General features: G+C 40.8%; 3 protein-coding genes and 1 pseudogene across 3 annotated transcripts in view; 1 reads left to right on the top strand and 3 right to left on the bottom strand.

Moving 5' to 3' along the window:
- Nucleotides 1-462: 462 nt before the first annotated feature.
- Nucleotides 463-6932, bottom strand: LOC106540001 (vomeronasal type-2 receptor 26-like). Its single transcript, XM_087705639.1, has 5 exons — nt 6709-6932; nt 5696-5987; nt 4546-4674; nt 2944-3088; nt 463-1367 (listed from the first exon to the last, which is right to left on the bottom strand). The coding sequence occupies exons 1-5, from the start codon at nt 6930-6932 to the stop codon at nt 463-465; spliced, it is 1695 nt and encodes a 564-aa protein (XP_087561765.1).
- Nucleotides 6933-15602: 8670 nt separating this feature from the next.
- LOC148049941 (metabotropic glutamate receptor 3-like) lies at nt 15603-37252 on the bottom strand. Its single transcript, XM_087705650.1, has 6 exons — nt 37137-37252; nt 33488-33724; nt 32448-32739; nt 31822-31975; nt 22823-23692; nt 15603-15814 (listed from the first exon to the last, which is right to left on the bottom strand). The coding sequence occupies exons 1-6, from the start codon at nt 37250-37252 to the stop codon at nt 15603-15605; spliced, it is 1881 nt and encodes a 626-aa protein (XP_087561776.1).
- A 6908-nt stretch (nt 37253-44160) lies between these two features.
- On the top strand, nt 44161-52612 carry LOC148049942 (vomeronasal type-2 receptor 26-like; annotated as a pseudogene).
- A 13372-nt stretch (nt 52613-65984) lies between these two features.
- LOC148049943 (vomeronasal type-2 receptor 26-like) overlaps nt 65985-72089 on the bottom strand; it is a 7273-nt gene continuing 1168 nt past the window's right edge. The window contains exons 3-5 of the mRNA XM_087705670.1: nt 71412-71631; nt 71043-71210; nt 65985-66889 (exon numbers count right to left, since the gene is read on the bottom strand). Coding sequence (XP_087561796.1) covers nt 65985-66889; nt 71043-71210; nt 71412-71631 — 1293 coding nt within the window. The remainder of the gene's footprint in view (nt 66890-71042; nt 71211-71411; nt 71632-72089) is intronic.

The raw sequence follows: 72089 nt of genomic DNA on the forward strand, positions 1-72089 counted from the left end.
GTGCTGCATTCAGGTGAACCTTTCCTCTGCAGTGGAGGATGGGCCTTAGCAGAAAGTGAGAGTGTTTGGGCAGGAAAGCCAAACCCAGAGACCAACCATTGAGAAATCCATGGCTGTTTTTTATTTTATTTCATATGAGAGTCAGAACTAGAGTTCTGCCAACCACAGCAGAATGTAAACAGTGGGGAGGAATTCTTGGACCTTCATGATCTTCTTCTGGCTTCTGGTGAATTTTTTTTTCTTGTTTAGTGCAAAGTCTTAAAATTGCAAATGTTTTAGCATAGATTTTACTTACAGATAATGTTCCGCTATTCCATGAACAGAGAGTAGAACAATGTGGTTCATTTAAACTGCAGAATGAATTACAACAACTAGTCTCTCACTCTTTTAATGTTGTTAAGAGTCAGATCAAATAAAATGCTGTCCAAAAATCAAAATAAAAGTTCTCAATTACTGCATAAATCAGAAATTCTTGTGCTTCATTATATTTTCTCTACAATTGAGATGGGGCCTCAGTAGGATAATGAAGCATTTGGGGAAAAAGATACAAGCCAAAAGACCAGCTCCAGAGGCCAAGATGGAGAAGATCTCCACAGCCACCATGGATTTCCCTTTAGTGCTCAAATAGGTTGGGATGAAAGTGATCCAAACACTGCAAAAGACCAGCATGCTAAAAGTAATGAACTTGGCTTCATTAAAGCTGTCAGGCAATTTCCTAGCTAGAAATGCCATGGTGAAACTGACAAAGGCCAAGAAACCCAGGTAGGCAAGGATAGCATAAAACATAAAAGCTGAGCCTTCATTACATTCCAAGATAATCTCTCCCACCAAGGAGTGGAAGTCCATGTTGGGAAATGGGGGAGAAATTGCCAGCCAGGTGACACAAATAACTGCCTGGATCAGGGGACACGCTAAGACAATGGAGTTGGTCAGTGGTTTACCTAAGAGTTTCATTGTCTTGTTCCCTGGCTTAGTGGCCATGAAGGCCAGAACCACCATGACAGTTTTTGCCAAGATAGAGGAAACTGCAAGGGCAAAGAAAATGGCAAAGGAAGTTTGTCGGAAGAGACAGGTGATGGTTCCTGGTTGACCAATGAAGAGGAAGGAGCAGAGGAAACAGAGCAGGAGGGAGACTAGGAGGATGTAAGTGAGATCTCGGTTGTTGGCCTTGACAATTGGGGTGTCACGATGTTTATGGAAAATCACCAGGACTGCAGAAGTGATCACAGAGATTAAAAGAGTGAGAGAAACTAAAGCGTAGCCCATGTTATCTTGATAGGCAAGGAAGTGGACCTTCTTCACAATGCAGTGATTCTTCTCCTGGTTTGGATATTGGTCTTCTGGGCAAGGATCACACTGGGCTGCATCTGAAATCAAAAGTAATTGTTTAATTAATTCAGAAGGATTTATCAAGACCATAATTCCTCACTTAGGAGAGACAGAATTGTATCCTTTCTTCGGTGGTCAACACACCAGATGGACTGACACACTGTGTACTTTATAGTGCATCAAAAATGGAAAATAATCCTTCATTCAGGTCAACCCTGGGGATACATTAGGCAATCAAATCAAAATGGTCAGTTGGCTGGATGATAAAAAGGTCATCTCCAGCCTTCGGTTATGGCTTTTACTGACAGATTGCCTATTGTTTCTTTTTTCTCAATTTATTCTGGGACCTCCCCAAAAACTGATTGTTCTCCCAGCCCAAAATCCTGCTATTATGTTTGTAGATCCATTATTAAGAGCTGCATTGGTGCAGTGGATAGAGTGCATCACTGCAGGCTACTTCTGCTGATCACTGGCTGTCAGCAGTTTGGCAGATCAAATCTCACCAGGCTCAAGGATGACTCAGCCTTCCATCCTTCTGAGGTGGGCAAAATAAGGACCCAGATTGTTGGGGGCAAGATGCTGACTTTGTAAACCACTTAGAGATGGCTGTAAAGCATTTTGAAGTGGTATGTAAGTCTATGTGCTATTGCTACCTGTCTGGCTTGATTTCTCTGCTTTGTAATTCAAATCATTCAGAATTATTTTGCATGTAAGAGTAAGTGGACATAACTAGCAGGATAGTCTCATTCTTCAGAAGATCAGGGGAGGACAGTTTAGACCCATAAAAGTGAAAAATTCTGCTGAGAACTGTGAAAATTTGAAGCATGTCAATCCTATCAAAAATGACAAAATAGTAATATTTTGATCTACTGAAGTCCATCATCCTGGAAGATCTACATTTGAGGAGTGCCCTACCTGTCTCATTAGAAATGGTCCCTTCTGGACAAGCATCACACAGGTAGCAGCAGACCTGCTGGCCCTCTGGAACTCTTCTCCTCTCTCCTGACTGGCACCTCTTCATGCCACACCTGGCAAAGGGCACCTTCTAAAACAGGAAAAGGAAAAGTGTAAGAGGGGTTAAGCAATCAGCATGCCTCATTTATTCATGTCTTCAAAAGAAATGGACTACCTAATAGTTGGAACAGCTCCTGGCTGATTCAGGCCAGTGGCACTCACAACCCACCAAGGGAGGTCAAAAATTGGAATTTTAACCTCAGCGTGGAAAAAAGGTTTGTGATATTGAGCTATATTTATCAAAAATAAAGACTCATATGGATCCAAATGGGAATATTTCCCAGAAATCACAGTTGTCTGCTTTTATTGCCTCCTGTATTTAAAGCACAGATTCTTCCCAGTCCTAAAACATGCAGACTGATGCCAATCAAACCTCAAATCTCTTGCACAAAAACTAGATGTTTCACAAAAGGGCTGTCATGTTGTCTAATTCAATATACATGTTTTACAACGAGAAGGATCTTTTGCATCTCCAGGAGAGAAACAAAGTCATTTCCTGAATTTATAACTTTTCCTTCCAGCTCACCCTTGTGGCCCAGATGATTGAATTGGAGTTAATGGTGAAATCCTGGCCTGAGGAAACCCTGGGATCGATTCTACCAACTTTCCTGGGGACCAAAGAAAGATTGGGGAAGAAAACCCAGTTGAGAAGATCATAATGAGAAGACCCCAGTCCATCTTCTGAGAAGGAGACTTCCTCTCCAACATTGTTGTTGAACTGGATGTTCCTCAAATAGGGAAGAATCTGAAAGAAAAGACACCTTTTGAAATTGACTGAAAGCCACAACAGAGTTATCATGGCTTCTATCATTCTGTGATGGCCATCGTCCTAGGAGATGGGTATATGTCTGGAATGGTAGATGACTTTTTTGGTGCTGTTGTTAGCAATCAGAAATAACAATATTTGACTCCTTCCACAATGCCACAAAGTTTCTGTTTACCATTGGGCATTCCAAATTGTCTGTTCCAGCTTCCACATTCCAAAAATTCTTTGTATGTCTTGCTCTTGTGATACATGGCTACAAGCATTTTTAAATGTTTTCTTTGACCTGAGGGCTTGTAAAATTTTTGGAAAATTTTGAAAAGTGTGATTATAAAAGCCCAGTCTAGCACAATATCAATGAAAAAGAAAAACAACAGCTCCCAAAAGAAACCAGCATGGCAGCATAAAGAACTCTCTGATAAATTGAAAGATAAAAGGGATAAGTATAAAAAGTGGAAAGAAAGGCACATGTATTTCAGACCAGGAAGCCAGGAGGAACACCATGAGTATTATGTGTGTTGAGGTCTCCAGAGGCTGTTTGCACACAGCACGCTGAGCAGTATAACAAATGACAAACTGAAGAAAAAAATGTTGGGTTAGAGTGTAAGTTGTAGAAACATAAACTATGGTTAAAATAATTGAATGTCTTTTTAGAGATTGTATTTAGGCTAGTCAGGATCTCAGATCTTTCTTTCCTTTCCTTTCCTTTCCTTGTTCTGAAATGTTTTGACATGGTAGCATAAAGACATTTAATCAGTAATTGAGGAAATACGAATGGGAAGATTCCTCTCTAAAGATCCATGCATTGGATAAAAGGTGACCAGGATTACCTTCCATGATTGAATATTTGAAATCTTCTTTCCAAACCTCTTCATGGTTGGTCTCATTGCAGATCCGTGCATGGCATGTAATGCGTGCACCACAGCATAAATGGCATTGTAGATATTGTAACTCTCACCAGACATGCTTGTTTCAAATATGTAAGTTGGAAGATTCTGTATATTCTCCTTTCCTGTACATGATTTATTCCCCTTTGAGGGGATCTCATTTGGTCTGTGGATCTTGCAGTCAAAGACCCTCTCCCACCATAGAGGGAGGAAAAGGTCACCCTGTGGATTCAAAGGGTCTAAAGACCGAAGGAAATGGCTGAATTCTGGGACATTCCTAGTATGGTCCCTGAAATGCAAAGCCCCATGGAAGGGCTTTATAAGCTGCAATGTTGACTTAGTTCCCACCATGCTAAGATTCCAACGGGAAGTTAAAATCCAAACTCTTTGAAATGCTGTCTTTGTCCTTTTTACGTAAAGATATACAGCCAGAAGTATTGTGGAAACACCACTGGTGTCACCAAACAAAATAATAACTTCAGCTTTAAACCAAGTTTTTAAAATAAGATGTAATTTTGACAGTAATTGTTTCTTAATATTGTCAGTTGTCACCATTGCTGTGAAGACCACGCAGATCTCCTTCTCCTTCAGCATTGGCATCAGAGATGAGATGGAACGTTCTCCACTGTCATCTTTAGAGGCAATCAGCCCAACCCAGTTCCACTGGAAATGCAGGAGTAGCTGGACCAAACCCACATATTGAGGAAATTCTTTGGGATTAATCCGAAAGAAGGAAGGATAAACTTTTCTGTCCTCTCTAGAGAATTGAAAGCCAACACCAAGCTGGAGAAAGTGAGATTCTTGTGTCAAAGACGAAATAAACTTTTATGGTGACTTTAAGGATCACTGTTTAGTGGTTCATTGCCCCACCAGTCAGACTGACTCAATTTGAATGGCAAGATTAGCTTCTTGTCTTCTTGGGAAGAACCATCAGTTACATATTTTGCCTGGTTGTGACAGGGCAGAAGAGAAGGGAAGAAACCATCAACCTGATACAGACAGTAAACTGCACTTGGAGGATAGCAATAGCAGTTAGACTTATATACCGCTTCATAGGGCTTTCAGCCCTCTCTAAGCGGTTTACAGAGTCAGCATATTGCCCCCAACAACAATCTGGGTCCTCATTTTACCCACCTCGGAAGGATGGAAGGCTGAGTCAACCCTGAGCGGGTGAGATTTGAACAGCCGAACTGCAGAACTGCAGTCAGCTGAAGTAGCTTGCAGTGCTGCACTCTAACCACTGCGCCACCTCGGCTACGCTTTCATGAATAATCTACTATGAAGAGTTTGCTTGTATAGCATTTCAGCATTATGGCATTGTGTATCTCCTTGGGGTTAAATAAAACACAAATGGACACATAAGATATAGCATTGATTGCATTGGAATTCATTGTTGGAATATATTTCTATGTAACAACTGCAGGGGTATTCAGCCAGCAGATGGCAGTGTTTACAAATTTGGATCGATGGTATATACTCTTTGCTCTTTTCTTCTAAGTAGAGTTTACTAGTTGAACTAGTTGAACTGTAAAGCACATGGTGACTGTGCTCTTTGTTTGCTTTGAAGTGCTATATATAAACAGAATTTCTAACAGATTGCCTAAATGACATAATCCTGGCATGCATGCCAAAAAGCCTTTGGTTTCTGTGTATGTTTCTATTGTATTTCTATTCCATACTGCTTTCAGTGGACACCTCTTACCTGAGGGACTTTGAATATGCTGAAGATGGAGGCCATCTGCCTTGAGGATTTAGGATTGAGACCTCCAATGATAGACAGCAGAGTGTCCTGCCGGTCACATTCATAACCTGGAACTAGTTGGTAACGCCCACAGAGCAGAGACAAACTGAATGCGGAAATCCTCTGTTCCATTTGCTTACTGTCATAAATGTGGAAGCCCAGGGTGATGTTGGGGAGGAGAACCAGATCCTTGTTTATCTCTGTGACTCCAAACATCAAGGCCAAAAATTGCTGGAAGTTCTTGGGTATGATTCTATAGTGAGATAAAGATTAACATATTCCTGAATGCTGGTAGAGTTTGCCTCACCTTGGTTTTTTAAAAAAAATTTGGAGCAGAAACCATTTTTATTGGGTTTGGTTTATCTAAAATAGGTTGTTTAATTAAACTTGGATGGCTTTGTGAGAAAAGAAAAGAGCCAACAAGTCCATATCATGGACCATTTTATATCCCTCTATTCTTTCATCCTTTCTTCACTTTGCTCCAAGGGCTCTAAGCCCCCCCCCCCCAATTGCTGCTTTAGCACAGTAATACAATTTGGGTCTCTCTTGGAGCAGCTTTTTTGGGTCTGGCAATCATTGCTGAGCACAAGTCCTCAGTGGGGAATAAGTAGCATTGTGTTACTGAAGGCCATTATTCATGAGCACTGCTGAACCCCAAACAGAAAGCTTTTTACAACTCCTGTACACTGGAAAAGGGTGGAGCTTTTCCTTGAGGTTTTCACTCTGTGAATGGAATGATATGTCCCCCTCTCAGTTGGGCCAGAACACTTTCAAATATATTGTCTCTCCTGACTCTGTTTGGTTTATAACCTTCTTAATGAAGAGTTCGGGATTTATCGAGATTTCTGTTTGGGAACTTGGCTCTTTAGTTTTAAAAAAAAGCACAATATTTGCACTACTTTAGAACCTTAAAACATGTATTTTGTGAGCAAGCAAATAATTATCTACATCTTTATCATGCATGCAAAACATACACAATGTCATTGTCAACCAATAATGGGTGCTTTGCAAAGTCTAGATCTTTGGAGTCAATGCTGGTTCGCAGGAGCAAATTCCCACCAATAATGAGATCACCACGCCTGTAACAGTCATTGTTCGTTTCAAAATTTTTTGCTACCACACATACAGTTTGCTTCCTCTTAGCAGAACTTGGAGGCAAAAGGCAGAAGAGCAGCAGCAAGAGAAGGAGCCCAGCCATTCTTGTCACCTTCAGTCTTAGAAGGTTTATACAGAAGGTGAATTGCAAGCAGCCTTGAAATCTCAGTGCAGCTTCAGCAGAACAGAGAGCGGCTGTGCCACATGGATGGGTCCCAGGGCAAATCCATATCAAGCAGACTGCCTCTTTAGAGCTGTGTTTGGGGTGTGAGCAGACAAGGACCAGCCGAGTCTCACCAAACCCTGGACTAAGTTATTTACGAGACAATTTGCTACGTCCTCCCCCTCCTTCTCAGTCAGGAGACTTCTGAGCATATATTTTTTTAAAAAGTGTTTATCTTGGAAGAGTTTTGTGGGTGGAAATCCACAGAGGATACATTATGGATTACCGTTCTTTTGACGATTGGGAGGATTACCCACAAATTATTATTTGCAGGGGGAAAAAGATCTTTGTGTCCCTTGTTTCTCATCCACTGAACAGAGGCATTTGAGAGTCAAAGTGAAGTTGTGATGCAACTGAGCCCCTGTGCACACAAATGTAATTTGGCCTGTGACACAGTTTGCTGAGAAAGTCTGAGTGCTAAGAGGGCCTGGCGGCACTAACAGTCAGTTGTACCTTAGTATGTTTGAGCCATCGTCCCAATGCTTGGATTGAATAGCTAATTTATTTATGCCCCCATGGCAGAGCATACATTAGAAGCTAACTTCTCCCAGATACCTTAAAAATAGCCAGGAGAATCCCACAAGATGCTAGGCGGCTTTAAACGCTACAGGAGGGCTGCCTAACAACTAGGTAGAGCCAGAAAAGTTTGCTTGCTGTGTTCGTGTTGTGAAGTACATCTTCACAATTGCCAGCTCCCATGGGAAGGATGACATGAGCCATGATCCACCTTTGGACCGGCTGGACTAATAGGAAGGGATACATGGTTTTATGTGGTTCTCCTCCTTCTTTGAAGCTGGTTTCAGCCAATTTTTTGGAGGGGGGAGACTTAGCCCAAACCCCTGGTTTTCTTTCTTTCTTTTTACAGTTCTGTTGAGGTTTATTATAACATAAAATAGAAAAAATATATACAATTTTAAACAGAGGGTGGGGGAATAAAAAGGGTGGAGAAGAAGTGTTGACTTCTCCCTCTTTCCAACGCAGTAAAAGACGAATACATTTATGGCCTCACCTTTTTACGTTACCTTCACTTATTAGAAGTCACTTCTATAATTGCTGCTTAAAGACTCTGGAAGAATATTTTGAACTTGGTTATTATAGAATGAGATGCATGCATTGTCATTAAAGCTTGCAAAAAACAATAGAAAATGTGTATTGAATCTATATACAGAGATCTGGTCCATGGGGCCACCCTGGACTGGTGCCTCTGCCAGAGAAAATGGAGCTCAGGAGGGCCACACCATTTTCATTGACTTAGGGTTGCAGGAGGCCATCACAGCTGAAAACGGAGCCTGTGAGCCCGTTTTTACTGATAGCCACCCCTGACATGAGTGATGTTAAGCTGGCCATGCCCACCCTGGCCATGCCAACCCCAGCCTTTCAAAAGTCAAACACAACCCTGATGTGACCCTCAATGAAATTGAGTTTGCCCCCCCCCCCCGAATATAGATGATAAAAGTCTAGAAAAATTAACAAGGGCAAACAAGAATATATATTTTTGTCCTACTTTCTATTTCTGGTTTTTATGCATAAAATAGAAAAACATGAAATTAATGTGAAGATTTAATAATCGAAAACCCTGATTTTCAAGGTGCCTTGGTGAGATCTCCTCAAATCAAGGGCAGGTATCTGTCAGGTGTGCCTTGGTGCAAAACCCAAAAAAAGGAAACCCCCAACTGCATGTTTGTTAGAGAAGAGGTACTTTTACTGAGTTTGAAATGATAGCAGCGAAAGAAAAGCAAGATCTGGGGCTAAAGGTGCAAAACTTACATATAGAAAGTATTTCCCAAATCCCTCCTCCCAAGGAACCAGGCTGAACATCCAATCCCCAACCCATACAGTGTCATGTGGGGTGCATCTTCAGTTGGCTTCACACATCTGGTGTGCCAGGATGCTTCACCTTGATAAACAAGTCCATTCATTATAAACAAGTCCATTCAGCTGCGCAGTAGATGATGAGAGAAATCCTCCCAATTCGTTCACACAGGCTAGACATCTCCTCCAGCACACTTCCCAATCGAAATGCCAATGGTCCCCCCTCCCAATTACTATGGCAGCTGATAGTAAGCAAGCATCAGAGAGGTTGAGATTCGGCCCTCCTGCAGTAGAAGTATTAGCTGTGGAGAAAAAGAACACAACATAAAATAGACAAGGTAGAAACAACCTGAAAATATAGGGACATTTACAACTATAATGTTAAAGCTTATCAGGATATTTGGAGTGAAACAACTATAAAAGCCTTGGGGCTCTGACATCTTACTCATTTACTCATTCAGACTGAGAGGAGGGGAAATGTTTGCAAGCAACCAAATACTGTACTTTACTCCTATGTTTTCTGGAATCAAGGATCTCTTTGACCTTGAATTGCTGCTCTCCTTTGATGAGGAGGGGAACAGGAGGGGGAGGTTAGTCCAGTCAAAGTGAGGAGGTATGTCCAGGTTTCAGTAAGCTAACATAAAACACAGGGTGGATCCTTCTAAGAGTTTTATGTAGCTCTAACTGTACCGAGACCGGGTTTATAATTCTTACAATAGGGAAAAGACTGAGAAGTATATACAAAAAACCAGCATGGCTGCATAAAGAACTCTCTGACAAATTGAAAGACAAAAAAGATAAGTATAAAAAGTGAAAAGAGGGGGACATAACTAAGGCAGAATATCAGCAAATAGCCCAAGCCTGTAAAGATGAAGTGAGGAAAGCTAAGGCTCACAATGAAGAAAGGCTTGCCACAAAAATAACAGAAAAATAACAAAAAAAGCTTCTTCCAACATGTGAAAAATAAGAAAAAGGTTAAGGAAACAATTGGTTCATTGCTGGGAGAAAGTGGCAAGAAGGTGACAAGCAACAGGGAGAAAGCAGAACTATTTAACTCATTTTTGCATCTGTCTTTACACAAAGGGATAAAACAGTTCAACCTACCAAAAACAGTACGACAAAAATCAGATTAGGAACACAAGTTGAAATAGGGAAGAAAATGGTAAGTAAGCACCTCCCTAACCTAGACGAATTCAAATCACCAGGACCGGATGGATTACACCCCAGGGTTCTGAAGGAACTGGCAGATGAGATCTCAGAACCATTGAACTATATCTTTCAGAGGTCCTGGAGCACCGGGAACTCCCAGAGGTCTGGAAAAGAGCTGATGTGGTTCCCATCTTCAAAAATAAAAATAAAAAAAATAGATCCAGGAAACTATAGACCTATCAGCCTGACTATAATAATCAAGCAACAAATTAGTGAACACCTAGAAGCAAACAAAGTAATAGCCAAAAGCCAACATGGGTTTGTCAAAAGCAGATCATGCCACTTCCGGGGGGCGTGGCCTGTTGCCGAGGAGGGCTCCACCGAGCTCCTCAGAGATCTGGTCTGTATATCTAAATAAGATCATAGATAGCACCCCTTTTTGGCTAAGAAAGGGGCAGGGAGGATAGCCCCGTAGGTTAGGATCTAATCGTAAACCACAGCCTTTTTTCTTTTTTGGCTGTGGAAAGAGATTAGTTCCGGCCGAAGCGGAGCTCTTATCTCCAGCCATTTCTTCTCAGCTGCCTTTTTTTTTTTGGCAGCCCCAGACAGGCTAGCCCCCCCCCAGGACAAGATAAAGTTTTTTCAAGCTAGAATTGATACGGGCGGGTCCCACCCCTGTGAGATTTATGTTTTCAGTACTATCGTAAATACCAGCACCATTCGTCTTAGAGACTTCTTTGTCTAATTAGACCTCAAAATGGCGATTTCTCTCCGTGGATGATTGATATACTTAGCCGGTGTTATCTTCCTGCAGACTACTCCTTAAGAAAATAAATTTTTCTTCTTTGGAAATAGAGGGGAGCGAAGCTCTGCTTACTTGCTTATTTATTATGCCACCCAAATCAAAGAAGCGTCTTGCTACAAAAGAATTTAAAGAATTTTCATTGGAAACACAGCCTTTGTCTCCTATGTCTTCTGCTGGGGAACTTTTAACACAGGAATATCTCCTTAAAATGCTTAACGCTTTTAAGAAAGAAATCAGGGAATTTGTATTGGAATTATTTGATGATTTACAATCTAAAGTTAATCAAATGAAGGCGAATACTTTTGCAGCTGTGTCTGCCCTGTCAGATTACTCTGCTGAAATAGAAAACAAATTGGAAAGTCTGGAGAAGGCTAATTTTAATTTGACTACCAATATTCAAATTTTACAAGAAAAAATTAGAAATAACGAAGAACAGCTTATGATACTAAATTTTAATAGGAAGGCATTTGCAATTAGAGTCAGAGGATTCCGTGAAAAGAAGCAAGAGAATTTAAAACAGACCTTTGCTGAAGCCTTCAGCCATGCGCTGGGAAGCCCGGGACTTAACTTTGATTGGCAGATTCGGAAAATCTATCGCCAGAACTCATTGATAGCGGAACAGCGACAGCTCCCGAGGGACATAATTATACATTTCTCTACAAAAGAATCTAGAAACGCGATTGTGCAAAATTTTCATAATAACAGGCTCCGAATTGATGACCAGGACCTGATTGTCTTCAAAGATATTCCTTTCCAGATGTTGAGAGCAAGAAGGGACTACGCCTTTTTAACTAAAGAGCTTAGGAGTCAACAGATTCGATACAGATGGGAGGCCCCTGCCGGCATCACGGTTACATTTGAGAATCAAAGATTTCGTCTTAACTCTGTCTCGGAGGCTCAAGATTTCTATTGTAGGATTCTGAAGGCGGGACTTCCTGACGCGCTTGGAGGAGAGGAGAGACAAGCGGAAGGAGAAAGCAAACGGCTGGCCATGCGGCTGCAAGATGGAGGGGGCAGCCCCTCCTCCCTCGGAGAAACAGAAGAACGCAGATCGAGAATTTAGACACTTCAAAAGACTTCCTAAAGTTGAGGACTGAATGGGGGTTTGAGACCTCTCTCCGGTAGAAAAAGTGGACTAATTTTTATCAGAAGGGAAAGCTGGACGAAACTACTTTGAGCTAGATTCTAAAGTAACGTTAGCATAAATTTGATAGTGGTTAAAAGAATGCGGAATGATTTATGTTGTTTAAACTTTGTTAGATGGGACTATTTTAAAATAGAAGGTTAACTGACTCTTGCTGAAAATATTATTTGAAAATGATCCATGCTATTTAACTTTTATTTGAAGGGAAAGTTGGTTGTTATAGTTCTGAGTTACTTTTTAAATAAACGCTAGTATAAATTTGATAGTGGTAAATATTAGACAAGCAAGAGATGAGGGTAAAATGCATGTGGAATGAATTACGTTATTTGTGGTAAATACCAGACAAGCAAGGGAAGAGGGCAAAATTTACGTTGTTTAAAGCTTATTAGAACAGGAAGCTGCTTGGGATTATCTTAAGATAACTGTAAAAAGAATGCGGAATGATTTATGTTGTTTAAACTTTGTTAGAAGGGATTACCTTAAAATAGAAGGTTAACTGACTCTTGTTGAAAGTATTACTGGAATATGTGGAATGATTCATGCTACAAATCGCTCTGAGCTATATTTTAAACAAATGTTAGTATAAATTTGATAGTGGTAAATATCAGACAAGTGGGGGATGAGGGTAAAATGCATGTGGAATGAACTAAGTTATTTAAATTCTACTAGAAGGGGAAGTCGGTTGGAATTATCTTAAGATAGAAATTGATTCCTGTGTAAAGTAATATCTGATCTATGCTGCTTAACTTTACTAAGAAGGGGAAATCTGGTTAGATTATTTTGAATTACGGTTTGAAAAAGGGGTAAAGAAAGATCATTTACGTTGTTTAAATTTTACTAGAAGGGAAAGTTTGATTACTTGTCTGTAAAGTTATATTTGAATATATGGCAGGAACTATGCTGCTTAAATCCTATTGGAAGGGATCATGAGGTTTAGGAAGGGAACGGGAGAGTCTACAGAAGATCGGGGTAAATAGCAAAGAAGTAAGAGACGAGAATAAAATATAGATAGAATGATTTATACTATTTAAGCATAGATAAAGATGGGGGGCTGAGATCAACACAAAGAGTGGTTTCTTTTTTTTTTTTTCTTTTTTATATATTACTTTTATTTTTTAATCCATATGTATACAAGATATTTTAGATAGAAGGTAGTGCCAGGTGTGGGCCCTGGGAAGCCGGGAAGATTAGGGATGGGGATTGTGGGGGGTGGGGTGGGGGGGGGTTAACATAATCTTAATAAGAACTAGAATGTATTTATATACGGTGGTTCCTTTTTTTTAAATTATTATTATTATCTTTTTTTTTTCCTTGGTTCATTTTACATTTATTAGATCAAACAACACTCGAATAAAGGCATACACCAAGGAGGGAGGTAGAGGGAAGGAAGAGGGAGGAGTAAGGAAGGAGTAAGGGGAATGTAAGGAGTAAGGGGAATGTAAGGAGGGTGTCTGGGGAGTAAGGGGAGAAGGAAGGTTTGAGGGGAAAGGGAAGTAGGAGGGGAGTGTTAGAGGGAGAAAGGAAAGTTGGAGGGGGTAGATGGGGTGTATGGAGGATGCAAGGGTTAGGTGGGGTTGTGAATGATGAGTTGTGTTTCCTTTTTATCTGATTGTTTTATTCCTTTTTTCTTTTTTTTTTCTTCTTTTCTTATAGTAAATACCCTGTGTATAAATGATTACAAATGGAATGTGAAAATTGAAAAAATTGAATAAAAAAAAAAACAAAACAGATCATGCCAGACTGATCTTATTGCATTCTTTGACAAAGTGACAAAATTAGTGGACCAGAGGAATGCCGTCGATATAGTTTACTTGGACTTCAGTAAGGCATTTGATAAGGTAGACAATAACCTACTACTAGATAAAGTAGAAGAATGTGGGTTAGACAGCATCACCACCAGATGGATTCGTAACTGGATGACCAACCACACTCAATGTGTAGTCCTCAATGGAACTGCATCTACATGGAAGGAATTATGCAGTGGAGTACCCCAAAGCTCTGTTTTAAGCCCAGTACTCTTCAACATCTTCATCAATGATTTGGATGAGGGAATAAATGGGGAACTCATCAAATTTGCAGATGACACCAAGCTGGCAGAAATAGCCAACACTCCAGAAGACAGGCTTAAGATACAGAACGATCTGGACAAACTTGAACATTGGGCACTATCTACTAAAAAAAGAATCAATGGTGAAAAGAGTAAGGTTCAGAGTTCAGAGGAGAAGACAAGTCCAGACTAGTTTCATTTCAGAGCTCAGAGCTTAATACAGCTAAGCCAGGCTCAGACTTCTTACTTAAGTTTCTGTTTCCAAATAACCCTCATTGGTTGACTCAGTTGCTATGCCTATTCACTGGCTGACCTTCTTGCCATGCCCTATTCCAGTCAGTCCCCAATGGCTGACCTGTTGCTATGTCCTATTCCAGTTCATGAATATTCTGACAATCTATTAATATGTATTTCACAGGATCATACCTATTAGTAAAGTGTGTTCTCTATTAAGTATATAGAGAGTAAAAATGTAGCTCATTTAAACTGTAGAATTATAAGAACTCTAACAATCATTTGAATGGAAAAGGTGGTAGAGAACGCAGTAAAGCCTCAGGGATCAATACAAACAAACATGCTTCAAAACAACCCAACATAATGAAACCAACCCAATATATTTTAAAAAATACCTTTGATGATAATAGAGGAAACTGTAGTTCTGGAAACTTATATCCAGACCTTTAACAACAAAGCATATTCCCAAGTTGTTCATGGGGCTTCACTGGGGTGAACTGACAATAACAAAAAATAAAAATGTGGGTATTAATAAATGGTTTATGATCATTTACATCACTTCATTTCCAATTATTTAAAGAACTAGCCACTTTCTCATGTCACATTTTTAAAGAAATCAAATGAAATACAAAAATGCCCAAAAGTCAAATTAAAACTTTCAAATCTCTGCATAAATCAGAGATTTTTGTGTCCCATTATACAATTAAGATGGGGTCTCGGTAGGATAATATAACATTTGGGGAGAAAGATACAAGCCAAGAGACCAGCCACAGAGGCCAAAATGGAGAAGACCTCCACGGCCACCATGGATTTCCCTTTAGTGCTCAAATAGGTTGGGATGAAAGTGATCTAAACACTGCAGAATACCAGCATGGTAAAAGTAATGAAGTGGGCTTCGTTAATGCTGTCAGGCAATTTCCTAGCCAGAAAGGCCACCGTGAAACTGACAATGGCCAAGAAACCCAAGTAGGTGAGGACAGTATAAAACATTGAAGCTGAGCCTTCATTACATTCCCAGATAGTCTCTCCTGCCAAGGAGTGGAAGTCCACGTTGAGAAACGGAGGGGAGACTGCCAGCCAGATGGTGCAAATAAGTGCTTGGACCAGGGGACAGGCTAAGACAATGGAGTTGGTCAGTGGTTTTCCTAAGAATTTCCTTGCCCTGTTTCCTGGCTTGGTGGCCATGAAGGCCAGAACCACCATGACAGTTTTTGCCAAGACAGAGGAAACTGCAAGGGCAAAGAAAATGGCAAAGGAAGTTTGTTGGAAGAGACAGGTGATGGTTCCTGGATGACCAATGAAGAGGAAGGAGCAGAGGAAACAGAGCAGGAGGGAGACCAGGAGGATGTAAGTGAGATCTCAGTTGTTGGCCTTGACAATTGGGGTGTCACGATGTTTATGGAAAATCACCAGGACTGCAGAAGTGATCACAGAGATTAAAAGAGTGAGAGAAACTAAAGCGTAGCCCATGTTATCTTGATAAGCAAGGAAGTGGACCTTCTTCACAATGCAGTGATTCTTCTCCTGGTTTGGATATTGGTCTTCTGGGCAAGGATCGCACTGGGCTGCATCTGAAATCAAAAGTAATTGTTTAATTAATTCAGAAGGGTTTATCAAGACCATAATTCCTCACTTAGGAGGGACAGAATTGTATCCTTTCTTCGGTGGTCAACACAGCAGATGGACTGACACACTGTGTACTTTATAGTGCATCAAAAATGAAAAATAATCCTTCATTCAGGTCAACCCTGAAATCCTTATTTCCAGGTTGAATCTCTCCTTGTTCAATTCCCATCAATTATTCCTTGACTGGCCTTGACTGGTTTGTAAGAAGAAACTGCAGAGTCACGTGTGGTTACTGCTTGAGCAGGGGATGGATTACAAGACCCCCAAGGTCCCTTCCAGCTATATACTGAATTTGATTCCCTTCTGGGGGTTGAATGCATTTTACTTCAGATGCATTCAGCAGAAAGGAGTCACACTGGAAAGAATAAATAAATAAATAAGCAAACAAGTAAATAAATACATAAACCTGCTATCAGCAACAATAATGCAACAACTTACATCCCACTTCTTCCAGGTGTTCATATTGAGGCCCAGTGTCAGGGTTCCAACAGATGCCCTAATTAACTCATGAGCCTCCAGCCAAGTTACAAAAGAAATCCAGTTATTTATTAGGAACAACATGTCACCACATTCCCAAGTAGAAGTCAGATCTGCCCCATGTAATTTACGGTTCAACTATGACCCTGTTTCGACCCTCCTCCAAGGGTGTGTCATAAATCACATTCTCCAACGGACCACTTCCGCGGGCTGTAGAAAACATGCCTCTCTGGCTGTCTCTGGTAACCTGGGATACAAGCCTTGAGAAAGGTATATGTGGAATGTGATTTTGGTCGTGGCTGCCAAGCTGCTCTCTCAGTTCTCCCCCCTCCCCTGCCTATGACAACTTGAGAGTAGGCCAGGAATGCTATACGAGTCGACACCCAGGGCCTTACATAGAAAGAAAGCTTACTGTTAAATATATGTTCATTATTTCAAGAAGGTCATTTTCCAATTTTATTCCTTTTTATTAGATATTGTACTATTTTCGTGTTTTGAAAGCTTGGTTCCCTATTAGCATTTCTGTCTTATATATTTGTTTCCATAGCCTTCCAACACTGTAGAATTTTCTGCTTCTACTCCTCTTTTTAATGGTAGATTTTAAATTCCCAACTTCCTACCCAATTCTGCTGTGTGGCCTCACCCATGTGGTGGGAATTTGTAGTCAGGAAGATAATATCACTACGTACACCTTATTTTAACAATCCCTTGTGACATGTCATATCCCAGAGCTTCTAGTTAACATTATCTTTTATGATAATTATGTCTCCTTAGAGGACAAAGAAATGCACTGACATTTATACATTTCAGAAAGGAGAAAATGGTGTAAGAAAGGAAGGGGAAATGATACTTGCAAACATATTCAAAAGTAATATTATAATGGATCTTGGGTTATTCCCTGCCCTTCTCTTGTTTACAGAGAACAGTGGACTTAATTAGAACAAACATTGGCATCTAGGGATTCAGAGGCTGCTGTAGGAACGTTCCGAGAAAAACTACAATGGGCCTCTGGGAGATGCAAGAACACATTTTTTTTTATTTCTCAATTTGTATATTATCTACTCCTATTAAACTAAAAACTAATTTTCCAGACCATCTTTTTGTTTCATTTAACCTCTCAGAGGTCAAATTCCCCATAGCTATGGCACTTTTTAAATAATGCAAGTCAACGACTACATTAGTTTTGCAAGTTTGCTTTTCTTGGCTCTCATTAGCTAGCCATACCCTTGCTGGGATTCGAGCTTGGACTGCTAACATATTAGGCAGTTGTATTAACCTCTAAGCCACAAGTTCTCCTCCCTTTATCAGCTGAACCAGGGGAGAGATTAAATTGTTTTGGTTCAGTTGATAAAGGGAGGAAAACTTGTGGCTTAGAGGTTAATACAACTGCCTAATATGTTAGCAGCCCAAGTTCAAATCCCAGCAAGGGTATGGCTAGCTGATGAGAGCTAAACAGCTTGAAATAGATCTATACTGGTCTTCCTTCATTTCTTTATCAGCAAAAATGTAACACAAAATAGTTTGTTGTGAAAGCGACTGCCTGGAAGGCATAAAAATTATGATGCACCAATTATGGAAATAGTAAGCCCATAAATTTCTCTGATATTTTGCAGTTCCCAACATTGAGCGTTTTAAAGAATAGATTGGACAATGACTTGTCTGAAATTGTACAGTGTGTCCGGGCTCCAAGTAATGCATCCATAGAAAGTGGTAGTCCGAGGCAGGCAAATTCCTCAAAGAACAGTTTTTGGCTACATCATATTGGCATGACTGGTGAAAGCTGACTCTAAAAGTGCCCAGGGCTTTCACCTATTTAAAAGTACAGGTTTCCTCTTTTCCGCAAGTCACAGGTCCAGGTCCAATCCAGGTGCTGGCCAGTTGCTTGGTTACTTGGCTCCTCTTCTGGCCAGCCACCTGTGAGAACGTCCATAGTTCCCACAGAAAAGCTACAAAACCCCATCTAACTATTTTCCCCCTCCCTCCATTGTGTGGCAACTCTGAAGCCTCCAAGATGGCTTCTGCCGTGCTCAATAGAGCAGAGGCGGTGCAGTGGTTAGAGTGCAGTTATGCAGGCTACTTCAGCTGACTGCTAGCTGCAGTTTGGCAGTTCAAATCTCACTGGCTCAATGTTGACTCAGCCTTCCATCCTTCCGAGATGGGTAAAATGAGGGCTCAGATTGTTGGGGGCAAGAGGTGGACTCTGAAAACCACTTAGAGAGGGTTGTGAAAGCATTATGAAGTGGGATATAAGTCTAAGTACTATTGCTATTCACATCAGGGTTGACACAGGTTCCTGCCTGAGCAAGAGCCTGGACCTTGAAGGTTCCTTCCCATTTGTTTTTCTATTTTTCTGTTACTCCAACATGGTGATCATAGCTACTATTAAATGGGGAGCCCTCAGTGAGGTACTGACTTCAGTCCACTTGCTTCTACTTGTGATAAATGCAGTTTTGGACAACTGGAAGTGCATGAAATATACTTAAATTCCCCATGGCTCAACAGCTTCCTGAGGCATGTGCTGGAAAGTATGAAAAGGCACAATTTCCACACAATTAATACCATCTCTACTACAGGAGAGTTTGAACATAGCCAAGCTTGATTTGGTGGATTATCGGCTGGAGGAGGAGGGGCACCTCTAGGGGAATAAATAGACATTGCAATGTGGAGTCAGTTTGAAGGAGAAAGATCTTCATTCAGACCCTTAGTTCTATAGCTGCTTTTTCCCAAAGGAAGGCAGACAGTTTGGCCAGTTTCTTCTAATATGGATGATCGGCAAGAAAGTATCTACTTGAGTGTCAAAGGTGCTTTTTCAAGGGGCAACTGGACTTTTCTTTGAAGACATTTCACTTCTCATCCAAGAAGCTTCTTCAGCTATGGTTCTAGGATATATGGCTGTCTTCTAGTTGCCAATGATTTTTTAAAATTGGGGCAGACTCCTAGAATTGGGAATATTCAATATCAATGAGTGAAGATGGAGGTGGGGTGGTGATGTCTCTTTTCCAAGACCTGAAAGGCTAACACAGAGAAGGCCAAGACTTGTTCTCTGTTGTTCTAGAAAGTAGGAGATGGAGTTACTGACTTAAGTTCTAGGAGGCAGCTCTGACTGCAGTTGCAAAACCCTTCCTAGATGTCTCTGCAGCCCAACAATGGAACCACTTCCCCAGACAGGTGGTGATCTAAAACTTCCAGAGATGCATTTGCTCCTTTAGCAAGAGCTGACAGTCCAGTGAGACCCCCATAGTGCACCGAAGTCCCAAGAATGGTAGTGCAATGTCATGCAGGACCAAAGATGGAAGGTCCCCAGCACTGAGAAGACAAATCATCCACAGCTACTTGGCTTTGTTGGGGTTGAAACTGAGACCATTCCTCTCCTGTCAATGGTCTTCGGGCACTGGGAGAAATCCTTGAGAGCATTGCTTGGTCAAACAATGGTAGAATAATTAAACATCATCAGAATATGGATGATGCTTGACCTCGAGCTGGGAAGGCCTCACTGTGACACCCTGAGAAACAGGTGTTGGCCTAATTTCTCCTTCCCAACCAATGGGAACCAGCTTCAGGGAAAGATCAACCAGTACTGTGCAGTCATTCCTGTTAGGAATATAATTCTAACGGTTGGGTTGGCAATATATAAGTCATATAGCAATGCTGTACCTGTTTCTTTAAATCATACTGTAAAAAGTGATTGGTTGCTGTTTCCCTCAATCGGCCATAAGAGGGAGCCAGAATGATTGTTAGCTCTCTGTTCTTTAGATGCTGGGCTGATCTGATCTGAGTGCCGTGAGCTACTGTAAGTTTTGCAACTGCTAGCAAAGTTTGAGTACTGAACTGTTTGTATGATACTGGACTATGTTATTTGGATTATCCCTTAACTGAAAGATGTTGATGATTGACTGACTTATCCGTGTATGACGTGGACTGTTTGATGGGCTCTGATACATCTATTTCCACGAAAGTAAAAGCCTATTTAAACTGCAGTGTCTCTGTATGCTGGTTTGTGTGTTCTCCAACACAACTCTCACAACGCTTCACTGAACATACTCGCTCTCCCAACGGGGAGCTAACCTAACAATTCCTATTTGCTCAGCTTGTTCAGAGGTAGCAGTATCCTTTCTTCATCAATTGACAATTCTGAAGACATACTTCCCAAGACAGCAGACACTTTTTTGATCTCAGATAGTTGTTATACAACCTTCCTGTAGAGCAGGTGTGTCAATGTGTGGCTCGTATGCGTCATGTGCTGGCCACACCCTCCCTCAGTTTAGCAAAGGGGAAAAAAGTGACAATATGTCACGTGAGGATAACATGACTCCATGGATTTGACACCCCTGCTATAGAGTTTAAATTAGCCTAACACAGTGATGGTGAACCTTTTTGTCACCAAAAAGGGAATATGTGCGCACACACGCTCATCAGGGTCACAACCCAGAAGTGGAGTGGCCCAGAGGGCATGCGCGCAACAGGAAATGAACTTCCAATTTCTGGCACACACCAGCGACTTACATTGCCATATAAATTTTGCTAAACCTTATTGAAAGCCAGAGAATTTGATTTTGCTATTTTGTTGGACAATTTGCACACATCTCCTATGTTTCTGTTTCTCACACGAGAGGCCACCTGATGGAAATGGAGATGTTATCTCCAAGATACCACTTGTGCCCTACCCAGGATTAAATGACATGTCACAGGACTCTGATTGATAACTCCCTCCTGACTTTGATGATTGTCATTCCTTGTCATACCTTGAATGACATTGCTGAGAACTTGTCCTCATTAAAGAAATGTGATTGTGATGTTGGGCATGGATAGAAGGATTCCTGTGGAGACCTGCTGTGCATACACATCTCATAGAACAGTGTAATTTTCCATGGAGGTCCAGGAGGTGAAATGTCACAAGAGATGATTAACATACTGCATACAAGGATGATATTCTTTGCTCATTCCTTTCAAGGAACTTCTGCCCAACCATGATGAGGCAGCACTGCAGATGTGGATGTAAGGGGGAAATAAACTCTGCTATTTCAAAAACAATTGAATAGTGATAGGGAAGTTCTATAAAGCCCCAAACATCAAAGGAAACAGCCACATATGAATAGAAACACTGATATTGAGTACAATCATTTAATGCACTACCTTAATAATAAACTAAATAAAGTAAGGAACAAAATAAAATAAAAATCCTCTTTGAAATAATAAATTCCAATTTTACATGTTTCTTAAAATGTTTTATTAAAAATAAAATATATTTATATTTTTGTGCCTATAATAGTCTTCCTGCTGTCAACATATATAAGATTTTTTTTCTCCATGCCCTTTTCCATTCAACCAAAAGGAAAAGTTTGTGGTTTCATTTTTATTTTCATTTGAAGAATATTTTGTATTATAATATGAATCTTACTCCAAAATTTCTTTGCTTTATCACATGTCCACCATAAAGGGGTAAAAAGTTCCATCTTTCTTTTACATTTCCAACATTCATTTGAAATACCTTTATACATTCTGGATAACTTATCAGGTGTTAAATGCCAGTGATAGATCATCTTATAAATTTTTTCTTTTATAATTTAGTGTCAATTTTAAATTTTTCATCCACATAGTTTCCCATTGTTCAAGCATCACATTATGTCAAAAAATCTTTGCCCACGGAATCATGCAATGTTTATTTATCATATCATAAATAACCAATTCATTTTTAGCAAAATCAAACCCACAATTCTTTTTATTTGACTTTCAGTTGTTGATATGTAAACCAATGGTAAGAATTTGTTTACATAAAACCAACATAATTCAAGTTCTCCCCTCTACTTTAATGTAGGTTCACCAGAGTTGAAGGATAATATTTTCCCACATTTCCAGCAGTCTGGCTTTGCCATCATTTCTTTTCTTTAAAAAGTTCTTAGGGGAAAAAACCAAAGAGGCAACTTCATATAGAACTTATTCCAAACTCTTATATTAGCACATCTAGCAAACTGATTATTAAAATCAACATTAACTTTAACCTTAATTCGTGGCCTCCTAATTCAAGTAGCTTCTTATTCTGGAGCTTCACCCACTCTTTTAACCAGGCAAAACAACATGCCTCAAAATATAATTTAAAGTCTGGTAAACCAAACCCCCTTTTTCCTTAGCATCTTGCAGTAGTTTGTATCTAATTTTGGATTTTTTTCTCTTGACATATTAACTTAAAAATATATGAAATAAATAAACATGTCTTTGATAACAAGTTTTCCTTCCATACAGAGCACTGGACCTCACTAAGGACACTTTGAAAACATGATAAACAAAAAAATGACTACAGGAATATTGTGACCAGTTGCAGAACTTCATAAGGAATTTTTTTTATAGACAAATTCCTCCTTCACTAAATCATTTCTTAGACATCTTACCACATTCTAAACATGCCCCAAAGACAAATATAAATGAGAAAATGCCTCACATTTGTTAGAAATTTTTGTTTCTTACTATGTTTTCTCTACAATTCAGATCAGGTCTCAGTAGAATAATGTAGCATTTGGGGAAAAAGATGCAAGCCAAGAGACCAGCCCCAGAGGCCAAAATGGAGAAGATCTCCACAGCCACCATGGACTTCCCTTTGGCACTCAAATAGGTGGGGAGGAAGGAGATCCAAACACTGCAAAAGACCAGCATGCTAAAAGTAATGAACTTGGCTTCATTAAAACTATCAGGCAATTTCCTAGCTAGAAATGCCACTGAGAAACTGACAAGGGCCAAAAGTCCTAGATAAGAGAGGACACCATAAAACATTACAGCTGAGCCCTGCTTACATTCCAAGATGATCTCTCCAAATAAGGAGTGGAAGTCCAAGTTGGGAAATGGAGGAGAAGTTCCCAGCCAGGTGGCACAAATAAGGGCTTGGACCAGAGGACAGCCTATGACAATGGTGTTGGTCAGTGGTTTTCCCAAGAGTTTCCTTGTCTTATTCCCTGGCTTGGTGGCCATGAAAGCCAGAATCACCATGACAGTCTTTGCCAACACAGAGGAAACTGCAAGGGCAAAGAGAATCGCAAAGGCAGATTGTTGGAAGAGACAGGTGATCTTCCCTGGTTGTCCAATGAAGAGGAAGGAACAGAGGAAGCAGAGCAGAAGGGAGACCAGGAGAATGTAGGTGAGATCTCGATTGTTGGCCTTGACAATTGGTGTGTCATGGTGTTTATAGAAAATCACCAGGACTGCTGAAGTGATCACTGAGAGAAAAAGAGCAAGAAAAACTAAGGTGTATCCCAGGGTGTCTTGATAGGCAAGGAAGTGGAGCTTCTTGGCAATGCATTGGTCCTTGTCCTTGTTGGAAAATTGGTCTTCTGGGCAGGGTTCACAGTGAGCTGCATCTGAAATCAAAAGTCTTTGTCTAAGGATTTATTGAGCAACTACCAAGCACATTATCCTTCCTGCATAAATGATATGAAGGTTAAATGTCTGCTATTGAACTACCTACAAAGAGAGTAATTAAATAATCTCTATAATATAACAACAGTAGTACTAACACTTATAATATTATTAATGATTTATATCACCATATATTTACATTCTCTACTGTACCACTGTTGTTATATTATAGGACAAGGTAAAAGCAATAGGAAAACAATGCAGAATGGAGAACTATAAAGGCTAAACATGAAAGCCGATACAGAAGGCTGTATAATTACTTTATATTGTTATATATGTTTTGTGTTTTGTTGTTTCTTGTGTTTTTCTTTTTGTTTTTAAAGATTAAAATGTTTAATAAAAACTATTTTAAAAAAGAGAGAAATAATCTCATGTGCTATTTATTTTCTCCCATTTTATCATGGAACCCACAGAAGACAGACAGATCTGTTATCTCGGAATGAATCTGGTTTGTGTGTGTACATCATCCATTAACCTTAACCTCTCTGCTTTGTACATCAAATCTGTTCATTTCTCCCTCTTGTTCCATCAAAGAGAGATAAATAGGTGGATCTCCTCTTTCTCTGGCAGGTCTATTTCCTCAGAGGTTAGTAGAGATGCCAGAAGAAGCACTCTCTAAATGAACAAATAAAAGCTGGGACCACATGCCCCACTTCCTCAGGAAAAGAATGGAAGTTGGTTTCCCAATTGGAGGTGAAAGTAGAAACAGAAAATGGATGTTGGGGATTGATAAATTGTGCCCTCAAACTATGCTTGCCAAGGATCAAGAAAGGTGACCTCTGTGGCCAGGGCAGTTTGGATCTTTAATCTGAAAGGTTCTATTGAAAAGAATAACTGCATGTCAATCTTATCAAAAATGAAACAACAACAAAAATATATTGATTTAATGAATGTCTTCCTTGATACCTGAAGATTTAGATTTGAAGTATGGTCTACCTGTCTTATTAGAAATGGTCCCTTCTGGACAAGTGTCACAGTTGTAGCAGCAAACCTGCTTGCCCTCTGGAACTCTTCTCCTCTCTCCTGCATGGCATCTCTTCCTTCCACACCTGGCAATGGGGATTGTCTGAAAGACAAGTATTTGAAATGACTTAAGGAATGAACCTGCTACATTCATTCTTTCCCCCATTCCTACTTCTATGTTCCGATTATCTTCTAAAGAGATACATTGCCACTGTCTATCAGAAATATGGAACAGCTCTTGAGGGATTCAGGCCACTGGTATTCCTGAGACATCAATAGATGCTGGAGATTGGAACTGGGGTTTCACCCTGCAGAGGAAGGCTTGTGACTGAACCACAGCATTTCTAAAAGAAACAACCAGGAGGATAAAACTGAGCAGAAATAGTCCATGGAAATCACTGTTGCTTGCTGTAAATTGCATCCTGTGTTTGAAGCAGAAGTCGTTCCCAATCCTAACCCTTTGTGCAATGACAGAAACCAGTCCTCAAAGGTGTTACATGGAAAGCAGATTTTTCACCAAATGACTGCCATGATTTCTGACTCAACTGATTATTTTTCTAATTAGAAAGATGTTTTGCATCTCAGGAAGAGAATGAATCTTTCCCTGAAGTTACATTTCCTTGCAGCTCACCTTTGTGGCCCAGGTGATTCCATCAGAGTTAATGGTGAAATCCTGTCCTGGAGGAGCCTCAGAATTTACTTGCCCAACCTTCATGGGGACAAAAGATCGATTGGGGAGGAAAACCCAGTTGAGAAGATCAAAACGAGCAGATCCCAGTCCATCTTCTGAGAAGGAGACTTCATCTCCAGCACTGTTGTTGAACTGCACATTCCTCAAATAGGGAAGAATCTGGAAGAAAGGAGACCTTCAGAGATTGGAGTATTTGGGCTAGAGCTACAAATGAGACATCATGGCTTCTATCATCACATAATGTCCCTCTTGAGAAAATGAATTAATATTTTGAGAAGCTACTTCCATCTCTTGGTGAAGATCTGAGGAATGACGTATAACACTAAATATTTAACTCTGAAACTGAACATTTCCCCTTTATCACCGGTCATGGTTTCCAACTTGTATTTCACCAAAACTCAATAATTTTATTTCCACAATCTAAATTTAATTTTAGGATTTTCCTCTTGTGATACTTGGCTACATGTACTTTCCAATAGTTGCTTTGGCCAAAGTTCTTGTTAAGTGATAAATGAATGTTTGAAATGAATAAATGATTTCCATCAGAACCATGGAAAATTCAGGAGGGGACTTTCATTTGAAGTCTTAGTGAAAACAGCTGGAAAATAGCAGATCTCCACGGGGCTCCATGAAACACAGCCAGAAACTGCTTGCTGGGAAATTCTACAGGGTAAATCCTCCCTGGAGGGGAGGTGAAGAAAGGAGAGGCGCTTCATTGATCATGAGGAAACTGCAATTTCCTTGCTGATCTGAAGAACACCCTGCTGAATGGCAGCAGGGGCAATGGTCATTTTTGGTCAGTCACAAGATGGGATGTCTGAAACACTAAGATCTTGCGCTGGAGTGGTATGTGGACAGAGCAGTGAAACTGGGTGAGAAAATTTCCAACAGCTGATTTAGAGAGGCAATAGCACTTAGACTTATATACCACTTTACAGTACTTTAAGCAGTTTTACAGAGTCAGCCTCTTGCCCCCAATAATTTGAGTCCTCATTTTACCCACCTTGGAAGGATGGAAGGCTGACTCAACCTTGAGCCTGGTGAGATTTGAACTGCCATATTGCAGGCAGCTGGCAATCAGTAGAAGTCGCCTGCAGTACTGCACTCTAACCACTGCACCACCATGGCTCATATAGGTTTTAACCTAAGTTAAAGATTCCTCTCCCAAAATGATCTCCAAATCTTAAAAAAGTGGCGATTGGATTTATGGCGAAAGATTAAAGACTAAAAACTAAAGAGGAAGATTAAAGATTCAGAAGTAAAAGAAAAAACCTAAAGGATTATTTAAAACATAGAAAACCTGGAAACAACATTGTGAAAAGTGACTATTGGTTTTCTTTTTTTTAAATTTAATATATTTATTTTTTTAATGCAAATAATACAAACACAAATATATACACTATATTACTAAATGTATTCGCTCACCCATCCACATAATCAAAAGCAGTTGTGAGCGAATACATTTGGCAATATAGTGGTCATCTAAATGAAAAAAGGAAAAAGATTAAAAAAAACCTAATATTACAATGTACCCCCACCTCCTGGAGAGCCTGTTTTTCCCCTTTGTATTTCTTCACCTATAACAACTAAAAGATACAATATATTCCAATTGTGCCCTTATCCCCTCCAAAACAACACAAATTCTTGAGTAGGTTATTCCCTTTGCCTTCCACCAACACTGATTTTATAAAATCCCCCCCCATATTTCATTATAATTGTTTGCTTCGATCCTCCCTTTTTAAAAATTCAATTTTCATTGTTTGTTTTTCTAAGCACTATTTCTAACTCCCCTGACTGGATGACAATCAACTGTTTCTGATTTTTACATTCTGTGGAAACTGGAATTGGGAGCAGGGGAGCCATCTACTGGAGGAAGAAGATTATTGCAACATGTATAATTTAAAAGAAAGTGGGGAGAGAAGCAAATAACATCTGGAGAACTGCTTGACCTTGACTTTATCTTAGTAGGTGTGGATGATGGGAATTATTCACTGAACTTTTCGAAGATTCAGAAGGCAATATAAATTGAACACTAAAACTATGTTGGAATTGTACACTGAAAAGAGGATTTGAAAGACTTGAAGGTACGAAAGAAGAAAAGATAAATAAGACTCTAAAATCTGGAAAATTGGGAAGGTGTAAATTGGAAACTATAAAAACTGAAAAGCAACCCTTGAATGTACTAAAAGAGGAAAAGGTAATCCAAACATGGTTTCAGTGTGGACAGTTGCAGGCCAGATGGAAAAAAGATCAGAAAATTGGTATTACGCAAGACGAGGACAATCTACTAAAACAAATCAGGGATCAAAGTCAAATGCATATAAAAAGGTTATATAACGTTCTAATAGAAGTGGATTCTGAAACAGAATTAGTTAAAGACTGTATGATAAAGTGGGCACAACATTTTGAAGAACGAATAATGTTGGACACATGGAAAAAGACATGGGTAAGAAATGTAAAATTCACGCAAGCCCAAAATTTGAGAGAGAACTTTTACAAGATGTTTTATAGATGGCACTTGGATCCTAAAAAAAATGGTTTGCATGTATCCGAATTTACAACCTAAATGCTGGAGATGTGATTGTGTTGATGCTACATATTGCCATATATGGTGGACTTGTAAAAAGGTTAAAGCATTCTGGATAAAAATATGGTGGATTATGCAAAATATTTTTAAAAAGAGGATAAAGTTTACCCCTCAGTTATTCTTGTTAGGTATAACTACTGACTGTACTGTTATAGAGACTAATTTGATTTTGAACCTAACAATGGAAGCAAGACTGTTGGTGGCACAATACTGGAAGAAGGAAGATTTGCCTACTATTCAAGAATGGACATTAAAAGTAACAAACTTAGCAGAGATGGCTAAAATATCAATATATCTTAAGGATCATTCAGATGAGATATATAAACTAGAGTGGAGAAGATGGATTGATTATATTCAAAATAAATACGGGACTAAGAAATTCCAGATAGCTTATGACTGAAAAAGCAAGGAATGACACAATTTGTTTAGAGTTAGCTTAACAAAAGAAGAGTTAAAGCACAAATGAAAGATGATGCTAAGTTTCTTTTAGTTTATTTTAGAATATGATTGTTAAAGATGTACACCCTGTATTTGCTCTAGGAAGTCGGGGGGGAGAGGTTGGGGGGATGGGTTTGGGTGGGGAGGGTGGGGGAGGGGAGGTAAATATTTGTAAAAGCTTTTTAAAATTTTCAATAAAAAAACTGAAAAGCACAAACTAATAGAAAATTTGGGGACTTAGAGGAATAACTTTGGGATTGACCAAATCTTATTAACAAGTGATTTTTTTCTGGAGTTTTCAGTTATTGGGATATTGGGACATTAGAGGTATATTAACTTATTTCAAAATAACCCAGCAGGAGGAAATGCTAGAAATAACAACAAAGAATTATAAGAATTTGTTGGGAATGTTTATAGTAGCAGCCAAAATTGTGGAAACCTTTTGAGAAAAGTGTATTGTTGAGGTTTGATGGCTAATAACACCCCCTTTTTGGGGGAGTTTCAAGAGAATCATATTCCACTGCTGGAATGGCTTGGGAATAGGCCAGACCTTAACCCAATAGAAAATTTATGGATCCGATTGAAGAAACTTGTTAGTCAAAAGCAACCCAACAATAAAACCCAGTCAATAGAAGCAACCATTCAATCTTGGTTTCACATTATAACAGCTGCAGAGCAAAAAGACTTGGTTCACTCCATGGGAAGACATTGTAAGGCAGTGATTCATGCTAAAGGTTACCAAACTAAGTATTTACTGACATGGCGATAATTTTTGTATATCTCATTTTTTCTACATATTTCACATTTTTTCTTCATACTCTAACTGCTATTCTAATAGCAAATCCTTCATAAAAGTTATTGCATTGCATTCTTGATTAAATTATCTTTCCATTGATATATAATTTTATGGTACTACTCCAAACAAAAGTGGTGTTATTAGCTAGTTTTAGAAAATACACTTTTCCCAAAAGGTTTCCACAATTTTGGCCACTACTGTAAAGATAAAGATGTGAAAGTAGAAGGCTCTCAACAAATGGTGGGGAAAGACGAATATAACATACAGAAGACAGCTGAGGAATGAGAAGGAGTGGTGGAAGGGACAAAGAGAAATAAAATACAAAAAGATAAAAACAGATAAAAATACTGAAAAGACAGCAGTAATAGATACTAGAAATCAAATAGACAATACCCAAAGAGCTCATAACAGACTAGAGAGGAGGTAAAAGGAAGATCTTTCAAAAATAATGAAAGAGATATGAATGAATATTCAAAAGATGCAGCAGAAGGAAAAAAGGGTTAAGACAGAGAGAATAATGAGTTTGTGTAAAAATGCTAGAAAGACATATATGATTCCAAGACAGAAACATAAAAAAAATTCCCTAAAAAATCAATAAATGGTGAAATCCTAAAAAGGCTGAGAGATGATGGATAGATTATGCAATACAGTAACAATAGAAATAAGTGGAAAGTTTAAACTGGAAAAATAGTAGTCTATAGACATATAATGGAATTATAGACACATTAAGATTAGAAGATGGAAGACTAGGATTAGGTATATTTAAAGGTATTATTATGATCAACAGAATGTGTGTTTGTGTGTGTGTGTGTGTGTACTATAAATTCAGGGTACTTAGAGATATAATCTTGGGATTGATTAAATCTTATTGAAAACTGGTTTTATTGTTATTTACAGAAAGTTGAGATACTGAAAATGTGGTGGAACACCGATCAAGTATAATATTGATTGATACACAAAAAAATGTATTATAATTATAATGAGCACATTAAGGCTAGAAGTTGGAAGAGAAAAAAAAATCTGTCTATGTAATTGTTTAAATTTACTGTAAGCACTTTGCGAAAAATATGTCAACCCAATTATTACACTGTCCACAAAACCGTTGGTTATTAAATGAAAACTAAAATAAAGCATATGCAAAAAAAAGCCCCATGGAAAATTAAACTGATTGGATCAAGCTCATTGTCAAAGACAGCAGAATGCAGGAAACAACTTTGATCTACTGGGCCCTGTGGAAAGAAGCACCTGACCTGTTTGGTCACTTCACTATTCAGAGAGGTCCAACTTTTTAGCCTTTGATGCAGAAAATTCTGATGAATTTCAGACCGGGAACCTATTAGGACCACTTTGAATGTTGCTCTGTGCTGTGATTGTCATAGAAACAGAATCACAGAGTTGGAAAGGACATTGGAGGTCTTCTAGTCCAACCCTCTGCTCAAGCAACAGACCCTCAACAGTTTTAGAAAGTGGCTATTTTGTGTCTCCCTAAATGACTCCAGCAATGGGGCACCCATGACCTTCTAAAGCAGTGGTTCTCAAAGTGGGGCCCATGCCAAACAGTGGGGCAATTTGATTTTTAATGGGGGCAATTTGAACCTTGTTTAAACCAGGTTAATGGCCTTTAAGGCTTCCTCCACAGGAGTAGACTTCACTTTTTGAGTAAAGTAAGAATTATATGCCATTGGGGGGGGGGGCGCATCAGGATTTTAGAGATGCTTAGGTGGGGCATGCTGAAAAAAAGTTTGTGAACCACTGTTTTAAAGGTAAACCGTTCATTAAAAAATTTCTCCTTAGTTCTAAGTTGCTCCTCTCCTTATTTAGTTTCCATTCATTATTAATCAGAAGCTGTTTTCACACAGCGAAAGCTGTGAAAACAGCTTCACACAGCAAGCTGAGTAGCACAACGAATGGTAAACTAAAGAAAAGGGCAGGGTCTCAGATGAATTGGTATGGGAGTATGTAGACATTTAATCAAGAACTGAAAAAATTAATATGGGGAGCTTCAGATTTAAGAGTCTATGGACTGAGTCAAAAGCCACAGAAATTACCTGCCATGACTGGACATTTGAGATCCTCATTCCAAGTTTCATCATGGATGATCCAACTCTGGATCCATACATTGCATGTAAAGCGTGTGCCAGAGCATAAACAGCATTGTAGATATTGTAACTTAGTCCTGTCATCCTCCTTTCAAAAGTGTAATTGGGCAGATTCTGCACATTCTCCTTTCCTGTACATTGCTTTTCCCCCTTTGGAGGGATCTTGCCTGGTTTATGCATCTTGCAGCCAAATACAATTTCCCACCATTGAGGGAGAAAGACATCTCCTTGGGGGTTCAAGGGGTCTAAAGACAGGAGGAATTGGTGGAATTCAGAGACATCCCCGGAGTGGCCTCTAAAATGCAAGACCCCGTTATAAAGCTTTATAATTTCCAATGTGTCTTTGGAATCACCCAAGCCAAGTTTCCAATGGGAAGTGAAGATACAAACTTTTCTGAATTTTTCAAAAACATAAAATGCCCCTATTACAGTGTTAACAATAATTGTGTCGGCAAACAGAATAAACACTTCTGTTTTAAACAAAATAGGGAAATTACGAGAAAACTTCTTCTGAGCGATAGGCAAGTTATCTGATTTCAGCATTAGAGTGAAGGCCAAGCAGATCTCCTTCTCCTGGAGCATTGGCATCAGATTTGAGATGAAACGTTCTCCCCTGTCATCTTCAGGGGCCAAAAGCCCAACCCAGTTCCACTGGAAATACAGGAGCAGCTGGACTAAACCCACATACTGAGCAGATTCCTTGGGATTTATCCGGAAGAAGGAAGGATAAACTCTTCTCTCTCCCAGAGAGAATTCAAAGCCAACACCAAGCTGGAGAAAAAGAGATTCTTTTTTCAAAGACCAAGTAAAAGTTTTATGCTGACTTTAGTAGTGACCATTGTGTGGTTTATGTCCCTTCAGTCAGGCTGACTCACTTTCACTGGCAAACTTTCTCTTCTTCCCTTCTTAGCCATTTTTATTGGTTGTCAGAAGACAAGAGAAGAAATCAACAACCTGATACAAAGAATAAATGGCACTAAAATGATGGCTACCCTTTAATAAAGAATAAACTAAGAGTCAGAAGCCATCCGCCCAAAAAAACTTATTTTAGTTTCATCTTTGGCTTCTGTATGTGCCTTTGATCTCAGTCTGTTCCATACTGTATCCAAGAGAGCTCTCTTACCTGTGGGATCTTAAAGATGCTGAAGATGGAGGCCATCAGCCTTGAGGACTTGGCACTGAGATCACCAATGACAGACAGCAAAGTGTCCTTACTGTCACATTTGTAACCTGGAACCTTTTGACCTTTTGAGGAGAGCATGGAGAGGCTGTTTAAGTAAATAATGTTCTCCGTCTGGAAATGGCCATAGATGTGGAAGCCAAGGGTGATGTTGGGGAGCAGAAGAAAATCCTTATTGACCTGGGAGACAGCAAACATCAATGCAAGGAACTGTTGGTAGTTACAGGTGGTGTATCTGTAGTGAGAAAAACATTGGGGAACATTACAGGAAATCTTGTGCATGGCTGTAGAATTTCCTTCACTGTTTGGGGGTATCTTTGAGGGCATAAACTCCCAAATGACATTGGGTTTGTCTTTTTTTCAAAGGACTTCCTTTGGCTAAATTTGAATGACTTTTCTGATAAAGGAGACAAGCCTTTCCATAGATATCATGGATTGTTTTATAGTCTGTATCCTCCCTGCCATGTTCATTTTCCTGCAGTGACTTCAATCCTTTCCAATTGCTCCCCCTTCACTGTAATTATTTAAGATCTCTCTTGGAGCAGCTTCTACAGGTGGGGTAAAGATTACTGAACACAGGATTACAGTGGGAGTCACCTCATAGATGCATTGAAGGCCATTATACATGAGCAATGTGGATTCCAACACTGAGGGGGATTTCTGTAACTCCTGAACACTTGAAGAGTGTGGAGATTTTATTTGAATGTTCTAACAAAAGTTATTGGTTAGATTAATATTATAATTTGACTTCTTCACTAGGCCAGCACAGCTTCCCTCATCATTTTTGTTCTTTATCATCTTCCTTTTAAAGTGATTGAGAATTCCAGCCTATTTTAACAGCTTGCTAATTTATGGAGAAAAGCACAAAATGTGCACTACACCAAGACAGTACAAATACTAGAAGAAGTATTTCTGAAAGGAATCCCATAATTTAAAGCAAAATAAACAATTATCTGCATGTTTCTCCTCCAGATGAAACTTACGCTTTATATACAGGAAGATGTAATGTTTTAAAGTCAAAGAGAGGAGCATCGTCAACGGTTCCCAAGGGCAAATTCCCGCCAATAGTGAGATCACCAGGCCTGTAGTATCTTCCATCTAAACGGAGATAATCCCTGAACACACAAATTGTTTGCAGCCTCTTCGCTATAGTTGGAGCCAGGAGCCAGAAGAGCATCAGCATCAGAAGCAGCATGACTCCTGTCTTATCACCTTCCTTCCTAGAACAGAAATCAAGGTTTATGCAGAAACTGATTTGAAGGTTGCTCCTGAAATCTCACAGGAACTTTAGCAGATCAGACACCACCTGTGCCATCTGGATGGTACCAGGACAAATTTATAACAACAATGTTTCCTCTTACCTGTGTTTGTGCCATGACCATAGAGGAAATAAAGGCATGTGAGTCTCTTCAAACCCAGGACTTATCTCTTTGCAATACAGGCTAAGATAACACGTTCTGTCCCACCCCCAGCTGGTGAACTCAGACATATTTTTAAAGCAGGTTTATCATGGAAGATCTCTGTGTGTAGAAATCCACAGGGGATACATGAAGAATTACTGTTCTTCTGATAATTGCAAGGAAAGGCCATTGTCCCATCCCCTTGGCAACAGCTTCTCTTCATACAGCAGAATGGAAAACATATTTGTATCTCTTTGTGTAATTCACAGAGCAGATGGAGTCCTGGGGAAGCTGTGTAGTTGACTACATGAAAGTGAACCCTGCACACAAGATGGATTTTGGCTTATGCCCTCGTTTGCTCAGATAATTTGAGTGCTACTTGGGAAGATTGGCACAAGGCAGAAATATAATTTGAGGAAGTATCTCAGAATATTAACTGCAATTTTTTGGCAAGAGTTGCAAATTTTTGTTGCTGTAGCCTAAGGGTAGCAGTTGTCATCCAGGTGTCTCTTTTGGTCTTTTGGGGTGCTGCTCCCCAAATTGCCAGGTCTGAAACTCTTTTCTTGAAGATTCATTCACAGGACCAGTTGGGATCAGGTATAGGTTGTGTACCAACCTTCCTGCTGCACAGCAACCTCCATGTCTGAGCCTCTGGGGGGCATTTCACAGTTGACTGTGTGGTTCCCCAGACTTCTGGTCTCGAGAGATGTCCATTTGATATCCCTGGGGCTGGCCTTAGAGGCATTTCAACATGGCCACCATTATTGTTGACTCAACTCAAAACAGACCACTTCCAATGTGATCTGAGGAGGAGCTATCCTTGTCCCCTTTGTCCTGCCCAGATCATGGCCTGATGACTTTGAGATTCTTTTATGCTGCCCCTCTCTGCAAGGAGGCTGGATCTATTTGACCAATCTACTCTTAGTGACTGATGGGGTTCCAAAGGGAACTTGGGATTATACCCCAGGCTCTGCTGCATGGTTCTTCTGAGGCCTTGGCCACTACCTGGAATAGGAAAGCTACTGAGGCCTTGGATGGGATCACTCACATGCAACCTCTCTTGGTCCATGGTTCCCAACATGCCCCATGATTCAATTGAGGGAGCAGAAAAGGATCAAGAGACATCCAGGGCTCTTCTGAAGGAACGTGAGGGAAGAATGTATTGAACATGAGTTAGAGCAGGGATGTCAAACTCCATTTCATTGAGCGTCAGATCTGGGTTCTTGTTGCCCTTGGGGTGCTGGGGTGGGCATGGCAGGGTGGTCATGGGTGACTGGGTATGCATTGCCAGAGTGGGCATGGCAAGCTTGACATCCCTTATATCGGGGGAAGGGGGCAATTTTAAATGTCTCATCCAATCTATTTAAACTCACTAGGAGTTTATCCATACCTCTTTGGTTTACTTTATATCTTCAATAATATTCAATGATGTTCAGGGACTCTTTTAACTGAAGTCCTTAATTAATAATCAAATCCCTAGTGGTCTTAGAGTACATCCCTCATTAATCAATTGTTCTTGTGGTCTTTTCCATGGCTTTCGTTATGATTGACCATGTATACTTTTCATTCGGTTCCAGGACTGAAGGGAGTAGAGTAGAGTTTTGTGCTGGTTCATCTCCTTCCTCCATGGCCAGTCCCAAATGATGTCAAAGGCGAATGAGGGGTCCACCCAGCAGCTACCAGTTTAAGGTGCCACAGGACTCTCTCTGTTCCTGTTTAACATCTACATATTACCATAGAATGAGATATACATGTATGCAGATGTTTCTCAGTTGTACCTCTGTACCCAGGTGAACTAACAGGTACTATGGATGTTCCTTCACGGGGCCTGGATGCTGTGGGGATCTGGATGGGGAACAAGAGGCTTAACTGAACTTTGGTAGGATGGAGTGGGTGGGTGTGGGTGGGGGCTATCTGAGTGTTTATCAATTTTGGACTTTAAGGGGTTGTAATGCCTCAAACTGAATTGGTGTGTAATCTGAGGGTCCTTCTGGACTCTCAACGCTTCCTTGAGGAACAGGTGACAATTGTGACTAAGTGATTCTTTCCGTAACTTCTTATAGTGTGCAAGTGGGACCGTTTCCTGGATCATGAGTCCCTGTGCTCAGTCACTCATGCCTTGGGTATCTCTCGTTTGAATTAATGGAATGTGCTCTCCTTTTGAAGAGCATTTGGAAGCTACAGCTGGTGCTGAATGCAGAAGGGGGCAATATTAGCTACCTCTGGAATGGCACATACAATAGCCCTGTTACACAAGCTGCATTGGTTTCTGGTTTGCATCCATGTCCAGTTCAAGATTTGGGTTATCACAGTAAAAGTTCTACATAGCATTGGACCAGGATAGCTAAATTGCCAGGTTGACATGATAGGAAAAGATGCTGAGACCCTAGAAAGAGTCCAGAGAAGAGTCATAAAGATGATAAAAGGCCATTGATTCATATGATGTATACTTAAGGGAAATAGTATGTCTGCACTAAAGGATTAGGGTTGAAATGATAGCAAAAAGGTAAAGGTTTCATTTCAGTTGTGTCTGGCTCTAGGGCGTGATGTTCCTCTCTGGTTTTTGACCAAGAGAACAAGTGTTGTCTGAAAACTATTTCCATGGTGACATGGCCAGCATGGTCACATGCCAAAGATACATAGTTAGCAATCTTCCAACATTTGAGGGGCTGTCCCAGAGAAGAAGGGGTCAATTTATTTTCAAAGCATTGGAGGGAAAGAGAAGTAATGGTTGGAAACTTATCAATGAGATACCCAACCTAGAATGGGGGAGAAACTTCCTGATAGAGAGAATAATTAATCAATGGAATAGGTTGCCTTTAGAAGTTATGGGTGCTCCATCACTGGGGGTTTCTAAGAGATTGGACAGCCATGGGTTCAGAATGTATAAGGACCCCTGCCTTGGAAAGTAGTTGGAGTATGACACCTCCAAGATCCCTTCCAGCTCTATGATTGCATCTGAGGAACCATCTCACCCAATGCTTTTGGCCCATTCCTCTCAATTTGGCAGAAGGGCCATACTGCAGGCCCTTGTGGTCAGAGTTTCAGCTGTCAGGATCTAGAAGGAGAATCTTTTCTATCATGGAATATCCCGCCACCCGAGATGAGATCTGTTCCCTCCCATCTTGACTCATGCGGCCTGTCCCCCTTTCCCTGGGCAGGAGGTGTCATGACTCCATATGGCAGAATCAGGTTCAGATGCTTCTTCCAATCTTAAGTCAGCTGAGGATACCCATAGCCTTTCTCCAAGTAGTCCTTCTTGAGATGCCCCCAATTGCCACCTTCTCCTCTTGTCCTCTTCTCTTTCTGTCCGCATCCCCCTAAAGGCAAAGAGCTTTGGTCTTCCATGATCCCAGCTCTCGATGCCTAGACCTCTACTTTCTGCACCTCAAATGCTATACAGGTAGTCCTCAACATACGACTACAGTTGAGCCTGAAATTTATGTTGTTAAGTGAGACATGTGTTAAGTGAGTTTGGCCCCATTTTACAACCTTTCTTGCTGTAGTTGTTAAGTGAATCACTGTCATTGTTAATGACATGGTTGTTAATTGAATCTGGCTTCCCCGTTGACTTGGCTTGTCGGAAGGTCACAAAATGGGATCATGTGACTCAAGGACACTACAACCATCATAAATATGAGTCAGTTGCCAAGTGCCCGAATTTTCATCTCCTACCCATGGGAATGCTACAGCAGTCATAAGTGGGAAAAATGGTCATAAGTCACATTTTTCAGGGCCTTTGTCACTTTGAACGAGGATGGCCTGTATAATGTCACATAACGGTTTTAAACTCCTTCTGTGTTTTACTTTTATATTTATTGTATAGTTTTTGATTTTTGTTTAATTAGATCAATAGACCAATTTTAAATAGCACATTTTCTCCTTTTGATGTAAGATGTTCTGGACTCAGAAAATAAAATAAATAAATGAAATCAGTGTTGTTGCCCCCCACCTGAAATCCCACCTTCCCTGGAGCTCCGGAGTTTTCTGCAAGGCTGCACAAAGAGCAAGAGGGAAGCAAAACAAATCACTTTGTCACATGGCCACATGGTGCAATTACAAAAGCAGCCACCATATTCCATGGGACCACAACTGAGTGAGGCCACTGGTGGCTCCTACCAAAATCATGCTGGAAGTATTTGTTAATCAAAACTATCCCAATACTTATGGAATGACATCTGTTTTCATATGCTTTATAGACCTGTGAATATTGTCAATATAGGATCTAGTGCAATTTCCTGCAGCTCTAACCCTAACCCTCACCATGCCACCCACCCAATGAATCCTTTCCCCTGGCTGCCCAACCACAGGCTCCCATCCCTGCTGCCTCTTCCCATCTGCCCCTCCCCCAATGCCTCTCCCTAGGCAATTCATGGTGGGACAATTGCCTGAATAATTGAAGATTTACTATGAGGGACAATTAGCCATGTGCTTCTCAACAGTTCCCAGACCAAAACCTGTCCCCGAAGATGCTTCCCACCACACTGATCTCCTCTTCCTCTACTGCCTGCTGGAATTAGGGTCCCTTCCCCATTCTTTTTGTCTTCTCCCATGTAAAGTTGCTGTAGATGAAGAGGGATTGGGGCCAGGTCGGCTGGAGTAGGTAAAGGGCTCTGTCCAACAGAAAAGCCAGCAAATGGTGGAGGTGACTTGTCAGGCTTGCCTCCATCAATAATCAAGAAAGAAAACTCTCAAATCCATTGTTCGTGGAATTAAAAATACTTTTACTGGTTATGAAAAGGTAGCAGTGAAAGAAAAGCAATATCTGAGCCAAAAAGGTGCGAACAAGTATATATCAAATGATTATCCAGCACCTTCCCCCTGAGTTACCACAACCCAATGTCTAATATGCAACCCTCTAAGGTGTCATGTGGGGTGCATCTTCAAGAAGCCCCATCAGGTTGGTATGCGAGATAGTTGGCCTTGACCAAGTCCAAACACAGGGCACCAGGATGCACAGAAGATGGTGAGAATAAAACTCCCTTCTACATAACTTCTCCAGTAACATAAGATTTCCTTCCCAAATACCATTAGCCCCCAGCCTCCCCGTTTCTATGGCAGCCGATAGTAAGCAAGCGAAGCAGAGGCTGATATCCAGCCCTCCTTCAGAAAGGACATCACCCCTGGAGAAATATAAAACAAAACAAAAACAACAATTACAACCAATAATATACATCAAGTTTAAGGCTTATCAGGATACTTGGTATAGAATTTCCTTAAGAGTCTGGGAGCCCTAACATCAGATTTGTTCACTCATTCAGTCTGGGAAGGGGGGAAATGTTTCCAGGACACCAAATATTGGATGCGTCCCCTATGTTTCCTGGAATCTAAGATTTCTTTAACTTCAAAATGTTGCTCTCTTTCAATAAAAAATGGAACAGGAGGTGAGGGTTTGAGTGGACGCATGGCCGAAGTGTGTTCTGGTTTCAGTAAGTTTACATGGAACACAGGATAAACTCTCCTAAGGGCTTTTGGCAATTCCAATTTCACTGATACAGGATTTATAATCTTGACAATGGGAAATGGACCTACATATTTCGGACCCAATTTCTTCAATTTCTGGGTGGTTTGCAGAAACTTAGTGGACAAAAATACCCTCTCCCCAACCTGGTACTCTTTTGTCTTGGCCCTTTTTTTCTCAGTTTGTTTTTTGAGTGCTTTTCTCTCCTCCTTCCCCCTACACTGTGTCTTCTTTTTTTAGTTTTGTATTGTGTATTTTATCTTATAACCTAATAAAACATTTTAATAAAAATGTTAAACTGGAAAAAAGATGCATGCTTTTTTTTATTTCAAGGAGGAAATTTTCTTATTTTGTTCCTTATTTTATTTAGTTTATTTTTAAGGTAGTGTTTTAAAGGATTGGGTTCAATATCAGTGTTTTTATACATATATGATTGCTTCCTTAGATATTTGAGGCTTCATAGAACTTCCCTACCACTATTCAATTGTTTTTGAAATAGCAGAGTTTAAATCCCCCTCACATCCAGATCTGCAGTACAGCCTCATCATGGTTGGGCAGAGGTTCCCTGAGAGGAATGAGCAAAGAATGTCATCATTGTATGCAGTGTGTTAATAATCTCTTGTGACATTTCATCTCTTGGACTTCCCTGGTAAACTACACTGTTCTATGAGATCTTTGTGCACAGAAGGTCTTCACAGGAATCCTTCTATCCATGCCCAACATCACAACCACATTTCTTTAATGAGGACAAGTTCCCAGCAATGTCATTCAAGGTATGACAAGGAATGACAGTCATCAAAGTCAGGAGGAGCTATCAATCAGAGTCCTGGGACATGTCATTTAATCCTGGGTAGGGCACAATCAGTATCTTGGTGATAACGTCTCCATTTCCATCTGGTGGCCTCTCGTGTGAGAAAGAGAAGCATAGGAAGAACGTGTGCAAATTGTCCCATAAAATAGCAAAATCAAATTCTCTGGTTTTCAATAAAGCTTTATCAAAATTTCTATGGCAATGTAACTGAAATATTTCTTTTATTAAGATAATATTTCTCTGTTGAAGATAGTAAAAATAGGAGAGTGGCAACATAATTGGTAGTTTGTTAATTGTGAATATGTATGATTATATCATCTATTCCTCATGCATAGCCCATTTTCTACTCCCTTCTCAAATGTATGAATCTGAATGCATCCTTTGATCATCAAAGGATCCACTATTCTCTGGAGAAAATTTATCCTGGGCAAACTCTTAATAAACAATACTGCGGTGAGACTTGATTATTGGTTATTAGCCCTGCATTTGAAGCCTGAAGGCTTAAGCAGTTGTGATAGTTACATAAACATTACAGATAGTCCTCGTTCAGCTACAATGATGAAATAGTTACTTTTCAACCATCACATTGATGGGAATGGGACAATTGGCTGTAGTCGCCTTTTCCGGCCACCTCACCCCAGCCTCCCCATTTCAGCAAATGCACTGTGGCCACTCCTCCCCATGAGCCCCTTCCTGGTATCCCCCATCATCCCCCCTCAGCTCCTTCTCCCCATCCATCCTCCCCCACTGCCTCACCACAGGAAACTCACTGCAGTACAAATTGATTTGCAAAGCAGGACAATTATTCTTGCATGTCTGAACTGTTCCCAGACCAAAACCATTCCTAGAAGGTCCTTCCTACTGCAACAACCTCCTCCTCATCTAGTGACTCCTGGAATTGGGGCCCATTCCCCATTTTTTTCATCTCCTCCCACAAGAGAATCACTCTCAGCAAAGAGGGACAGGGGCCATGTGAGTTGCAGACAGTAAGAGGCTCTATGTCAAATCTGTCATAAAGCATGAGAGGGAGGAGAGATAAGAAAGGAGGAATGACAGGAAACAGAAGAAGCAACCAGAGACAATGACTGAGCAATTCAAGGACACAGGCAGGGGAACTGAATGCAAAGGGCCACCACACAGGGACCAAATTTTAGAAACCCAAGCAGCTAAACTTAACCTCATTGGACACAAACAAGATGACCTATGAGGGAGAACCTGGGAGTAGGGAAAATTACATGGTTTAGGCAGGAATCTTCAGATCTGGCTTTGCTTTCATTAGATCTCATCATACCTTTGCTTGCTGAGCTGCATTGGTGGCCTTATCATTCCTGAGCTTCTGAAGTTCCCTCAGATCTGGTCATGCTAGCAGACGTGGGGACCTCAATAATTCTAATTCTTAAAAAGAATTATTTATTAAAATTAATTTATTAAAAATAAATGTTGTATAAAGGTTTTAAGCAATGATCGTCTTCATTATTTACACTTTTTACTGGATTGTTGCATGGTGCTCAGAATCACTTTGCATGAGATGGGTGGCCATATAAACTTCATCAATCCATCCATTCTATCCTCTGTCTTGTGGATATAACTAAACCTCTTATTCCATCTAAATGTTGGCATGATTGCTCACTTTTAATAGGGTACAGCTGACTGCCACCCTGCCCCATCAGCACCCATTCTGTCTGAGCATACTATGGTGCAGGCCAAACTCCATCTTGCGTGCAAACCTGACCTGCGGCATTCACATTGCAGCCCTGGTCAAAAAGGCCCAGCAGAGAATATATTACCTGAGACTTCTCAGGAAACAACAACTGGATGAAAAACTGCTGTTGATCTTCTACCATTGCACAGTAGAGAATATTCTAACTTAGTGCACCTGTGTATGCCGATTGTACAGAGGCAGATAGGACAGCACTCCAGAGGGTCAACATCATTGCCCAGAGGATCATTGGTTGCCTCTCCCCTCTGAATTGGGTTTGTTTGGGATATTCTATTTAATTCTTTTTAACTTTTGTAATATGTGTTTTTTAATGTTGTACGCCACCCTGAGTCCTTGGGAGAAGGGCGGCATATAAATCTAATAAACCAAACCAAACCAAGAGCTTTATAGCTCCTGCTGCCTTAAGAAAGTTCAAAACATTCTCAAAAATCCATCTCATCCTGGGCACTTTTTTTCGAACTATTACCATTTGGCAGATGTTACAGGACAATAAAAACAAGGACAAACAGGCTGAAAAACAGCTTCTATCCCAGAGCAGTAACTATATTGAATTCTATAGTACAGTGCAATTTGGGTTTTCAATTTCAATTATATAGAATGCAAAGGATGTATGTTTGTGTTTTTATTTTTATAATTGTAATGTACACTGAATACAGCATTTAATTTCATTGTACCATGTGCAATGACAATAAAGTAAACTAAACTGTTCTGAAGTTCACTTTCAGATAGGTCAAAAGTTTACTACACTTTGACTCTCAAGTCCATCAGTGGATTAGCTGCAAGAGACACAAACATGTTTTTTCCCTAGCTCAGGTCCAAATGACATCTATTGCTCAGTGGGTAGGACAATGGCTTTTCTTTGCAATTATCAATGAAAAGTAATTCTTAATGTATCCCCTGTGGATTTCAACCCATAAAAACATTCCAAGGTAAAACCTTCTTTGAAAAATATGCTCTAAGTTCTCCCACTGCTGGAGGACTTTACCTGATCTACCAAAGAGCTAACTCCAGAGTTTGGTGAGATTCAGCTGGCCTTCGTATTCAAAGCACAAAGACAGGTAAGAAAAGGCATGATTGATACAGTATTTTATTGATTGATTAGTCTTGCAACCTTATCATTAAAATAAAACAAAATACAGTACATAATTTAATTTCAGAAAAGGACAGATAAGGAGAAATAAAATAGTAAAATAAAAATGGGTTAATACAAAGAGACAGCAGATAAACTTGCCCTGGGGCCATCCAGAAGGCACCGAAGCTGTCTATTCTGCTGAGATTTCCGATGCTCCTTGCAATTCAGCCTCTCCATAAACCTTGATTTCTGACCTAGGAGGGAAGATGAGAAGAATGGCTGGGCTGCCTCATCTCCTGCTGCTGCTGCTGCTCTTCTGCCTCCTTCCCCCAATTGCTGCTAAGGAGATTCAAACCGTATGTGCATCGCAAAAACATTTAAAGTTTCAAAATCCATGGGAATTTTACAGGCCTGGTGACCTGAATATTGGAGGGAATTTGCCCCTGGCAATTTCTCGGACCTTCAGAATCCCAGATTTTCAAAAGGACCCATTGCATCTTAATAATACAGCCACGTAAGTTTCACCTGGAGGGGAAAGATGTAGGTGATTGTTTTCTTTCCTTTGGATTCAGGGCCTCTTTTAAGAAATACTCATTCTAAGGTTCTTCAGATCTTTGTCCTTGTCTCAATTCTTCTTCCTCTTCTTCTTGTCCCATATCCACCATCTAACGTTGGTGTTCATGTTGGCAATCCTATTTGTGTCAACAGCCGCATGAAAAAGTGGTGCTGAGTTTTGTCCAAACTAGTCCCTTAGGTTTTTGAAGCCATGATGTTCTTCTTCTGCCTGGACCTCGTTTGCCTTCAATCTTTTCCTGGAGGATTAAGTGAAGGATGGCGTTTTTTTTCTGGGTGTCGCATCCCATGTCCAAAATATTCTAACTTTCACTTTTTAATGGCTTTGATGATTTCCTTTTGCTTTCCCAGGCGGCTTATCACCTCCTCATTTGTGATTTTGTCACCCCAGCTTATACATAACAGCTGCCTGTAAATCCACATTTCAAATGCTTCTGGTCTCTTCAAGTGGCTTTCTGTCAGAGACCAACTCTCTACTCCGTAGAGCAGGATAGAAAAGATGTAACATATGACAGGTCTGATTTTCAGACTTAAACTTATGTCATGACTGCAGAAGACCTTTTTCATTTTGAAGAATGCTGTTTGAGCTTTCTCTATCCTTGGCTTTATTTCACTGATCATGTCGCAGCTTTCATATAAATTAAAACTGAGGTACGTGATCCTTTCAACTTTTTCTAGTGGTATTCCTTCCGAATTTATCAATGGTAAATTAATGGGTTGTTTGCTGACGACCATGATCTTGGTTTTTGAGGTGTTAAGCTTCAAGCCATATTTTTCAAATATTTCTGAGACTCTGTGGATGAGGAGCTGAAGGTCTTCATGCTTACTGGCAAGCAGAACTATAGCATCAGCATATCTTAAATTGTTGGTGTGAACACCATTTACTTTGAGGCCAGCATCTATGTTTTCCAGTGCTTCATTGAAAATTAACTCAGAGTAGATATTAAACAACAGTGGAGACAGAATACAGCCCTGTCTGACCCCTCTTCGTATTTCTGCATCATCTGAGTATTTTTGGCCTAGTCTTACATTTGCTACCTGATGCCAATGTAGATTCTTTATTATTCGAATGTCTTTGTCATCTAGTCCCACTTGTTTCAGGATTTGCAATAGTTTGCTGTGTCTTATTTTATCAAATGCTTTTTCAAAATTGATGAAGCACATGTAAATACTGTGATTGACATCTCTACAGCATTCAAGAACTTGAATGCTGAATAGGGCATCTCGGTTACCAAGATTGTTTCTGAAACCAAACTGTTATTTAGACACTCCTCAATTTTGTTGTATATTCTTGTGTGAATTATTATCAGGAATATTTTCAGGACATGACTCATTAAGCTTATTGTTCTGTAGTTGATACAATTCTTTGCATTTATTTTTGGGAGGATTGTCACAAAGGTTGACTTTCGCCAATCATTTGGTATCTTTATATATTCAATTTAATGTATTATATATTCAATTGAATATATTCAATTGAAGAGCTGTAGTAAACATTTATTTCCATTGTCTTCCAACAATTTTAAATTTTCTACTGGGATATCATCAGGTTCTGTGGCTTTTCTTGTTTTTGCTATTTTTAGTGTGTATTCAACCCAGTGGTGAAATTCAAATTTTTTTACCACCAGTTCTGTGGGCGTGGCTTGGTGGGCATGGCAGGGAAAGGCTACTTCAAAATCTCCATTCCCAGCCCACTCTTAGGCCAGCCAGAGGTGATATTTGCTGGTTCTCCAAACTACTCAAAATTTCCACTACTGGTTCTCCAGAACCTGTCAGAACTTGCTGAATTTCACCCCTGGTTCAACCTCCTCCATGGTGGATGTTTGGTCCAGTTGCTATACTCATCCGAAGTGATTTTCCCCTCCTTATCAACTAAGTTGTTGGTCTTCTTTTAGTAGACATCTGCTGCTTCTTTCACTTTTTTGTATAAGTTGAAATTATCATGAATACGTTCTGTCTCTTCTATTTCTTTGCATCTCCTTGTCTCAATAAAGAGGCAAATTCAAGAAATAGGCTAGGAGTCAGCAGAGCTTGTGAATAATGGCCCTTAATGAGTCCGAGCTGTGACCCTCACTGGAATCTTCTGCTCAGACATGAAGAAGCTGTTCCAAGAGAGGAAGAAAATGATTAGGGAGGAAGAGGAGCAACTGGGGAGGATTTCAGACAAATGAAGGAATGGGGAAGAACAAAGGAGGGTAACATGATCTGGGATAAGGACAGCCAGGCCTTTCTTCTTACTCAGAAATCCATCCAAGTTGAATCAAAGAACATCCTTTAAGAAAGCCAAAACAGCTTGATGAAATTTGTGACTTCCTGCTCCAAAGACACCCAAAAAAGGCAATGCCAATGTCAAAATCACACAAAATACAATGATCCCCAATATTTTTCTTCCTATAGACTCACCCCCCCAAACTACCAGCACTTCCTAGCCTTAGTGTTTACTATCACAGAGGTGAACAAGGAACTGGATCTCCTGCCCAACATCACCCTTGGCTTCCACATCTATGAGAACAGCCAGATTCAGAGAGAGATTTCCTCACACAGTCTCTCTCTTCTGTCTACACGAGGCCGAATGCTTCCAGGTTACAAATGTGACAGGGGGGACCCTCTGCTCTCCATCATTGGAGGTGACAATGCCAAATCCTCAAGGCAGATGGCCTCCCTGTTCAGCATCTTCAAGGTCCCACAGGTATGGGGGGGTACAGTATGGAGTAGACAAACACAGAGAAGCCAAGGATGAAAGCAAAATTGGTAGGGGGTGGAATATCAGGAGTATATGACTTAAATAATGTATCCTATATTAGAATTGATTTTATATGTCAAGATATATATTTTATATAACCACAAAGTGATATTGATATAATTCTGAAAGGGGAATTACTTCCTGACTTCCATAGAAGCTTATCATCTTTCAGTGCAGTTTATTCTCTGCATCAGGTGGATGGTTTGTTCCAGTGGTGGGTTTCAAAAAAATTTCGAACCTACTCTGTGGGTGTGGCCTCCTTTATGGAAGTGGCTTGCCGGCCATGTGACCTGGTGGGAGTGGCTGGGCATGTGTTCTCTCTCTCTCTCTCTCTCTCTCTCTCTCTCTCTCTCTCTCTCTCTCTCTTCCTTTTGTCTCTCCGTCCCTTTTTCCTTTTTTTCTTTCATCTCTCTCTCAGTTTTTCATTCTTTTTTCTTTCTTCCTTTCTCTTTCTTTCTCTTTCTTTCTTTCTTTCTTTCTTTCTTTCTTTCTTTCTTTCTTTCTTTCTGTGTGTGTCAGTGGTGGGTTTCAAAAACTTTTGGAACCTCTTCTGTAGGTGTGGCCTGCTTTCCGGGTCCACTGGTGGAACCTCTTCTAACAGGTTTGGTAGATTTAATGAACTGGTTCTACCGAACTGGTGCGAACTGGTAGGAACCCACCTCTGGTTTGTTCCCTTGACTTCTGATCTATCACAACCAGGCAAAATAGGTAACTGGTAGCTCTTCCTAAGAATGGAGGAAAATGAAGCCTCAAAGTGAATAAACCATGACTGGTGGGGCAATAAGCCACACAATGGGGGCCCTTAAAATCAGCATTAAAATGTACTTTGTCTCTTAAAGAGGATTCTCACTTTCTCCAGCTTGGTGTTGGCTTTGAGTTCACTCAGGGAGACAGAAGAGTTTATCCTTCCTTCTTCCGGATTAACCCCAAGGAATTTCCTCAATATGAGGGTTTAGTCCAGCTGCTCCTGTATTTCCAGTGGAACTGGGTTGGGCTTCTGGCCCCTAAGAGTGACGATGGAGAACATTTTATCTCATCTCTGGTGCCAATGCTCAAGAAGAAGGAGATCTGCCTGGCCTTCACTGAAATGATGAAACCTGATTTTTATGTTGATACAGATTCAAAATTACAACGTATTTTCAACACTTGGTCTAAAGGCGAAGTGATTGTTTTGTTCGCAGATTCCAGTAGTGTTACAAATGTACAGTTGGTTATGTTTGTTTATGAAAACCATAAAAATGCATCATTTATGACAGTCTGGATTTTTATATCCAGTTGGAAAATTAATATGATGAACTCCCAATATATATTGCAACTTCTAAAGCCCTTCCATGGAGCTTTGCATTTTAGGGACCACACCAGGGATGTCTCAGAATTCAGCCATTTCCTCATGTCTTTAGACCCTTTGAGCCCACGAGGGGACGTCTTTCTCCCACAGTGGTGGGAATCGGTCTTTGGCTGCATCATCCACAAACCAAGCAAGATCCCTCCTACGGGGGAAAAACATTGTACTGGAAAGGAGAATTTATGGAATCTGCCATCTTACGTGTTTGAAACAAGCATGACAGGAGAAAGCTACAATATCTACAATGCCATTTATGCTGTGTCACATGCACTACATGCCATACATGGATCCAGAGGGCAACCAGCCATGATGAGGATTGGAAAGAGGATCTCAAATGTCCAGTCATGGCAGGTAATTTCTGTGAGTTTTTTTGACCCAGTCCATTCCCCGGACTGGATAAAGGTTTTTAATACAGGACACAGATGTTTGGAGAGGAAGCTCCCCATGTGTATTTCTTGAATTAAGCAATTCTATGGCATCATATCACTGCATCAAATCTGCATCAAAACAGGTTGAAACACTAATTATTAACAAAAACACAAATCAGGGGGTCAACCTATATTCCAAGTTACTTGAGAGTAGGACAAGAAGTTAAAAAAAGGAAGATCACCAAAGAATGACCCAATGTCCAGTCATGGAAGGTAATTTCTGCAAAAATATTAATAATTATCATCATCATCATCATCATCATCATCATCATCATCATCATCTTAGATGGGAAGCTCCCCGTGTATATTTCTTTCATTAAATATAAGCATGGCATCAGATCACTGCATCAAACCAGATTGAGACAATATTTAAACAAAAAACAACAGTAAAGTGAATTAAGCACAATATTTTGTTGAAAGAGGTGGAAGGGGAGAAGAGAAATAAACCAAACCAGTTGCACATGAGATTCATGTAAGAAAGACCTTCCTAAATGTTCTTCAAAGGTCTTTGGAGGTTGTCTGAGTTTCATAAAGCAGTCATCCCAGGGAGGAAACACCATCCCAGAACAACAGAGAACGTAATGCAGGATGGCAATTTTGCCAGATGCTTCAACAGTCCTAGCAGGCATATTTACACAACCATCTGTTTCCTCCTGGATATAGCCTAGATAGTGGTGGTGGTGGTGGTGGTGGTGGTGGTGGTGGTGGTGGTGGTGGTGGTGATGATGATGATGATGATGCTATCCATCATGTCTGACTTTTGGTGATTCTATGGACCAGGTCTCTCCACATCTTACAATCTTCCACTCATTTTTAATATCCCTACTTGGAGCCGAGGTGGCGCAGTGGTTAAATGCAGCACTGCAGGCTACTTCAGCTGACTGCAGTTCTGCAGTTTGGCTGTTCAGATCTCACCGGCTCAAGGTTGATTCAGCCTTCCATCCTTCCGAGGTGGGTAAAATGAGGACCCGGATTGTTGTTGGGGGCAATATGCTGACTCTGTAAACCGCTTAGAGAGGGCTGAAAGCCCTATGAAGCGGTATATAAGTCTAACTGGTATAACTGCTATATCTTGTTCCCACATTCTGCTTTCCTTGACTTTCTGCTAGAGAAAGTCACTGGGATTGTACACTGTTGTGGGAGAAATTATTTAACCATTCCTGAAATGTATTGCTCATTTTCAAGACTTTGGACCAAAGTCAACATTTAAAAATAGCCTAGTATCACAGGATCATACAAGGAATTTTGAAAAGTGGCAGTGACATATTTATATGTAGATACTGTTCTGATAAAACTACAGCTGAAGAGGCTGTGATATAAATGGCTAATGCAAAAGAGAAAGTTTTGTAGGGGAAATAGTTAAACATTTGATGTTATTCCAGATTGCTCAGATCTCCAACAAGGAAACTCTTCTAGATTCTCTGATATATAAGAATCCCCTAATATGAAGCCCTGATGTCTCAGGTGTGGCTTTCAGACAATTGTTCCAATTTCTTTTCATTCAGCTTCTTCAATATTTGAGGAAAGTCCAGTTCAACAACAGTGCTGGAGATGAAATCTCCTTCTCAGAAACTGGACTGGGATCTGCTCGTTACGATCTTCTCAACTGGATTCTCCTCCCCAATCTATCTTTTCTCCCCATGAAAGTTGGACAAATAGATCCCGAGGCTCCCCCAGGCCAGGATTTCAACATTAACCCTAAAGCAATCATCTGGGCAAGACAGGTGAGCTAGAAGATAAAATAAATTCAACAAAAGACTCATTTACTTCCGGGGTTCAACATACTCTCCTCCTTAGTAGAAAACAGGTTACTGAATCAAAACTTTGGCAACCATTTGATGACAAAACTACTTTGCATGTAACCTATTTGAGGTCTGATTTGTGACAAATCCAAAAGGGTTGAGATTAGAAAGAAATTCTGCTTGAAACTCAGGATGCATTTAACAGTGGAAAACCAACAGTGGTTTCCATGGACCATTCCTCTTTAGTTGGTTAATAATTGTTTGCTTTAGAAAAGCCATAGCTCAACTCACAAGCCTTCTTTGCATTCTGTCGTAAAAAAATATCCTGATAAAAAACAAAGGGAAACCACAAGGAACCACAAGAAATAAATCTTACTTTAAAATCTGGGGTTTGTTGTTTCATGAGCAATTGAGAACATGAACAGTCAACATAGCAATGCAATTGCATAACAAAACTTATATTTTAAATTTTCCATTGCAATGGGTTCCTTTATAGCAAATAGCCAGTCCTACGAAGATTGCTATCTGATAAAGGATTCCTATCTCAAGCCACACTACTTATACCTTATTTTTTACTGGCCTATGCATTCCATTGTTTCACCTCCTTGTTCTTTCGTACTTTCTTACTGACTGTCACTGACCATTAATCTCTGCAAACACCCCTGTATATTTGAAGTTCTCAGACACTTGTTTCCTTCACTTCCTCATTTCCCACCATCTAATTCTTCCTGCTCTAAATATCTCCATACAAGTACAAACTTTGCAGAGAAAGCAGCACAAAAGTCAGGCACAATTCAGCACATTTGAAATATGTCTGGTACGTTTTGCAATTATGTTAGTTTAAAACTTTGGCTCCATGAGGCCTGCAAGCTCACTCCTAGGCCTATTACCTGCAACTTTCCAATGGATATTTTCCTCCCATCAAAATCCCAAGCCACAGTTCCAATTTCCAGCATCCATTGATGGTTTGGAATGGAACAGGGCTTAATCTCCCTGTGCATTTTCCAGGTTTCTACTAGAGCCCAGTTAATCATTTTTTTGAAGATGTTCTTATGGTGGATATAGAAATGTAGAAATGATTCAGTGAAGCATGTTTGTTGCTTATGCTATCTCAAGCATCTCCCTTTTCTTTTTTAGAAAGTGCCCTTTGGCAGGTGTGGCATGAAGAGGTGCCATGCAGGAGAGAAGAGGAGTGTTCCAGAGGGAGAGCAGGTCTGCTGCTACCGATGTGACCCTTGTCCAGAAGGGACCATTTCTAATCAGACAGGTAGAGCAGACCTTTAATATAGGTCTTCCAGGATCCAGGAAATCATTCAGTAGAAGCAAATATCAATGTTGTTGTTATTGACATCCTTCAACATATTCATGCTTTTAAGCAGAACCTCTGAGTTCATGGATTTAAACTGTCCGCCCGCCCCCCATCCCAAGCCAGGAGGAGGAGACAACTTGTCCTCAGCAATTTAATGCAAGACAGTTTTGGGAGACAATTCATGCATTGAGGAGAGCTTGCTGCTCTTCATGTGTTACCTCCTTTCTACTGACTTTCTACTCCTTCTCTTACAACCCATTGGGAAACCCCACTACAAATCTTTTCACAAAGGAGTATGAGGTTCAAGTTTTTTTCCAATATATTTTTATTATTTTTACATTTAAAACAAGGTTCAAGTTTAAATATTTATTATCTAGAGTATGATTGTTCAGTCCCAGGAAATTGATTGACCTGTTGGGGAATGAGAAGTTATATCCAGCTATGTCTGTGTATTCTCCTCTACACCCAAAGTCTGCAAGACTAAATGCAAAAGCTGAAAACATCCTTGCCTCTGGCTAACCTGTCCTCAGGGTTATCAGTAAAGGATTATTAGCCCTTTTTGATACATCATGAAAAACAAAATACTGACTCTTGATTTCAGATGCAGCTCACTGTGACCCATGCCCAGAAGACCAGTATCCCAACAAGGACAAGGACCACTGCATTGCCAAGATGCTTCACTTCCTTTCCTACCAAGACACCCTTGGATACACTTTAGTTTTTCTTGCCCTTTTACTCTCTGTGATCACATCTGCAGTCCTGGTGATTTTCCGTAAACATCATGACACTCCAATTGTCAAGGCCAACAACCGAGATCTCAGCTACATCCTCCTGGTCTCACTCCTGCTCTGCTTCCTCTGCTCCTTCCTCTTCATTGGTCGACCAGGGAAGCTCACCTGTCTATTCCGACAAACTGCCTTTGCCATTCTCTTTTCTCTTGCGGTTTCCTCTGTGTTGGCAAAAACTGTCATGGTGGTTTTGGCCTTCATGGCCACCAAGCCAGGGAATAGGGCAAAGAAACTCTTAGGAAAACCACTCACCAACTCCATTGTGTCAGTTGGTCCCCTGATCCAAACAATTCTTTGTGTCACCTGGCTTGTCATCTCTCCCCCATTTCCCAACATGGACTTCCAATCCTTGGTAGGAGAAGCCATCTTGGAATGTAATGAAGGCTCAGTTTTAATGTTTTATGTTGTCCTCGCCTACCTGGGTTTCCTGGCATTTTATCAGTTTCACTGTGGCCTTTCTGGCCAGGAAATTGCCCGACAGCTTTAACGAAGCCAAGTTCATTACTTTCAGCATGCTGGTCTTTTGCAGTGTTTGGATCTCCTTCCTCCCCACTTATCTGAGCACCAAAGGGAAGTCCATGGTGGCCGTGGAGATCTTCTCCATCTTGGCCTCTGGGGCTGGTCTCTTGGCTTGCATCTTTTTCCCCAAATGCTACATTATTCTACTTAAGCCCAATCTGAATTGCAGAGAAAATATAATGAGGCCCAAGAATCTCTGACTAATGCAGTTTTTGAGAACTTTTATTTCAATTTTTGGACTTTTTATTTCATCAGATTTCTCAAAAATATGAAACGAGGGAAGGGCTTTTCCATGAAATAATCAGATGATGCAAGTATCTGTTAATCTGAAACAATCACTCACCTTTTATTTTTCATTAATGCTGATTCTCTACTGAGTCAATCGCTTTGAGTTAATCATCTTGGAAATAAATGTGAATGTTAAAGATGCAAATATTCCTTTCCAAAAGGATGTATTTATTTTAATCAAAAGTGTCTTAGAAAATATGTTGGGGTGGATTTACTATCATTGTTTTTAAGAATGTTTTTTCCCATAGATCACTGAAAGTTAATGTTTTCTCAGAAGTCAAAACAAATGTTTCCTAGATTTGAAATATACACTTATTGAATATATTTGCAAATTAATATATCAAAACACTGAAATAATTATATTTAGCAGAGGAATGAAGTGAACCAGTGGAGGGATTCAATTTTTTTTTACTACCAGTTCAGTGGGCATGGCTTGGTGGGTATGACAGGGGAAGCATACTGCAAAATCTCCATTTCCACCACACTCCAGGGGAAGGATATACTTCAAAATCTCCATTTCCACCCCACCCCAGGGCAAAAATATAGTGTAAAATCTCAATTTTCACCTCACTCCAGGGCAGGGATACTGTAAAATCTCTATTCCCTCCCCACCCCACTAACCTACTTTCCAGTTCCATTTTCCTATAAAGGGCAACAGAAGAACCAGCTGATCAGATCACCTGAGACTCCGGAGGCAGCAAATAGATGGGGCCAGAGGTGATATTTGCCGGTTCTCCAAACTACTCAAAATTTCCACTGCTTGTTCACCAGAACCTGTCAGAACTGGCTGAATACCACCTCTGGAGCGAACTATCTAGAAAAAGCCCTTGCCAGAGAGTTGCAGAATCTCTGTTCCCATTTGTCATCTGGAACAGAAAGTCATGGATGGGGGGAAATTGAGGGGAGCCTACCAAAAGAACCCGAAAGAAGGAACAGCAATGATTTCATAGTGCACAGATTTGGTGGAAGCAATGTGGGCTGCAGGGAGGGAAAGGTATGAAGAGCTATGCTGAGTTTAGTTGTATTTCCTATAAAAGCAATAAATTGAGAGCAAGGCTTTAAACACAAAATGCATTCCAGAATAATTCTAACTAAGGGTAATTTAATTCAAGTTAAAGAAAAATGGAGAGGGAATATAAAATATACCTACAATGGGAAACTATTCTGATAAAAAGACAGAATCACAAATAGGGGGCATGTAAGGATGTATAAGTATATAAATATAATGATGAGAATAGCTGGGAAGTGTAACCAGGTCTACAGCTCGACCAAAATTAGGTGGGGGGAGGTTAAAAACACAATGACTATATATGTATACTTTTCTGTTATATCACTTCTGTTATATCACTTTTTTTACTAAAAAAGAGAAGAAAAATTAAATATGCATATTGAAAAAGAATTATAAATACCATCAACCTAAAAGGGAGCTTGCTCAGAAGCTGAAATACACCAAGTAAATGAGATGAAGAGGGGGAAGTAGAAGAGAAAGGTAATTTATATTTTTTTAACAAAGAAATAAACAGAGAGTAGTATAGATTGAGGGCAAGGCATTAAACACCAAATACATTGCAGAAGAATTCTATTTTTAATAGCTTGTGGGACACAAGAAGTAGATCTGGTTTCTCAGGGAAAGCTGACAGTGGCCTGAAAGATGGGAGGATATATAAATATTTTAAATAAATAGACAAAACAAAACCTCCAGAGAACAGGGGCAGCTGCAGAAAAGAATACAATCCTTGAGCAGGAACTGAGTGTCAAGTGGGACCACCCCCCATATCATACTGCACGACGGTCTAACATCATGCAGGACCAAAGAGGGAAAGTCTCCAGTTCTGAATGGACCAATCATCCACAGTTACTTAGATTTGCTAGGATTCAAACTGAGATTTTTCCTCCCCATCCAACAGCCTTCAAGCACTAGGACAAAAAATTGACCCATCCCGAAGCTACCCATGTTACCTACCATAGCCTCATGTCCGCCAAGAGTCAGTTGGTTGGTTGGTCAACCAGTGCTTGTAAGAACTGAATATCATCAATCTTCAGTTGACCTCTGAGCTAGAACTGAGAAGGTCTCACTGAGCCACCTAAAGAATCAACAGTTTGGGCTCAATCTCTTCCAACCCACCAACACTGACTGGAATCATCTTCAGAGAAAGGAGAGAAACACATACAGTAACAAACATATTGCGCCCATTCTTAATACCCCCGTCAGTCAAGGGTTTACCATGGGTGATGGAATCCTTCCCACACCAGCTGACAATACTGGACACATATAGTTCTGAGGGTGGAGGTTCATTCTCCAAGCTTGTGGGTTGGTTCCCAGATGCATGGCTGTTTGTAATTTTATGTAAAATGATTAATTAATGTTAGTGGTTGTTACAGGTTCATAATACATACTGATTTATCAACAGTAGGAAAGATAATCCAGTAAGTGAGCTTTCTTTTAGTGCTGCACCTTCCAATTGTACAGAAAAGCCTTAGATTGAACACAGGTTTCTTTTTTTAAAAAAAAGTGTTTTAGCAACCTGGATGGATTCTCTCCCTATCAAGGCCCATTTTGTATCCTTCTAGCCTCCTCCCTTCTTCATTTTTCTCCAGCAATTGTAACCCAACCTAATTTCTCCTCTAGCAATCCAATCCATTTAATTCTCTCTTGGAAAATCTTCTTCAGGTCTGCTGGGAACAACACTTCAGTTGGTTGCCACAGCAAAGTTTCATTGAGAGCCATTATTCATGCACGCTGCAGATTCCAACATTGAGTTTTGTGTTTTTAATAGTACCAACATGGGAGCTTTGATTATTAGCAATATCATTGATAACACTACTGACAATCTATGGAATTCAAGAACTGCTTTCCACCATGTCATTTGTAGGTGTCATGACTAGGGATTGGGATATACAGTGAGGGGGGAGCAATGATCAAAATAAACATATCTTCTCATGATCCCTTCCTCATTGCTTAGAGGTCTGTGGTTGCATAATTGTGAAGGTTAGGAGGGCTTCATCTGGAAAAGAGAGAAAGTTACATTCAGCAGCACAGCCCCTGCCTGCATCCTAAATCTTGTGCAGACCATTCAGCATGAGTAGAGGTTTATATCTTTTTCTCATGCAAGATCCATTCCGTGTTGTTTCACACTGATGTTATATCAACAGCAGTCACTGGAAAAGTAGCAGTAGACGCCTCAAAGTCTGGGATTGTGATAATTATTGTGAGCGATAATTTGTACTCAGAACCGTTTCCAGGTCTCCATGTACAGAGAGGCAGCTGGAGAAACAGATTTTTGTAAAATGTTGCAGACACTCCTCTACAATGGTTGTCATCCTTCCTGTCAGGATATGTCCAAAAAGTGATGCTGCAGGAAGATGCTTCAATACCCATGGGATTGACTTCTGCTGTCCTCCATTGTGGCCTATGGTCTCCAGAGAATGCTAGAGAAGGTCACCAAGAGCTATGCAGTCTGGTAGTAGTCTACGTTCTTAACCCTTAACTCTACTGCTTTCTGACACCTTCTGCACCCTTGAACCCTGTTTAACGTTAAGAACAAATCTTTGTGATTTTCTTGTCTATGAGATCTCCAGATACTAATTCCAATTTGGAGCTGGTTTTAAAATTCCTTGTTCCTGAAGTGACATTTTATTCCTATCTATCTTAAAAATAAATATATATTTTTTGTATGAGAGCTGATTAAGAAGTAGAAAAGGGGCAGTCTGTATTCTTGAGTACATATTTGGAGCCAGGAGCCAGAAGAGCATCAGAATCAGCAATGGCATGACTCCTGCCTGGTCATTCTTATCACCTTCCCTCCTAGAACAGAAATTTCAAGGTTTATGCAGAAACTGATTTGAAGGTTCCTGAAATCTCACTGGAACTTTAGCAGAGCAGACACCACCTGTGCCACCTGGATGGCCCCAGGACAGATTTATATCAACCATGCTTCCCCTTACCTGTGTTTGGGCTGTGACTATAGAGGAAACAAAGGCACGTGAGTCTCCTCAAACCCACAACTGAGCTGTTTGTAAGACAGAGTAAGGTGTCACCTTCTGCCCCCATCTGGAGAACTCAAGACATATTTTTTTATAGCAGGTTTTATCTTCGACGTTTAAGTGTCTAGAAATCCACAGGGGATACACTATGAATTACTGTACTTCTGATAATTGCAAGGAAAAACAATTGTTCTACCTATGTAGAATAGATGGAGTCATGATGTAGTTCTGAATTTGACCTCCACGAAACTTACTCCCTGCACATAAGAGGGAGTTTGGCCTCTGCCATAGTTGATCAGATAGTATGAGTGCTAATGGGTGTGCTGGCATACAGCAAATCAGTTGTATCCTGGTAACTGTGAGCAGTCATGCCAACGCTTGGATGGAAGAACTAGTTTATTTGTAGCCAAAGGGCAGTGGATGAAATTAGGAACTGGAGTAACAAGAGAATGGGTGCATTCCGTTATGTGGTTCTGCCCTTCGTCTGAAGATGGTGCCATTCAATGTTGGTTGATGGGAAGAGATTGCACCCAATGTACCAAATTTCAGGGGGCATCAATAAGGCCGTCTCAGTCGGAGTCAGATATCATTCGTATTCTGATGGTGATCAGTTGTATATACATAGACTTACCAAGCAGTGCTGTCAAAGTTTGGCCACAGTGCATTAAGGCTGTTGGATGCGGGGGAACAGTCATGGTTTAAATCCTAGGCTGCATTAACAAAGGGATAGAATCAAGATTATGTGAAGTGTTAGTAACACTGTCAGGGTTCCAAGTAGCATCCAAATATAAACCCACGTCCAAGGCAACATATTGCTCAAAGTTCCAATTGATTAAGAGAGACATATTGGCACATCTGGGGAAACCCAAATCTGAAAGCTTCAAGGTTTTCCCCACCCAGTTGAAAGTTCAAGATCTTGCCCCCCACATCCACAAGTCCATCCCCCGGTCCAATCTCCCACTGCCACGCTGGCAGTTCCTGCCAGGTGCAGAGACAAAGGATGACCTAGCTTTCTAGAAATAATTTTGTTTTGGCTACACAGTAAGTAACTCCATACAATCCCTCCTCCCATTTCCTGACAATAGAAAAAGGCATAGGAGAATAATAAAAAGTGGGGCAGGCCAAAGAGCCAAAAGAAAACTGCAGGCTTGACAACCACTTTATAATGCCTTGGGAAGACCAGACTTGGAATAGTGCATTCAGTTATAAAAAAAGATGGGATCATAGAAAGCGTGCAGAAAAGTGTAAGAAAGATGATTAGGCAGCTGGACGCTGAAACCTATGATGAACGATTGTAGGAACTGTGTGTGTCTAATCCAGTGATTCCCTACCTTTTCTTGGCTATGCCCCACCTAAGCATCTCTAAAATCCTGATGCCCCCCCCCCCTGTGACATATAATTCTTACAATTCAAAAAGTAAACTCCTACTCATGCGGAGGAAGCCTAATAGGCCATTAAGGTAAAGGTAAAGGTTCCCTTTGCACATATGTGCTAGTTGTTCCCAACTCTAGGGGGCAGTGATCATCTCTGTTTCAAAGCTGAAGAGCCAGCACTGTCCGAACACATCTCCGTAGTCATGTGGCCAGCATGACTAAATGCCGAAGGCACATAGAACGCTGTTCCCTTCCCACCAAAGGTGGTCCCTATTTTTCTACTTGCATTTTTAATGTGCTTTCGAACTGCTAGGTTGGCAGAAGCAGGGACAAGTAATGGGAGCTCTCGCCGTGCTAGGGATTCAAACTGCCCAACTCCCAACCTTTCTGATCGATGAGCTCAGCGTCTTAGCCCCTGAGCCACCACGTCCCTTAAAAGGCCATTAACTTGGTTTAAACAAGGCCCCAAAGAACATGGCATCCATGAAAGCGAAAAATAATAGAACGAACTTGGGTCCTGGTTCTGTATCCTCACTGCTGGGCTTCCCCCAGCAGCCATCCACTCTTGTCTCCCCACAGAGCAGCTCTCCCTACAACCACCTAGCAGCAAAGCCCAGGGAGGGAGGGAGGGAGGGAGGGAGGGAGGGAGAGGGAGAGGGGGAGGGAGGGAGGGAGAGAGAGAGAGAGAGAGAGAAAGAGAAAGAGAAAGAGAGAGAGAGAGTCCCAGGATCCTTAGTGGGAACAAATCTCATTGGCTGGCAGTTGCTCCCTCCTCCCTCCAGCTGGGATATCCTTTTCAGACCAGGCCCTAGGAAATGCACTTTAACAAAGTCAACAGGTAAATGAAACACAGCTGTTTCATCACAAATATATAAGAACAATTAGCAGGCTTTTAAACATTCAGTTAGTAGCTAATTTTCAAATTGCCCCCATTAAAAATCAAATTCCTCCCCTATGGGGTATGGGTCCCACGTTGGGAACCACTGGTCTAATCTAAGAGGGGTGACATGATAGCAGTCTTCCAATATTTGAGGATCTATCACAGAGAAAAGGGGTCAAAGTATTCTCCAAAGCATCTGAAAAAGTGGTGGATTCCTAACGGTTCCGATTGGTTTGGCTGAACCGGTAGTGGTTTGGTAGCCTGGGTCGCTGGAACCAGCATTGACCCAGGCCTGCCACACCGCCGAAACAGTTCCCCGGGTGGCACCACCAGCACCATCATCTTGTTTTTTGATTCTGCGAATGTGCAGAACAATTTTAATTGCATTGTGCATGCGCGTGCAACATGCACACAAGCGAAGGCAGTCAGGACAAGAAGCCATGGATGGATGGATGAACCTTATCAAGGAACGATCCAACTAGAACTAAGGAGAAATTTCCTGACAACGAGGACAATGAATCAGTGGAATGGCTTGTCTCCAGAAGTTCCAACACTGGAGACTTTTTAAAAAGGACTGGAGAACCATTTATCTCACATGGTATGGGGTCTCCTGCTTCAGGAGAGGATTGGACTAGAAAATCTCCAAGGTCCCTTCCAACTCTGTTATTCTGCTTTAATGCGAAGAACAGGAAATCATTTTCAGAATGTAAGGTTGCGTCAAAACCAAGCAGGTGTGGATGATTGGCTCTCCCAGAAGAGGAATTTTTCATCTTTGGTTCTGCGTAACAGTTCACTGTCCTTCTTAGGAGTCTTGGGCAATCTGGGTTTTTTGTGGACTATTAGTTTCTGCTCAAGGAGCAGTCAAGAAAAGTCTTCAAACGTTGCATCAGGTGCAAAATGTTGAGACCACCCACGAAGTTCCAATTAGACTGATTTAGTACTAGTCATGCCTATCCATAGGAAGCTAATAAAGTAATGGTTACAGTGGTGGGATTCAGCTGGTTCTCACCTATTTGGGAGAACCGGTTGTTAACTTTCTAAGCAGTTTGGAGAACCGGTTGTTGGAAGAAATCTCATTTTGTTTTTTTCCACTTTACAAGGCTAATCCTGTAAGGAAGGCAGGAAGGAAACATTCTGGTGTTGTTTCTAGCCTAATCTTTATTGCCCTGCTTGCAGAAACTGCCTCTCCGGTTAACCCTTATTACATTGTAACAGCTAAGCAAAGTGCCCATCGCTGTGAGTGACTTTGAGTTGGCCACGCCCACCCAATCACATGACCACTGAGCCATGCCTACCCAGCTGGTCATTAGGGCAGACAACTGGTTGTTAAATTATTTGAATCCCACCACTGAATGGTTAGTACTACCTTGGTGTTAGATAAAGGTCAATAGAATTCAAGAGGGATTGGACTTAATCCATTTATAGCTATGTAGAGAGTTTAAGCTGATTCCTTTTTTGATTCCATGCCCAGGTTCTGTCACTCCTCCTGGAGCTTCAGTTTGTTAACCAGAATAAAATTGAACTGTGAAGAGTCTGAATGTCCACGATAGCAAGAGAGATGATGGAGGCAGGACTGGTGGAAGAGTGGAGGTAGGAAGTGTTCTGTTATTGGGAACAAACCCACAGTAGAGATGCAGGCAGCATTAATTCATACTTGAGAGATGGGGTTGTTCCCCTATTCCTGAAAGATGACTCAGTTTGACCCCTACTCAAGGAACAATTGCTGGACCACATCATACTTGGATACTTTTGATGGACCCTGGATCTCATTTCTGTTAACATTCAAGACTGAGTGTGGGTATTGGTTGCACATTTAGAAGGACTTTGGAAGGAGCAGAATGAGGGCAGGGCATCCATTCAATGTGACCTCTTGGTACTCTTTAATGTCATCAACTGTCTAGCTCAGGAAATCAGAAGTCTAAGCAACCGAAATGAATCTAGGTTATTGTGTGCTAATATTTTCCACATTTTATTTTTTATTTATTTGATTTGGTTTGTCAAGCATGTATGAGAAAACAAGGATAAGTATGAATATAACACATAAACATATAAGTATAAGCAGGTATATGTACATACATAAGAAATGAGTATAAACAAATGGGAACAGTAGAACAGGGACGATAGGCACACTGGTGCGCTTATGCATGCCCCCTTACACATCTGAGGAATGGGGTGAGGTCCACAGTGGACAGTTTAAGGTTAAAGTTTGAGATGAGTACTCCTAAGTCCTTGACAGAGAGGGTCGTCTACAAGGTCGTATCCACCCAGCTTGTATTTGGTGTTCTGATTTTTGTTGGCAACGTGTAAGAATCTGATCTACTAATGGTGGAACCAAATTTGGCACTAAATAAGAGTTCAACAGATTTGGGCTGGATTTCTTGGGGACTTGAGGTGAATGGAGCATTCGACCCTTCCATCAGGCTCAGCCATGTCATCTCCTACATCAACCCTGGTTTCCATATGTTTTGGCTCTCTTATAGGGTTTGACAGTCCTTGAGGAAGATGATCAGGACTGCAGATGAGATACAGAGACAACACAAGAGATACAAAATCGTATCTCAGGGTCCATTGGTGGACAAAAAGTGCAGATTCTTCGGAATGCTGTGTTCAGTCTCCTTGTTACAATAGTGGACTATTGGGCAGAAGTAGTGGTGGATTCTGGATCCTGTTGCAACTGGTATGGTGCAACGGGGCCAGGTGTCCACCCCATGCACGCTTGCAACACGCGCGCAGCACACACATGCGGAATTACCACCTGCTACGCTCCGTGACGCTCCAGCTGCTCGGCGGAGTGTTGTGCAGGCGTCGTGCGCTCCATGCGTGTGCGCATAAGCTCCGATCGGCTCAAATACTGGTAAGGAGGATGGGTGGGCGGGTGGCCCCTCTGGAGCACTGTACCAGATCAGTACCTGGTGCTCCGAGCAGTCACTGGTATGCCTGTACCAGAGAGTACGGGTCGTATTCCACCACTGGGCAGAAATCGCACCAAGCTGCAACTGAAATTGCAAATCTTTGTGTTAAGTATTTTAGGGGCATCTGCACTTGGGAAGGTCCTTCAGATACCAAATGGAAGTTTCTCTGTGACCTTCACTGAATGATTGTTAATGTTTGGGTCAGGTGCCTCCATATATTCAAGAAACCTATTTGCTCATGACAATGTGCTCCTTGCACACAAAGTACTGATCTACAGTTGCTGATGAACAATTTCGCAGATTTTCTTATGCTCTTCAGCATATCAACCTAAGCAATGCTGAAATACTTTACTAGCCTATGCCAAATATCAAGGCTGTAGACTAGTGGTTCTCAACATTTTCTTTCCAACAGGCCCCCTGTAAATATCCTTTATGGCCATGGATCTCCAAGACTCAACTCAAGATTTAAATCATAACGTTTCTTCAAGCCTTCGCAGACCCCATGTGATGATGTGGTCCCTCTCCCCACCAGGGTGTTTGGACCATAGGATGAGAAGCAGTGCCATAGACCAAAATTCTATGATGTTGACATCCACCTAAAACTTCACCTACCATGGGAGCTTTGTGCAATACTGCATAGATCACATGAGGGAAGCAGAATGGATCACTTTGTCAAATGGCTGCATTGTGCAGTTACCAAAGTGGCCACCATTTTGCAATTGATCACAATTGAATGAGATAGCTGGTGGCTGCTTCCAAAAATCATGCAAAAATGTTTGCTAAGTGACACTGTTGCAACAATTATGACTTCAGTTTTTCTATGCTTTACAAACCAGCTAATGTTGTCAAGGTGGATAGGTTGCAAAGTTACTTTTCCCTCATTTTCATCATTGCTCAACAAGGGCCAATCGTCATGTTTGTATGGCTATTACAACTGCTTAATCCTTCAGGCCCACTCCCTCCCAAAATCCCTCTGAGATGAAATACAGGACAGAATAATCAATAATCGTTTCTCATGGTAGTTTTTATTGTTAAGGGTACAACCTGGATAAATCCTGTCTGGAAATTAGTAGGAGGAACTCTTGAAGACAAAATTATGCCCTCATGTTTATTCATTCCAGAAAAGAGGAGAAAATCATATGTGCATAAATAAACATACATATTTATAATGAGGAAACCTCTAGTTATTTCCCCATCCTTCTACTGTTACTATCTTGAACAAAGAAGTTTTCTCTTAATAAAAGAACAGATGAGTTACATTGCCATAGATATTTTGTTAAAGCTTATTGAAAAAAGGAGAATTCGAGTTTGCTATTCTATGGGCCAATTCACACACATTCCTCCTATGTTTCTATTTCTCACTTGAGAGGCCACCAGATAGAAATGGAAATGATATACCAATTGTGCACTACCCAGGACTGATGGTTCTGCATAAAGTCAGTTGTGTCTTGGTCATTTCCCATTTGGACAAATGTGGGTTTGACAGAAGTATCTGCCATGCTACTGCAACCCCTGGGAATAACAATAGCTCACAAACCTACATTTACTCAGACAAGAACCAACAAAGGTAAAAAAACAAAATATGGAATGAAGATAGCACCAACATAATGTATAAAATCAGTGGAAACAACTGCAACCAGTTCTATGTTAGATGAACAGGACGGCACCTGAAAACAGCTGGCAGTCAAGTGACATAAACTAGAAGTCCCTGGTCTTGAGCCATGTCGAAAATGAACAATATTAGTTTGACTGGGCCAAAGCCAAAATTATTGGTCATGCCCAAACCCATCATGTACGCAAATTCATTTAACTCTGACACTCTAAAAAATGGTTCATCAAAAATACACCTTGACGTAGAACCACCATATGTACCTGTAAGAAACTGGACCATCCAAATGACTAATGAATGACAGAACTATACAATACAATACAATAGCAGAGTTGGAAGGAACCTTGGAGGTCTTCTAGTCCAACCCCCTGCCTAGGCAGGAAACCCTACACCACTTCAGATAAATGGTTATCCAACATCTTCTTAAAGACTTCCAGTGTTGGGGCATTCACAACTTCTGGAGGCAACTTCTGTTCCACTGATTGATTGTCCTAACTGTCAGGAAATTTCTCCTCAGTTCTAAGTTACTTCTCTCCTTGAGTAGTTTCCACCCATTGCTTCTTGTTCTATCCTCAGGTGCCTTGGAGAATAGTTTGACTCCCTCTTCTTTGTGGCAGCCCCTGAGATATTGGAACACTGCTATCATGTCTCCCCTAGTCCTTCTTTCTATTAAACTAGACATACCCAGTTCCTGCAACCGTTCTTCCTATATTTTAATCTCCAGTCCCCTAATCATCTTTGTTGCTCTTTTCTGCCCTCTTTCTAGAGTCTCCACATCTTTTTTACTTTGTGGCGACCAAAACTGCATGCTGTATTCCAAGTGTGGCCTTACCAAGGCCTTATAAAGTGGTATTAACACTTTACGTGATCTTGATTCTATCCCTGTGTTTATGCAGCCTAGAACTGTGTTGGCTTTTTTGGCAGCTGCTGCACACGGCTGGCTCATATTCCTCACTGGTTTGTGCCACACAAACAGCCAGTCAGGTAACCAACTGACCACAACACTCCATAAGGCCGATATAAACAGAAGAGAAACTGAACAAGACACTTTACCCAAATCCCCACTGAAGATGTTACATAGCCGGGTAATGAAATGTCCAAGAGCTAAATAGGAAGCTTGGAGAAGAAACCACTGCCACAATCTAAATTGAGCTATGAATATTCTCTACTGTTTCATGCATCTGGTCCAAAATAAAGAGGTGTTCACAATATTGGGCCCTTCGAGGTTCATCCATATTAGACCTCTGTTGCATGAGCTGCAGTGGCTCCCAGGTTCCTCCAAGGCACCATTCAAGGTGCTGGTTATCACCCTTAAATAACTACAGGTCACAGGACTGGGTGATTTGCACATGCTTCCTCATTTTACTTAGGAAGCTGGGATGAATCTCATTGTTTATATTGGCCTTATGCAGTGTTTTAAAAAAATGTGGACAAGAAGGAGGAACTTGTTCATTCAAGAATTCCTTACCAAGTGCTGCAACTGGTTACACTTTACTTGTGGTCAGAAACTATCATCCAGTCTTATCATGTTTTCAAAGTGTCCTCAGTGATGTCCAGTGCTCAGATTTGATGGAAAGCATGTTCTTAAATTTATGTTTATTTTTACAGGGAGAAAGTTTTTCTCATTTTATTCCTTTTAATTTAGTTCATTCATTAAGGTAATATTTATAATGGAAGGTTCATATTAGTGTTTTTAAGCAAATATGGTTGTTTCCTTAGATAGCTGTGGCTTTATAGAATTGCCTACCACTATTCAATTATTTTTGAAATGGTAGAGTTTAAACCCACCTCACATACAGATCTACTATACTTCCTTGTCAATGTCAGGCAGAATTTTCCCTTAGATGGATGAGCAAAATATGTCATAATTATCTGCAGTATGTTATCATCTCTTGTGACATTTCATTTTTTTGGCTTTGGTTTGCAGGAACTGGGTATGTCTAGTGAGCCAAGGTGGCGCAGTGGTTAAATGCAGCACTGCAGGCTACTGCTAGATCAGCAGGTCAACGGTTCAAATCTCACCGGCTCAGGGTTGACTCAGCCTTCCATCCTTCCGAGGTGGGTAAAATGAGGACCCAGATTGTTGGGGGCAATATGCTGACTCTCTGTAAACCGCTTAGAGAGGCCTGAAGGCCTATGAAGCGGTATATAAGTCTACTGCTATTTCTTAGTAATCCATGATGCTCTATGAGATCTGCGTCCATAGATAGTCTGCCCAGGAATAATTCAAACGATGCCCAGAATCACAATCTAATTTCCTTAATTAGTATATGTTCCTAGCAAGGTTATCCATAAACTTAAGAACAAGCTTTCCATCAACTCCAAGCACTAGTCATCACTGAGGACATTTTGAAAACATGATAAACAAAGACTGGATGATAGTTTCTGACCACAAGTAAAGTGTTACCAGTTGCAGCACTAGGTAAGGAATTCTTTAATGAACAAGTTCCTCCTTCTTGTCAACATTTAACAAAAATAATCACATTCCAAACAAGACAAGTATAAATGAGGCAATCCATGCATTAATTAGAAATTCTTGTTCCTTACTATATTTTCTCTACAGTTCAGATTCGGCCTCAGTACAATAATGTAGCATTTGGGGAAAAAGATGCAAGCCAAGAGACCAGCCCCAGAGGCCAAGATAGAGAAGATCTCCACAGCCACCATGGACTTTCCTTTGGTGCTCAAATAGGTGGGGAGGAAAGTGACCCAAACACTGCAAAAGACTAGCATGCTAAAAGTAATGAACTTGGCTTCATTAAAACTATCAGGCAATTTCCTAGCTAGGAATGCCACTGTGAAACTGATGAGGGCCAAAAGACCTAGGTAGGCAAGGACAATGTAAAACATTAAAGCTGAGCCTTCATTGCATTCCAAAATGATTTCTCCAAACAAGGAGTGGAAGTCCAAGTTGGGAAATGGAGGAGAGGTTCCCAGCCAGGTGGCACAAATAAGTGCTTGGACAAGGGGACAAGCTAAGACAATGGAGTTGATTAATGGTTTTCCTAAGAGTTTCCTTGCCCTGTTCCCTGGCTTGGTGGCCATGAAAGCCAGAACCACCATGACAGTTTTTGCCAACACAGAGGAAACTGAAAGAGAAAAGAGAATGGCAAAGGCAACTTGTCGTATGAGACAGGTGACCTTCCCAGGTTGACCAATAAAAAGGAAGGAGCAGAGGAAGCAGATAAGGAGGGAGACCAGCAGGATGTAGGTGAGATCTCGGTTGTTGGCCTTAACAATTGGTGTGTCATGATGTTTATAGAAAATCCCCAGGACTGCAGAAGTGATCACAAAGAAAAAGAGAGCAAGAAAAACTAAAATGTATCCCAGGGTGTCTTGATAGGCAAGGAAGTGGATCTTCTTGGCAATGCATTGGTCTTTGTCGTTGTTGGGATATTGGTCTTCTGGGCAGGGTTCACAGTGAGCCGCATCTGAAATCAAGAGTGTTTGGCTAAGAATTTCAGAGTTATCTGCCATATGGATTATCTCTCCTATAGAGGTGATATGACTTCCTTTTTCTGCTGTTGGTCTATCCACAAAGGGAATAGCAATAGCAGTTAGCAGTTAGACTTATATACCGCTTCATAGGGCTTTCAGCCCTCTCTAAGCCGTTTACAGAGTCAGCATATTGCCCCCACAGTCTGGGTCCTCATTTCACCCACCTTGGAAGGATGGAAGGTTGAGTCAACCTTGAGCCGGTGAGATTAGAACTGCTGAACTGCAGATAACAGTCAGTTGAAGTGGCCTGCAGTACTGCACCCTAACCACTGCACCACCTCCGCTCTGAATTATGAAAGGACTCCCTATAAAATTTATGGGGCATCAAAAAGGGAAAACCATCCTTCACTTATGATGATCCTGGGGATAAACTATCCAAAGACAAGGATTTGTTCAGTTTCAGCTATTCTTTCACTGTGCACCTCCATGAGTAATGTGGCTTTTAATTTGATGTCGGATGCCTGTTTTTTCACCTATTTTATAATGGAACCCACAGGAGAATGGCAGATATGTTATCCAGGAATGCTGCTATTTTATTTGTGAGTATATTATCCCTGTCTTAACCTCTCTGCTTTGTACCTCAACTCTGTTCATTCAGACGTTTTTTGTTCCCTCCTGCTCTATCAAAGAGACATAAATAGATGAATGTCCTCTTTCCGTGGCAGGTCTATTTTCTCAGAGGTTGATAGAGCTGGCGGAAGGAGCACATTTTGAATAATAAAAATTGAAGCTTGGACTGCACACACCCCTTCCTCAGGAAATATTGGAAGGTGGATTTTGCAATTGTATGTTAGAGTAGGAGTGGAAATCCTAGTTGGTCATTCATAAATTATGCCCTAAACCTATCCTGCCTGGAGCTGCTGATGATCGGGAAAGGTGGATTCTGTGGCCAGAGCAGTTTATATCTGTAAACTGAAAGGTTTTGCTGAAAGATTTGATTTCATGTCAATCGTATAAAAAATGACAACAATAAGAAAAATGACTTAATGAATGTCTTCTTTAATCCTGGAAGATTAATATTTTAAGTGTGGTCTACCTGTCTGATTAGAAAATGTCCCTTCTGGACAAGCATCACACTGGTAGCAGCAAACCTGCTCGCCCTCTGGAACTCTTCTCCTCTCTCCTGCATGGCACCTCTTCCTGCTACACCTGGCAAAGGGCACCTTCTGAAAGAGAAAAGAGAAATACTTGAGATAACCCAAGCAGTGAACCTGCTGCATTCATTCTTTCCCCCATTCCTATTTCCCTTCCTTATTCCTACTTCTATATTCAGAATCTATTCAAAAGAAACATATTGCCACTGTCTATCAGAAATCAAAAACAGTCTAAAGTTAGCTTAGCAATGTAAAGATGTTCTATTCTTTTTTCCAATATATTTTAGACTGTTTTTGTTAAAGATTTATACCGTGTATTGGTTCTGGGAAGTCGGGGGAGGGAAGGCTGGGGGGGGGGGGTTGAGGGGGAGGGGGGGAGGGAGGGATATATATCAGGTTTGAAGAGAGGTGTTAGATTTTAGTGTAATTTGATTCCACATGTATACTGTCTTCTCTTATTTTTTTTTCTTCAAATCTAGGATATGTTAAGTATATTGATATAGAAGCGGAAATACACCAATGAGAGGAAGAATGGGAAACAGAAGGGAGAAGAAAGATGGGAAGAGAGAGATAGGAGAGAGGGTAAGGGGGGAAGATGAGGAGGAGGAGGATAAGGAGGAGTGGAATGTAGAGAGAGGAGAAGGAGAAAGGAAGGGGAAGTAGAGTAGGAAAGGATGATGGAGGGAAGGTAGGAAGTAGGAGAGAGGTAGAAGAAAGAGGTGAATGGAGAGCAGAAGAGCTAATAATGGGTTTTAATTTTTTTGAGCATTGATGACAAGAGGAACTGATGTAATCATTATTTAATACTATATGATACTGGCTATGTATAGTATACATGTGATTGTATGTTATGAAAATGGAAATAAAAAATATGTCTAAATAAAATAAAATAAAATATAATAAAAAAGAAATCAAAAACAGTCCTGAGGTAACCAGGGCAGGGACATTCCTAACACACCCATGGATGTGAGAGATTGGATCTGGAATCTCAGCCTGCAGAGAAGAGAGTATTTCTAAAAGAAAGAAACATGAGGATACAACTGAACATAAATGGTCCATGGAAATCACTGTTACTTGCTCTAATGGCATCCTGTGTTTCAAGCAGAAGTCGTTCCCTAGCCTAACCCTTTGTGGAATGACATACATCAGACCCCAAAGGTGTTAAATGCAAAGCAGATTTTTCACCAGATAATTGCCATGATCTCTGACTCAATTGATTATTTTTCAAGTTAGGAAGATGCTCTGCATTTCAGGAAGAGAATGAATCTTTCCCTGAATTTACAACATTTCCTTGCAGCTCACCTTAATGGCCCAGATGAATCCATCAGATTTAATGGTGAAATCCTGGCCTGGGGGAGCCTCAGGATTTACATGCCCAACTTTTATGGGGACGAAAGATTGATTGGGGAGGAGAATCCAGTTGAGAAGATCATAACGACCAGATCCCAGTCCATCTTTTGAGAAGGAGACTTCATCTCCAGCAGTGTTGTTGAACTGCACATTCCCCAAATAGGGAAGAATCTGAAAGAAAGGGGAGGTTCAGAATTTGGGGTTTGGACTAGAGCTACAAATCATGGTTTCTACCAGGGCTGGGTTTCAACCGGTTCGCACCGGTCCCTGCGATCCGGTTGGTCACCGAACCCGGAAGTAAGTAACTTCCGGGAACGGTGAAGCCCCCCCCGCGCCCGCGCGCGCCCGCACACCCGCGCCCACTCCTTACCCGGTTTTTTTGAATTTCGCGCTTTCCACGCATGCGCAGAACGCCTGCGCAATCCTCCAGGAGCAGCTGGAGCATCGCGCAGACGCTAATACGCATGCGCGCGCCGCGTGCGTGTGCGAGGACGCCACGTGCGTGCACATGCGCGCCGCGTGCGTGCGCGAGGACGCCGCCGGCCTCGTTCCAACCGATCCGGTTGGAACGGGGCGAGAAACCCACCCCTGGTTTCTACCATCAGATAATGGCCATCTTGAGAAGATGGGTTTATATTTGAGAAGTTAGTTCCATCTCTTGGTGGTGATCTGAGGAATCAAGTGTATTTAACTCTGAAATGAAAAGTTTTCCTTTTATCACCGGGCATGGTTTCCAACTCCAATTTGATCAAAATAAAAGAAATTTGGTTCTACAATCTAAATTTAATTTTAGGATTTTTCTCTTGTGATACTTGGCTACATGCATTTCTAATAGTCCAATGGTCCAAAATCTTCTTAACTAATTAATGAATGTTTGAAGTGAATAAATCATTTCTATCAGAAAGATGGAAAAATCCCCTGGTTTTCTCTATCTCATTGTCAAAGGCAGCAGAATGCAGGAACCAGATTTGATCTACTGGGCCATGCAGAAGGAAGCATCTGACCTGGTTGGTCACTTCATTATTCTGAGAGGTCCAACATTTTAGCCTTTGATGGAGGAAATTCAGATGAATTTTAGACCAGAAACCCATTAGGACCACTTCAAATCTTGTCATAGAAACAGAATCACAAAATTGGAAGGGACATTGGAGGTCTTCTAGTCCAATCCCCTGCTCAAGCAACAGACCCTCTACAGTTTTAGACAAGTGGCTATCCTGTCTCTTCTTCAATGTCTCCAGCAATGGGACACCCACGACTTCTAAAGGTAAACATTCCTTAAAAAATTATCCTTAGTTCTAGGTTGCTTCTCTCCTTGCTTAGTTTCCATCCATTATTAACGAGAAGCTGTTTTCACACAGCAAGTTGAGTAGCAGAACAAATGGTAAACTGAAGAAAAAGGGCAGGATCTCAGATGCATTGGGATGGGAGTACACAGACATTTAATCAGGAGCAGAAGAAATTCATATGGGGAGCTTCTGATCTAAGTTTCTGTGGACTGAGTCAAAAGCCACAAAAATTACCTGCCATGACTGGACATCTGAGATCCTCTTTCCAAGCCTCATTGGTCGGACTCTGGATCCATGCATTGCATATAAAGCGTGTGCCAGAGCATAAACAGCATTGTAGATATTGTAACTTTCACCTGTCATGCTCCATTCAAAAGTGTAATTGGGCAGATTCTGCACATTCTCCTTTCCTGTGCATTGCTTTTTCCCCTTTGGAGGGATCTCCCCTGATTTATGGATCTTGCAGCCAAAGACAAATTCCCACCATCGAGGGAGAAAAACATCTCCTTGGGGGTTCAAGGGGTCTAAAGAAAGGAGAAAGTGGCTGAATTCAGAGACATCCCCGGAGTGGTCCCTAAAATGCAAGACCCCATGCAAAGGCTTTATATATCGCGATGCTCCTGCAGATTCTTTCACGCCAAGTTTCAAATGGGAAGTGAAGATGCAAACTTTCCTAAATGATAATTTTGTGAGTTTTTCAGTCAAAAGTATTGCTCCTAAAAAACTGCCAGTAACCGTTGAGTCTGCAAACAAAATAGGCACTTCTATTTCAGACCAGGTAAGGAAATTGAGAATAAACTTGTGCTGAGTGATTTCAATATTATCCAATTCCAGCATCAGGGTGAAAGCCAGGCAGATCTCCTTCTCCTGGAGCATCGGCGTCACAGTTGAGATGAAATGTTCTCCCCTGTCATCTTCAGGGGCTACAAGCCCAACCCAGTTCCACTGGAAATGCAGGAGCAACTGGACTAAACCCACATACTGAGGAGATTCCTTGGGATTGATCCGGAAGAAGGAAGGATAAACTCTTCTCTCTCCCTGAGATAACTCAAAGCCAACACCGAGCTGGAGAAAAAGAGATTCTTTTTTCAGAGACAAAGTAAAAGTTGTATGCTGACTTTAGTAGTTACCCTTGTGTAGTTGATGGTCCTCCAGTCAAGCTGACTCACGTTGATTTACACATTTAGTCTTCTTCCCTTCTTAGCCATTTTTATTGGTTGTGGTACATCAGAAGACAAGAGAAGAAACCAACAACCTGATACAGAGAATAAATGGCACTAAAATGATGGCTACCCTTTAATAAGGAATAAACTAAGAGTCACAAGTTCATTGTATCCCCACCCCCCAAAAAAAACTACCTTTAGTGTAATCTTTGGCTTCTCTGTGTGCTTTTGATCTTTGTC

This window comes from Thamnophis sirtalis, unplaced genomic scaffold (assembly GCF_051295495.1).
Source record: "Thamnophis sirtalis isolate CommonGarterSnake01/CBP01778 unplaced genomic scaffold, rThaSir2_p1.2 scaffold_1, whole genome shotgun sequence".
NCBI lineage: Eukaryota > Metazoa > Chordata > Lepidosauria > Squamata > Natricidae > Thamnophis > Thamnophis sirtalis.

Bases quoted from the DNA above. Each gene is read 5' to 3' on its own strand.
- LOC148049941 (XM_087705650.1), bottom strand. From the start codon at position 37,252: ATGGAAGACCAAAGCTCTTTGCCTTTAGGGGGATGCGGACAGAAAGAG. The intron at 23,693-31,821 runs GTAATTTCCCTA...TTTTGATTTCAG, and splicing joins CGCTCAGAAGAAGTTTTCTC to ATGCAGCTCACTGTGAACCC. The intron at 15,815-22,822 runs GTAGAGAAAACA...TTTTGATTTCAG, and splicing joins ACTGAGACCTGATCTGAATT to ATGCAGCCCAGTGCGATCCT.
- LOC106540001 (XM_087705639.1), bottom strand. From the start codon at position 6,932: ATGGCTGGGCTCCTTCTCTTGCTGCTGCTCTTCTGCCTTTTGCCTCCA. The intron at 4,675-5,695 runs GTAAGAGGTGTC...GGTTTGGTCCAG, and splicing joins GCATATTCAAAGTCCCTCAG to CTACTCCTGCATTTCCAGTG. The intron at 3,089-4,545 runs GTGACAACTGAC...CTTTTCTTTCAG, and splicing joins GCGTGGTCTTCACAGCAATG to ATTCTTCCCTATTTGAGGAA.